Source organism: Melitaea cinxia, chromosome 14 (genome assembly GCF_905220565.1).
Source record: "Melitaea cinxia chromosome 14, ilMelCinx1.1, whole genome shotgun sequence".
NCBI lineage: Eukaryota > Metazoa > Arthropoda > Insecta > Lepidoptera > Nymphalidae > Melitaea > Melitaea cinxia.
The window spans coordinates 6,419,312-6,480,259 of NC_059407.1; the positions used below are offsets into that span (position 1 = coordinate 6,419,312).

The 60,948-nt window shown below is 35.2% G+C and overlaps 3 protein-coding genes and 1 long non-coding RNA gene across 4 annotated transcripts; 1 reads left to right on the forward strand and 3 right to left on the reverse strand.

The window, feature by feature from the left end:
* Positions 1-16,807: 16,807 nt before the first annotated feature.
* Positions 16,808-23,525, reverse strand: LOC123659600 (p21-activated protein kinase-interacting protein 1-like). The gene is made up of 3 exons (XM_045594806.1): positions 23,351-23,525; positions 22,982-23,273; positions 16,808-17,612 (listed from the first exon to the last, which is right to left on the reverse strand). Exons 1-3 carry the CDS (start codon positions 23,417-23,419, stop codon positions 16,828-16,830), a joined length of 1,146 nt encoding a protein of 381 aa, XP_045450762.1. The 5' UTR covers positions 23,420-23,525; the 3' UTR covers positions 16,808-16,827.
* A 7,593-nt stretch (positions 23,526-31,118) lies between these two features.
* LOC123659780 lies at positions 31,119-50,840 on the forward strand. The gene is made up of 8 exons (XM_045594955.1): positions 31,119-31,413; positions 31,591-31,753; positions 32,290-32,461; positions 33,531-33,641; positions 35,544-35,739; positions 36,995-37,218; positions 45,335-45,431; positions 50,331-50,840. Exons 1-8 carry the CDS (start codon positions 31,175-31,177, stop codon positions 50,380-50,382), a joined length of 1,254 nt encoding a protein of 417 aa, XP_045450911.1. The 5' UTR covers positions 31,119-31,174; the 3' UTR covers positions 50,383-50,840.
* LOC123659782 lies at positions 46,829-50,088 on the reverse strand. The gene is made up of 2 exons (XR_006744086.1): positions 49,956-50,088; positions 46,829-47,096 (listed from the first exon to the last, which is right to left on the reverse strand). It is a non-coding gene; the product is annotated as an uncharacterized LOC123659782 (long non-coding RNA).
* A 6,057-nt stretch (positions 50,841-56,897) lies between the features above and the next one.
* Positions 56,898-58,987, reverse strand: LOC123659716 (protein-L-histidine N-pros-methyltransferase-like). The gene is made up of 3 exons (XM_045594900.1): positions 58,891-58,987; positions 58,157-58,332; positions 56,898-57,396 (listed from the first exon to the last, which is right to left on the reverse strand). Exons 1-3 carry the CDS (start codon positions 58,920-58,922, stop codon positions 57,185-57,187), a joined length of 420 nt encoding a protein of 139 aa, XP_045450856.1. The 5' UTR covers positions 58,923-58,987; the 3' UTR covers positions 56,898-57,184.
* Between the last annotated feature and the right edge of the window lie 1,961 nt (positions 58,988-60,948).

The window sequence follows — 60,948 nt, forward strand, 5'->3', positions numbered from 1 at the left end:
TCGGAGCTCGACCGCTCGTATAGCAAAGCTTGGCTGAGCGCGGACCGTTGGCACGTGGTGGCAGGTCCGCCCGCGTCGCTGGCGGAGCAGCTGAAGCAGGTGCTGGCGGAGCGCGAGCGGCGCCTGGCGGCCGGCAGCTCGCCGCAGCCGGACGCCGTGCAGCTCACCAACGAGCTGGTGGACGAGATCCGCCAGGCCGTCAGCGAGGCCAACGCGCGAGGTGAGCCCAGCGGACGGCCAGCCGGGGTAGGGCTGCGAACACGTCCGGGATCTTTATATGATCTATAACGACACAGTTATCGTGTGTGTTTAATTCGACTTGAACAATTTAGATAATGGCAGATAGGGTTAAGTCTACAAGTTTCCGCACAGGTGCCGATAACAACTAGTCGTAGGATTGCCATCCGTGTAGGTTTTGAAGTGCATCGGAATTTTTCATATAAACTTGATAACGATACAATAATATTCCATGTCAGATGCTTCGAAAATTTTAATTCGACTTGAATAGTTTAGATGATTGTAGATAGGGATACAGTGCCTAGAATTGCATGAGGTATACTTTGTACATTCTTATGGTATCAAAAAAGGCTAGTTATGTAGTTTTGCCTCGTCTCATGTGACGAAATAAGTACTTTATATATAAAATACATAAATGGGACTTTGCTTCTAACCTCTTTCCTGCAAACCGTTACTTTGTTTCTAGAGTAGTCGGATAAGACACGAAAACCAAAAACCATTCAACCGGCACCCATGTTTAAAAGTTCAAACGAATGAAAATATCAGAACAGCAAAAATTAATTGTTATCGTTTGTAAGTATAGGATTTTGATCCACATTTAATTTGATAAACTACATTCGGGCTTAGTATAATATTAGAAGATTAGTGAAATTGTGTTTTCTCGGTATAGATAGTATGATGGTTAAAACAAACGCTTTTTGTGTAAGGTGGTGGTATGTAATATCCATTATGCTTACTTCTAACATTATTATACACCAATTTTTGTGCTTCTATTATTTAATTGTTTGCTTTTAAGATGTAATTAAAATAAAAACTTTGTAATGAGTACTGTTGCAGATTGGATGGGTCTAATTTTGATTAATATAATCCAAAGGGTAACATGGTGGACGTAGCCGTCCATTATATATAGTTTTATTATATTATATACTTTATTGCACTTAAGAATAGAATATACAGAAAATTACATATATAGTTGATGGCAAAGGTGGACTTATCCCTAGAAGAGATCTCTTCCAGTCAACCAATGGTCATGAGAGAGAGTGTCATATAGCGGGGGACACAGTGCAAGAAATAACAATATTGAGAAAATAGTTGAATAACTGTAATGTATTACAAACTTATAAGTATAAATACATACACACGGACATATCATACATATATATACATACCTTACATTTATACATACATACATATACATATATATATACATACACACATAAATACATACAAATACATAACATAATAGAAAGGTAATTATATACTTATGATTGTAAATTGACTTGAGAAATAAAGTGCTCCTTTAATTTTCGTTTGAAGGAGACAAGGGAAGGACTTTTTTGGATACTTTCTGGGAGTTTGTTCCACAGTATAGAGGCGCGTACCGTAAATGAATTAAGTTTGAATTTTGTATTGCACTTTGGTACATCCAGCTTTGTTGTAATGCCAGGGCGCCTGGAACGATTAGGAGAGGGTAGGAAGTGAAAACGGGATCGAAGATAAGAAGGAGAGTTTGGATCACGTAGGATATTAAAGAGAGTAGATAGGATATGCATATCACGGCGAAGGCGAATAGGGAGCCATTTGATCTGAGCACGGAAGTGAGAAATACGATCAAACTTTCGCAAGCCAAAAATGAAGCGTACTGCGAGATTCTGAAGTCGCTCCAACTTTCTAAGCAGCTCCTCTGTCACATCCAGATAGCATACATCGGCATAGTCAAGGATAGGTAGTAGAAGGGATTGCGCGAGCATATATTTGGTTTTGAAGGGAAGAAAATACTGGAGACGCTTGAGAGAGTGAATCGAGTAATGTATTCTCTTGCTGATTTCGTTAATGTGAGCTTTCCAAGACAGGTTGCAGTCCATAATAAGGCCCAAATTTCTAACCTTATCAGAGTAAGGGATTGGGACCCCAGAGTAACAGATTTTAGGTACCAACTCCCAGTCAAGTCTGCCTCTTAACCGACTGCTACCAATAATGATGGCTTGTGATTTTGCAGGATTTACTAGCAGACCAAAAGACTCAGCCCAGACCTGAACAGCAGCAAGATCATTATTTAAAATTCCAACAGCCTCATCCAACTCCGTCAAGCTGAAGTGTCGGTATATTTGTAGATCATCTGCATACAGATGGAAGGGAGAAGTGATAACACGGGAAACATTATTAATAAAGACAGAAAACAGTAAAGGAGATAATACGCCACCTTGTGGAACGCCAGCAGTGAGGTCCATCCAATACGACGAGCTATCATCGAGAGTCACACACTGCTGGCGTCCAGAAAGATAAGAGTGAAACCAATCAATAGCTGTGGGTGAAATATTAACAGCTCGCAAGGTACCAAGAAGAATGTCGTAGTCAACAGAGTTAAAGGCACTGCTGAAGTCCAGCAGAATCATGGCAGTGAGCTTGGTTTGATCCATCGCACACCGCACATCCTCCGAAACATTCAGCAGCGCTCCCACAGTGCTGTGGGATGGACGGAAACCGGATTGAAAAGGACATATGAGGTTGTGAGAGGAAAGATGGCTGTAAATTTGACTATGCACGACGGATTCTAGGACTTTGGAGAGTAGAGGAAGAATAGAAATAGGACGAAATTGAGAAGGATTAGTAGGATTGGCGGTTTTAGGAAGGGGTATGACTAGGGCTTTCTTCCATAGTGATGGAAAGACATTGCATGTAAGTGAAAAGTTAATAATGTGTGTTATTACAGGTGCAATGTCCTCCAACACAGGAAGAATCATGTCGAGGCTGAGGCTATCGCTACCAATAGCCTTTGTTGATATGGAACGGACATGCTTCTTGATAGTTTCTTGTGAGACTGTTTCGAAAGAAAAGAGAGGTAGGTCTGGTGGAACAAGAGTAGATAAAAATGAAAGAGTAGAAAATTTTGTATTAGAATCCACAATTATAGGAGGGGTAGTAAAGTAAGTATTTAAAGAGTTGAGATCAACGGAACTTTTGCAAGTTACCGTGGATTTGCCCACACCTAATGACCTTAAGAATCTCCAAGCTTGCGCTTGGCAGAGATTCTGAATTGAAGAGTGGATGTAACGGCGTTTAGCATCCCTGCACAATCTGTTGCAGATGTTACGAAGCTTTTTGTACACATTCAAGTTTTCCTCCGTTGGATTTTTTTTGTTTTTCGTTTTCGCTCTATCGCGTTTGGCCATTGTCCTTTTGATAACAGGTGTTAACCAGGGAGCAGGTAGATGTTTAATACGTACAGGTTTTACAGGTGCATGTGTGTCGTAAATTCTAATTAGTTCAGCAGTAAATGAGGTGACCATATCATTGATATTGCTTGCCGCGAGTGTAGTGGACCAATCAGTGTTTTTAATGTCCTCTCTCAAGCGTTCTAAATCCATATGCTTAAAATTTCGCTGAAAAAGAACTTTACCTCTAACCTTGGGTGGGCGTACTTTATATGCAAGAAAAATAAGGTCGTGGTGAGAAAAGGGGGCTGTCATTTGCCCATGAGAGATAGCAAGGTTAGGGTTAGAGATAAAGATGAGGTCGATGAGTGAAGGTCTACAGTTGGGAAAGTAATGTGTAGGTGCGGTAAAATTAAGAGTCTGCAGGTTCAATGATGATAAGATGGAATTCAAGGTGTTAGTTCTCATATCATTTTTTAGTAGGCATGTATTGAGATCACCCATGCAAATCACATGATCGTATATGGGTACTAGTCTCTCTAGAATATCTTCGAGTGTGTCAAAATAATTAATTTTGTCACTAGGACAGTACAGAACGCCAAGCAGTATTTTTTTGTGACGGGTAATCAATTCTAGGAACAGATATTCCAGAGAGCCAGCAGCCTGAGGGCTAGATGCGCAAACAACAGTAGCGCGAATATGGCTGCGCAGGTAAATGCCCACACCACCACCACCCCGATCAGCACGGTCATTTCGGTATAGTTGGTAACCCGGAAGAGAACAGTATGTGGATGGGATTGAGGGTTTGAGCCAAGTTTCAGAAACGAGGACACCGTCGACTATGCCGGTGCTAAATGATGTGAGAAGATCCGAGTAATGAGCTAAAATGCTCTGCGCATTGATATGCACAAAAGAGAGGGAGTTAAGGTCATTAAGAAAAACTTTAGATAGCTTCTCTTCGAGTAGATCCGAATCAGATAGCGAAGAGCTAATACTACTTTCAGCACTTGCATATTCATCTGAGGAGCAAGTTATATAATCATCGTCAAACATAATAAATACTAAAAATATTAATTGTAAAGTAATAAAATGTATCTATAAATATATAAATAAATAACTTAAAATAAGGTTATATTAATAATATCAATAAATAAATAATATATATGTATCTTATTTTTATATATTATATAAATAAAAAATTAATAATAATACAGATGAAAAAAAAAAAAATTTAAAAAAAAATCAAAACTACAAATAGCACTATTTCTCATGTATAAGTTGACTAGACGATTAAATATTAACTATAAGATTAATAAAAACACTCATTAAAAAAAAAAGTTATACAAACAAAAAAAAAATTTAAATGTACAGAAGCAACAAAAGATTTACAGTGGAACGAAACGTAATTTGCATGACGTTACCTTAGACTATTTTGGCAAATGACAGATGACAGTTTACAATTTTGTGTTTGTTTTTATTTATAATTTCGTGCGGTGAATTTAAATTAAAATAAGAAATAGCAAGGTAACAAAGAACAAAGACAAGAAAAAATGTTACGATTACCCAATACTTAAATTTACAAAAGTGATATCGATATTAGACTGTATGAACTATGCATAATATACAAGATAATCATTTAATATTATTGCAAGACTGCTCACTGTTTGGATGCTGCGAAATGATTTGTTTCAACTCCGATAAACTGGTTATTTTCTTTCGGGACTTATCTGGTAGCAAAATAACAATAACACCATCAGCTGTCCAGCATTTCTTCATACCGAAATGACTGCGTGCCTCCACAAAGATCTCCTGTCGGGGTTTTGTTAAAAATTCTGATATTGTGATTTTAGTCCCCCTCAAGCTAGTTTTGGCTTTCCATGCTCTAGAGCGAAGTTCCAAATCAGAAAAACGAACAAGTATGGGGCGAGCAGAATCTCTTTTTGCACCCAGTCTGTGGCAAGAACTAAGATGTTCTGATCTTATATCAGGTATCTTCATCTGGTTGGATAACAATGCAATGACACTCTTCCGCACATCCTCATCCTTATCCTCCTTGATCCCATGGACAAGAAGAAGCTTTCTACGGGCCCGTGTCTCCAGTTGATCCATGCCTAGAACCACCAGTTCAATTTGGGACTTAAGCAAGCCAAGAGTCTTCCATACTAAGGATTTAAACGTAGAGAAGTCCGCTGCCAGGGATTTAACAGTGGAAGTTGCAGTACTCGGTAAATTAAGGTTCTTCTCAAATTCGTCCATCCTGTTATTAATACTTGCAGAGAGTTCTTCCATAGTTTTCTGAAGATGCTCTACTGAACTGTTCATCTTGAAGGTTTAAGTTTAATATTTTGTGGGAAAGTGTGTGGAGATAGTCAACTTACACTATGTTAACTTAAATTTTGTACATATATATTTAAAACAGTTTTAAAACGAAAATAACTAAGAGCACATAAAAATACGTCTATTCACTTTCGTGTCTACCCGCCGAAACAACTAGTCGTAGGACTGATAGGTATTGTATTACTGATCTTGTGAGGACATTCGAATTAATTTCCAGTCGGTATATTTCATAACGAATCGAATGTAAGCTATATGTATTGACGTCAATAGCACTCACTATTAAGCTAAGTCAAGACCATTGGCGTAGCGTAAACGGGTGGACGGGTGGAACTTAAAACTAAATAACAGTCGTTCTCTTGAAACTTGGGTGATGATTTTATTTCATCAACACGAATGCAACGATATTTGTACACACGTAGTGTATTATACAAAACACATAAGACTAACAAATGTTAGTATAAGTTTGATACGGCGCCAATTAACAAAACGCTACGCCAATGGTCTCGAGCGAAGCGGTTGTTGCAGAAGCAAGTGATACGACATCACTTCCTGCTAATTTCAGTATTCCTTCTGAGTTTTTAAGATTACAAGAATTATATAATAGAATTATTTTATTTATAAATTCTTGTGTATAATATATGTATACTGTCTGTTATAGTTTTTTTTGTTATTTATTTATGAAATTATTAATATATAAAAAAGTTAAATTTCCCTACAGTAAATTTTAGAAGTATTTAATGTGAACGATTATTTACAATTTCAAAATAAAAACATAGGCGTTGGCCTCATCCCTAGCAATGACACATCTTACTCTGTCAATATCGGAAATGTGCGAGAGAGATAGTATTCGTTTGTTAAGAAAAACAGACTATAGTACGAGATCCGGCTTAAGAAATATATATCCTCGTGTGTTTAATGACAATGATCCAGTACGATAGCCAAACTTTTTTTCAAAAAATATACATAAAAATAATAGATATATAAAAAATATGAATAATATACAGACTCCGGCGGAAATCGTACCCCACAACCATCGGAGCGGATAACAGGGTTACTACAAACTGCGCCAACGAGCTAGTCAAAGTCAAATTGACAAAATAAATATTTAGTTAGTTCTGTATAAACCGTCCTTTCATTGTAAATTATAACCGTGCTTACTCGCTCATTGGAGGCATTATTGTCATGAAACACACGAGGATGTATATTTCTTAAGCCGGATCTCAGAGTATTCGTCACTCGTCGCGGGTGCTCGGGGTGACGCGGGGTGACGCGCGTGTGTGGTTGTAGTGAAGAAAGCTCCGGCTTGTGTAGTCGGCGGCGAGGTGCCGTGGCAGCCGCTGTCGGCGGCCGCGTCCGAGGCCAGCCTGTCGCCCGCGCACGCGCCGCCCGCCGCCGCGCCCGCGCCGCAGCCCGTGCACCTGTGGACCAAGCAGCAGGTGAGTAGTGTGTGCGACTGTACACGAGCGTCGGCGCTTGCAACGTCAGAAGCACCGCAGGCGCCTTGCCGACCCTACTACGATCTTTCCAGGAGATGGTTCCCTTACTACAGGAACACAACACTGAAATTGAACGCTTTAAAGCAGCAGTATTTGTAGTTCACTAGGTGACTACTCTTTACAGTGCTTTGTGAACTACTACTTTATTCAAAAATTAAAAATTATATATATATATATATATATATATATATATATATATATATATATATATATATATTATATATAATAACCTTAGTTGCCTTTAAAAAGTAAAATATAATTAAAGAAATTCAATCTTAAAGTACCTAAGTATGTACGAGTATTAATAATTCTAAAAAAAAAATACATCGCGTTGGGGGACCGATCCAAACCTAACAATTCAATGGCATATAGTCTAAACTAACCTAGGCTATTTTTAAGTATAAACGAGTACATACCACGACCTAGTTTTTTGACGATTTTTGTCGATATTTCGGACCTGGAGACATGGCCCGTGGTCACGACGAGACTAACCTAACTATTTAACTAAGCAACATTGTAACATATATTTTTTTTAAAAAATTATTTTCGTTTCGTCGGATTGCTTTTCTTATTTGCTAGGCGAGCGCTGTTAGTTGTTCTTGTGACGTAGGGCTGCGTAAGCAACCTTTGGTGGGGACTCCGCGGTGTGGGCTAGGCTCGCTCTATTTAAGCACTGTTGCTCTTCGGCTCCTACTTTATTCACATATATTTGCAGATATTAGGTATTTTCCCCACTTTTACCCCCAGAGTTTTTCAGGGCTCAACCGATTTTCATTGAACACATTATTTTGTAATGTGCACATGATGCGCTTTCATTTGAGACTCCACTAGATTATATTTGCAGACATTCGGTTATTCTTCCCCACTTATACCCCCCCCCCCCCCACAACTTTTTCATCAAACATTTAAAAACAATCGCCCGTAACTCACCTTTCATACAAAAAAAAAACTAAATTGAAATCGCTTCATCCGTTCGCAAGCTACGGAGCTACAGACAGACAGCCAGACACGTCAAACTTATAACACCCCTCTTTTTGCGTCGGGGGCTTAAAAAACCAAATCAAACGCTGAAGTTTTTGTATAAATATTAAGGCATTTTTAATATTTTTTGATAAAAACTGATTTTAACGTCAATCGATTATTGACTATTTATTCACTTATCACTACACTATAAGTGGAAAAAATCGGTAAATCAAAAGTTGGTAATGTTTTATATAAAATAATAAATTTGAATCGGTAGGCTTCATCTTGAGGTAGACCATTACACATAATAATCTAGTATTGTTTTCACAGTTGTACATGTGACTTAGCTGCAAACGAGTCTATAAATATGAAGAAAAGTAGCTTAAATTTTAATCCTAATTCAGTGCCTTTTAATGAATATAGAAGCCCGTTAGCGCAGTTTGCATTGACCGTGCTTTCTGCTTTATGGGTTGTGGATTCGATTCCCGCCTCGAGTCTAGGTGTGATACATATATGTATTGATTTATATATGAGTATTGTTTATATGTATTTATTGCGAAAAAAAATTAGCTACATCACCCGTCTTTTACCTAACACAAGCATTTTGCTTACCGTTTGAACAGTCGACTGTGTATTATAAATAAAAAAGTTTCAAAATTTTTCTTAAAACTTAGTTTTTCTGACGATGTTTTCTTGGGAAAATAACATTTGACAATTAAGTAAAGATTAAGGTTAAACCATTGCAGATAATGTACATGATTTGTCTAATCCGCTGCGTGGTGCTGCAGGTGTGGCAGTGGGTGTCGGCGCTGGGCGAGGGCCTGGAGCGCTACGCGGGCGCGTTCGCGGCGCGCGGCGTGGACGGCGCGCTGCTGCTGTCGCTGAGCTCCGCCGACCTCAAGCTGCTGGGGCTGCCGGGCGACGAGCGGCGCCGCATGAAGCGCCGCCTCAAGGACCTGCGCGCCAAGCACGAGAAGCACCTCAAGGCGCTCAAGAAGGCCGAGAAGAAGGCGCGCAAGAAGTAGACACCCCTCCCCCCTCTCCCTACTAAGTCCCCGTATATTAAGATTCCGCGCCCCAGGCCATTTTAATTTGCCGCCCCGAAAATGAAGTGAAAAAGGCAAAAGCAGCGTATTAAGGATTTGACATTTTGGAAAATAATCGATTTATTTTGAAAATTTTCAGCTGATCTTTTTTTTAGGCCACCCATTCCCATATATATCGCTTATCCGATTTAGACGCGGTTTTCACTAATGTTTTGTTGTAAGCTTCAGTTAACATTTAGTATGTCAAACAGTTCATAAATAAGTTTTAAAGTTTTGCGAATTTAAAGAATTACGTTGAACTTGTAAATATCCAAACGACGCTGTTTATAAACCAAAAGATATAATTATCCAAACAATGCTGTCCAAAGTCACTATTCTACGCGGACGAAGTCGTTGGGCACAGCTAGTCCGATTTATATTTCTGAGCTTCTTTTAGGTAGCTTTGTTTAAAATCGATTATTTTGTCACATCTCTAGTACGTATGCTCCGCTTGCGCCGCCATGGGCTATGGCCCTTTTGGCCCTAGTGTTAATACGCTCTCGCTCCTCCCCCGCCGTGATCGCGAGCGAGCGTGCGCGCCTCCGCCAAAGAGAGCCTCGGTTCACGCGGACGGACGCGACCGTCATCTAGTCCTTAGGTTTTTAAATATTGACTGTCGCTTCTTAGTACTTACGCGTGTCTTGCCTCGTTTATTTATGTAATCGAATCGCTCTCGTGACAGCTATTATCTCTTTCCTTTCGGCCAAATCCGTTTCGCGTGAACCATCTCCCCATCGAATGTATTAATGTTTACTACTGATCGTAAATTAGGTATGTAGCGCCATACTTAAAATATTATGGTATGTGAACTGAAACAAAAAATTGAGTTTATTTTTTGTATTCGAGTTAAACGAAAAATGATTATGCAATACGTCTTTAGATATACGTAGCGTCAACGATATAATTATTATGTTAGTGATCCCATTTTTGGCGACACTAGTAATTCGATCATCGAGTTACCCAGCCGTTGGAGTATGATAATATTTGAATATGATACTGAACTATTTTTGTTCTTTATAAATCATGCGACTGAATTATACTCAGTACGTTTGTGGATAAAGCTGCCTGATAGCATTGAGTGCCATCTGATGTAGCTTCTAGAGAGTAGAGATGATAGTAGGCGATAGCTTCGAACGAAGAATCGAATCGTATAGATCGAAAAGTAGATTAAATATAATAAAAAAACTTATGAAATAGATCGATCCAATTGACGATATAATAAATACTACCAAAGTGAAATAAATACAACTAATATATTTTCAATGCTAAAATTCTTCGTTGTTCCTACATTTTATATTAAATGTCTATAATTCTGAGTTTAATGAGAGTTGATGAATTGTCTGAAAATACTGGCTCAATCTAGTCATAAGATCAATTTGTAAGCTGTTCGGACGTATGAACTACTATTATAAATTTTTTCTCTGGAATTTTTCAACTTTTTAGCATAAATTGTAACTTTCAAGTGTAATAATTTAGGATCTATGTATTAATTAAATGATTACATTGCGATAGTTGTCTTACGTCAATATTCAAAATTTACAAGTTGGTTTTGGTAACAGCATTTATTTATAAATTATACTGCACAAAATGTACTTAGATGAGTAATTATTCATATATATCACCCATGAGTTAGTGTATTAATAGTGTTGATCATTCATCATCGTGTGATCTCATGATGTAAGAGTACATCCGCATCTATTACAACAAGCGTATCTCCAGTATGTATTAGACAAGCTATTACACCCCAGTTCCTGTTGTAACAGACTAAACGACGTATATAACATTCCAATAACTTTTCTCTCAACATAGTTATTTCAGATTGAGTAAAATGATTTAGACGAGCTTTTTAGTTTTTTTAGGCGACATCGCTAGGATTTTATAAGTGTTAATCAGTCTGTGTATCGTTAGGTGTGTTTGTTTCTGTGTAGCTACATTTACCATGTAAATATAGTCTCGAAGTGGGCTGACTGGAGACTAATAGCATGTTTGTTGTGTTCGTATGACTGAATATATATCATACATTTATTTAGATAATTTATTTCGATTAAGATTTAACATTTAATATAAGTAGGACTCCATTAACTATTGCCAAAATTGATGAGTACTTTTTATCTTTGTTGTTTTTTTATTTACTTTCACTTAAATTATTTTTATATTTATTTTGGGACCAAATTAATTTATTACCTTACAATTTGTTTATGTATTTGGGTGTGTTCAGAAGAAAGAATTTTATTTATAAATAAATAAAGAAACCAAAGTCTATATCATAATGTTTTTTATTATTCCTTATTTATTATAATCCCCTATTGAAATAAAAATTTGATTTCATTTAAGAGCCATTTCACAAAAATCGGTAACAATCCGCGAAATTGTAATATTTTGACGTCGTTAATCTCAGTGTTGGATGCAATAATGTAATTTATATTCTTGAAATATAATAGAGCAACCTTTGTTGTAGTCCATAGTCCGATCAGAATTTTGATTTATATTATGTGTGTAAAATTATTAACCTTTTCATCAGCCTCCTCCCTGGGTAAACGGTCGCAATGTATACTTTGAAGTCCTACTTTTCAATAACCTCTACGTTGAAACCATTTTAAAAAAATATCATAATATGTGGAATATAATTTTGTTGTCCACTATCATAGATTTTTATTCCATTTGTATCTCTATTAAACGATAAAAAAAATTTAAAGTTACGAATATTTTCCAAATAAGTACAATTTTAAAAGCGATATTTCTCTTAGAAAACTAAGAAATTTTAACGAACTATCTTCATCAAAGTAAACTTACATCATTAAGGAATACAAAAAAAAAATAATTAAAAGATGTAATTCTTTTTAATACATTTCGCACATTCGCCAAGCGCCTGTTGTTATAGCGGATAAAACGCATTTGATACTTTCATAATAAAATATAAATAAAATAAACATATTACGAAAATGACTGTAAAATAATATAATGATAATTTCTGTAAACAAATGGATAATTTAATTTTCTTTTCTCACACTATCAATACAAATAGGCATTTCAAACTGTTTGTCTTGTTATTTGTTAATTAATATGTTTGTCGGTGTCGATGTCATTAAATGCTTTTTTATTCATATCGTAAATATTAGATTCATTCGTAAACTGAAAAACTGAATCAATTTAAAAAATTGTTTCATAAAATTGATTTTTTTAATTTTATTTTAAATTTATTGACTCTTGTTGTATAACATACTTGAAATTTTTAACAAATTAATTATGTAAAAAACATTTTATACCATAGTTATAATTTTTATTATACATCAGAAAATGATCACGATGGTCTTTTGGTTGTCACACTATACGTACTAGCACAAAGATCGCGCGGCTCGTACGACTCGCGCGATGCGACCAAATTTACCTAAACTTGCAGAGCGTAAAATTGTGAAATGGCTCTTAATGATTTTAATGTAGAGCCAAAGTAAGACGTGCTTAAAGCATTGCAAAAACAATGCCTTTCTTTATTTTTATGTTTAATATTCAGATCAATATAAGATAATGTATATTGGAGCAAATGCACGTGAAACAAAGTATCTGTTCACAAATAATTTACAATCTTTGGAAACAGTTTTAGTGATGATTTTCTAAATATGTGCTATTTATAAAAATATATTATAAACTGTTTCCATGAAAATAAATAAATAAACAATAATCATTTCACACAAGTTATGATATGGCGACCGATGAGTCTTTTTAAAAACAATTTTATTTAAATTCACAATATTTATTTATTAAAAATATAAAATGAATTTACAATTAGATAAAAATAAAATAGTTCTATGAGATGGTTGATACAAGACTGATTTAAAAATATATTTTAATAATTAAATTGTAAAACAATCAAATTGCTGAGTCGCTTATTCTGTTGTTCCCATGTTCCATCAATTCTTCCTTCGTAAACGAGATTCTTGTGTTACGGCATGGTAACTCACAAGGTACATTGTTGTGGAAAGTAAAATGAACTACTTAGTGCAAAATAAAATATTTTTATTTCACTTACATAATATATACATATTTACTAGAAATTTACTTGTAAAAACAATGTCTTTTTGCTAATAATTAATTAATTAATATATTGATAAAATTAAGAAATATTGACTTAAACATTTTATAGCTTTTAAAAGGTTAGTAATGCTGCTTATAAAAATGTTGTTGAAGTGAAATTAATTTAAAACAAATTTTAGATTATTTTCAACAAAAATTTTAACGAATCTAATGCAAATATTTCTTAAAGGATTTTTTATATTTGGTAAACATATTCACACATAAAAATTATTCAGCCGCAAAAACAAAAAAAAAAAAAAATATTGGATTGAATATTATATAGGTATTGGATAGTATATCTTGTTTTTTTGGAAGAGTCCTAATTGGTAAACAAACCGCTGTCAATCGTAATTCACGTTTTTTCCGCATTTATCACTCACTTTCACAACATATTAGCTTACGGACATTTGTAAAACTCCATTTACTATTTATTTCACTAAAAACAAATATCAATTTATCATTTCAAACACATAAAAACTACAAAATACGAATTCCGAGAGTACAGATAACTAATATTTTCGAATATGACATTTCAATATCTTTTTTTATAAGGCAAATAGGAATGTGGTCATAATATTTTTAGAAGTGAATGAGTATAAGTGAATGAACAGCATGAGCGATAAAATAGGCCATGTTCTTTAACTATATTTTAAAATTTCACGAATTATAACTTGTTAAATAATATTACAGTAAAGCGATTTGTTATTTATTTGTATTTTGTTATTAATTGTTTTTTTTTTCTTCTTTTTTTTATGTTGAGCGCACAAAAAAAATGCTTACAAAATATTGCAAATGTCAATCATTTATGGTAAAGTGTTCATTGTAAAGGTTTTATTTTATATTATGAATATTTCTGAATATCAATTTCATCCTGAACATTTTTAATGCTATCCCATATAATATTAAAGTATACCACATAGCAACGGCATAAACGTTTACTGTAGTTCACAGGAAAAAAATTTGAGACTTTACAATGAGACTTATGAGGATTACCCAATGAGAGCTTCGTGGAGTACAATGTTATTAGTCCTTTTTTTAGATGTTAGAGAGAGTGTGCCGCCGGCGCAAGGTTTTTTATTCATAGTAAATACAAATAATGTGACAATAATATTAATAGGGTCGACTTTTTTTAGACACAGGCGGCCTTATTTTGTTGTAAATTTTATTTTTGGCATCTTTTTTACCGACCATATCACATAAACGAAATATATAGGGGACTGTCCACTTTGTATGGGGGTTTCGGCCCCGAGTGGACAGTCACTGAGAATAATAATTATATATTAAGTTAGTAGTACTAACAAGTATGAATTAGAAAAATGATAGTTTTGTATCCAGGTGTTTCATTTTTGTTTTTTTGTGGAGGATAAGAAGGTTTCTGAAATAAAAAATCATTGTTTTGTTATTTTTGTTTTACTAATCGGATTCGTACGTTAACAGAATGTTATCTAAAAACTAGGCAGGTAGATTTATAAAATCTTGAAACCTTTTTCAGCCCAAAAACCAAATAATTTCATGACATGGGCACAACAACCTACTGTCCGTCGACCAACCATGCAGTTGCAATAATATTTTTTTATGGCTTCTCTGCCTGACCTTTATTGTTTACATATAAAATAAATACAAAATATACTTTCCTACTTATGAATATGCCTACTGTGTATTTTACGTCGAAGTAGTGATGAATTCTCGGTTGACGGAAAACCTTACAGTAGGTTGCTATATCACTACAAAGAGTATATAAGTATATCACTATGAAAGCAATATGGAAGTCAAATGAATGTATGAAGCAAAAGTCTGTAGTTTAGGGTTGCCATAATAAATAATATTTTCAATAGACAAATAAATCGATTAAATCGATAATCGAATTTAATATAATTAATTGGTTGCTTTTTATTTAGTCAATAACAATGTTTCTAAAATAGTTTATTTTTCACCAAAGTTAAATGTTTTTTTACTAAATACACTTTTATAGACTTTTTTTAGACTTTTTTCTTATTAATTCGATTTAACAATACTTTTAATCGATTTTAACAAATAATTGATTTAAAAATATTTTAAAATCGATTGTTCGTTAATGATAATTGTTTGTTTAAGACTGGCAACGTGTTGTAATCAAATCACCAACCGAAAATAAACTAGAAGTATATAATTAATGAATTAAAATACTTATTAAATAAACTTTTCATCAGTTTATATTGATAAAACTGCAATTCACGAATAAACATGATTTAATATATGAAAATTTTTGGTATATTTGTTGTTTTGTATGAATTCTGTTCACGCTGGGCCAAAATGGACAGTCCCCTTTGTTGCCTTTTATGCTCGATGCTCGATTAATATTTTTTTTTCGTAATCTGTACCTCTACTAATTCTTAGCAAAAATATTCAATATATTATTAGGTTTTGAAATAATTTTAGCAATATATTAGCGTTAAATATTTGAACATAAAATGAATTTTATATTCGTCTATGTCTTACTAATATTGTTCATTCATTTGCTCTTTGTGTCACTTGACTATATATTCCGTTTTTTTGGAACAGTCCTATTTGGTAAACAAACCCCTGTCATTCGTAATTCATTGATTTTTATGATTAGTTTTGCTGCAACTCGCTCGTAATTTTGTGACCTTACCAAGAGATGGCTCCTTGAGCAGCAAAAGTCAGAATCAAATTGGCAAAAAGTGAAGCTATCAATACTTTGATATAGGCGGCTATAGCATTTTATCAGACAGTTGATACGAAACGCTCACTGAGCTGGATTTGTAGTAACTATGACTTTATTATAAGAAGATAAAATGATGCAGCTTGACGGAATCATGGATGCTGCATCAGAATCCCCAGGTTTCAATATCCACGTCTCTGAAGAATCTTGCGATTCATTAGGAAGTATGGACAGTTATTAGAAAATAAAGTAAATAAATTTCTTATTGCCGTTTTATTTTGTATTTCAATATTTTACTTTACTATTGTAATGAATAAATCAGTACGTATTTTTTTAATTATCTATTCCAGTCAAAGAGCAACTAATTTCTAACAGGTTATTTATATTTAAGAAATATAAATTTGTTTATATAAAGATGTTCGATTTTTTTTTCGTAATTTTATACCTTTACTAATTATTAACAAAATTATTTAATATATTATTAGTTTTTGAAATAATTTCAGCAATATGGTATCATTAAATATTTCGATGTAAAATTAATTTTACTTTGTCTATGGCTTATTGATATTGTTCATTCATTTGCTCTTTGTGTCACTTCACTAAGCCACACTATACTCTAATTGTCTGTGGTCATAAGTACGCCATATTTGTTTACCAATTAGGACACTTCCAAAAAAACAGACCTTAGTCATAGTGACATTCTGTTTTTTGTTTTTCAAAAATTGATAGTGTAACATGGACAATAGTAACAATATCCTTGTTAGTACGACGGCTTTTTTTAATAAATAAAAAAACACCAAATAAAATATTAATATATTTTATTATTCTCCTTTCATATTTTTCTTTTTATTTCTTTTCCTTCGTTTGGTTTTCTTTGCTGGAGGTGCTTCATTATCCTCATTATCTTTATTATCATCATAACTTATTGTTACAAATGCTCCAGGCTTTCTTTTCAATGATGATTTTAGTGCTTTTGTATCAGTATCAGAGACATCACTTTCATTCTTATCGGAACCATTTTGTTTATCATTCTCAACATCAGATTGTTCTTCTTTTTTAATTAAATGGCTTTGTCTATTTAAAGCTATACAAGTGACTCTACAAGAGGCATTTGTAGAACATATTTCTTTTAACATACTATTCTCATCCATTGACCACGCTTTAACCTGTCCCATACTAGATGCTGTGTATAATGTATTATTTTCAAAATGCATGCATTTTACTCTTTGTTTGTGTGCTTGAATTGTTGTTGCCTGTGTTTCAGATACTGTGAATTTTATAATATTACCATTGTCTAGACCAACAAATAACCTGTCATTGTCAGTCCATTGAACTGTACTAGGTTTTGAATTGCATGTTAAGCGTTTTTCTAATCCTGCTTTACTAATTGTCCACACATCTATATTCTGTAAAGATAAAAGTGAGAACCTATCACCACCTGGTGAAAACTTTATTTCTGTGGGCATGGTTACTCCTTTACTTCCTAGATTTATTGTAAATGCTGGACGACCTTTGACAAGATTCCATGTCCGCAGAGTCTTATCGCCTCCAATGCTCAGGGCTAATTTGTCCGATGGATGAACTGAAATTGCAGTAACAGCTTGACCTGAAAATTTAATTTTATACTAAAACTTTATAACTATATTTTTTGACAATTATAATAAAATCTACATTTTAAGAAAAAGACATTAGTTCACTGTTTGGTTGAAATTTAGAATTGTTTGGCACGAATTTAAGGGCGAGAGGTGGTAAAAAGGGTTGGAGGGAGTTCACCATAACCCCCCATTCCACTCGCAATTCAAGGTAATGGCACCATTCTTGAAAAAATAGAAAAAGAAATCTCATAGACCTAACCTCAAAATGTGACAGTTCATCGCCTTCGGCTTTTAAAGAACACTAGGGGGTAAGACAAACAAGACTACGTGGAGTCGGGGTAAGCTGATTCCGTTCTGTGCCTATTTTAATGTCTTCTTCTTCTTCTTTAAAGACTATGGCTCCATCAGCTTTTCGGCGATGATTTTGCCAATGACAAGTGCTGAAAGTGTATTAAAGTCCGGAGGCAAGGTCCGCTTTTGACAGTACAATAGTGGGTTAAGCCACTTATTAAGCTGCGGTTAATTGAAAATATTTGAAATGATTATTTAATTTTATTTAGAGAAATTTAAATTTGGAGGATGATTTTAAATTTAGGGATCCACTAGGCAGCACCAACATCATCAGCACAGTTTTGATGCATCAGTATATATATGATGATGATTAAATCAATTTTGATGAAGAATTTCTTGAAATTTTAACTTTATACCAGGATCTCCTTTCTTCAGACCCAAATCTGTGACGATAGGAACATTGTAGGTAAGGGCTTTGAAGGAAGTAGAGAATAAGGGATTGATACAAAAGGTTGAGAGAGGATTTGGGACGTTTGAAAATTTGGTGTAGCTGATTAAAATGTAGGAACGTGTTTTACACCATTACTGGTTTCGGTTACAGAGTTGGGAGAGCTTGTTGAGTTTAGGCCAAAGAGGATGGGAAGACAGCTGTAATGATTTTATGACAAAACGGTCGCTTAAAAATTGTTTTCTAATTTGCAAAGGAGGGTCAACACACTCAACCTGTAGGGCATTAGTGGGCGACGATTTCATGGCACCTAGAATAATTCGTAGGCTTTTGTATTGGTTTTTGTCTAACTTTTGTGATAGCAACTTACTAATAGGGTCTAAAACAAACAGACAATAATCCATATGGCTACGTACAAAGGCATGATAAATCAATTTTAAGCAGTAGGGATGTGCACCCCACCATACAATTGATACTGCTCTTAATGCATTAAGTGATTTTTCACACTTTTTGGAAATATATTCTATGTGGGAAAATCCGTTCAGTTTGTTGTCGAGTATTATACCAAGAAATTTTGCCTTGTCCACCAGGTTGATACGCTCACCCTCATAAAACAAATCCAAGACAGGGGCTACTCTTTTCCTGGTAAAAGTGACAGCCTGGCATTTGTTTATCGATAATGATAAGCCATTATCACACAGGCAATGACCTAGATAATGTAAAGCAGAGTTGAGCCGAAAAGATAAATTTTCTACTAAATGTGAATTATAATACAAAACTATGTCGTCTGCATACTGCAGAATATTACAAAAGTTATCAACAGACATATCGAGATCATGTGTATAAATACTATAGAGCAAAGGACTGAGGACAGAGCCTTGAGGGAGCCTTGCCTACAAGATATTCTCCCTTAGCACTGGTAGGGCAAAGCAGGAATTCCCTGCTCAAAATATAGAGCAGCCCGACTGGGGAAGTACCTCGACCTTACCTTCTGTAATCACAGCAAAATAATACTGTTTTCAAACAGTATTGTGTTCCTGTTGGTGAGTAAAGGTGACCAGAGCTCCTGGGGGGGATTGGGGATTGGGTCGGCAACGCGCTTGCGATGCTTCTTGTGTTGCAGGCGTCTATAAGCTACGGTAATCGCTTACTATCAGGTGAGCCGTACGCTTGTTTACCGACCTAGTGATATAAAAAAAAATAGCAAAAGCTAATCGAATGTCTGTTGTGAGTAAACTTAAACTGTCAGTTGTGCTGAAACCCTTCCAGAAGCCAAATTGGGAAGGAGACAGAATGTCTCTACTTTCCACTATCCATTCGCGGCGATTTTTCAAAAGGTGCTCAGTAACTTTTGCCAGAGTAGACGATAAGGATTACTGTCTAGGGGATTTTTACCTTGTTTCAATATAGGGATAATAATTTGAAACTTCCATGATTGCGGGACGATTCCTTTCATAAACAAGGTGTTAATTATGTTAAGATAACAATGTTTTGCTTTATCATTTAAATTTTGGATTAAAGAGTATGGAATGCCATCTTCCCCAGGTGTTGAATCTTTCAATCCATTCAGAGCACACTGAAGCTCAGAAAAAGAAAAGGGGGCATCCATGTCATCCGAGATAGATGCTGGCATTGAAGTAAAGATACTGTCCTCACAAGGGAGAAACGGAGGGGCGAGTTTGTCTGCAAAATCATTGAGCCATACAGAAGGGTCATTAGAGGATAGGCTGTCCGAGGCAAGGGAGCGGCGAAATTTTTTAAGTTGGTTCCAAACTAGACGGGGAGGAGAGCGAGGAGTAAGGGATTTACAGAAACGCATCCAACCAAGTTTTTTCTTTTTTGAAATCAAGCTTTTAAAGTTGGCATCCAATTTTTGATACCTGATAAAGTTTTCAGTGCACTTGCTCAGAGAGTATGTCTTTCTGCTTCCGATCTTAGTTCAGCCAAACGCTTGCAATCCTCATCCCACCAGGGGGTGGAAAGCAAACGTGTTTTTGAGAGGTGCTTTTTAGGTAAATGGATATTAGCAGAATTTAAATTAGCTTTAAGAAAATGATCATAATTAATCAAAATATTTCCATTATCTTGAGAATCAGGGAGGATGTCAATCATGCTATCAACAGATTCGGCATAAGGGAAGTCAGCAATATTCAATTTAAATTTAAGAATAGGGATAGGATTAGAAGACAGGGAAGGTCGTAAGTGCATAGCAAGTATAATGGGAAAATGATCACTGCCAAAAGTGGATGTCAGGACTTTCCCGGACAACATAGAAGTTAGGGGAGGGGACGCTAAGGAAAGGTCTACAGCAGATTTGGGGTTCTAATTAGGATAAACTCTCCGAGTTGCTAAACCATCATTGAGAATGCAAAAGTTGAATACATCAAAGATGTTTAACTACAACAGAGCAAAACCATCAGTAAGGTGGGATTCCCACGAAGTGTGATGAGAGTTAAAATCTCCCATAACAAGGATAGGACTAGGAAGAGAAGAAAAGATAGAACGGAGTTCAGGGATAAAGGAAGGACTAGGGTGAGAAATATACAGAGATAAAAAAAAAATGTCACAGGATCTAACAGCAACAGCATTGATGTGCTGGCTGGAAGAGGATATGGGGATTTGGGAAAAGGTGATTTTGTGCCGAATAAGGATGGCACTACTTGCATATCCATCACTTCTGTCATCTCTCAAACAAAAGTAACCCGGAACTCAAAAACGAGAACCTGGAACTAACCATGTTTCAGAGATGGCAATAATGGCAGGATTATGCAGGTTGATTAAAGATAGGTTTTCGTGTTTTTTTGGGCGGATGCTCTTACAGTTCCACTGAAGGAAGCTGAGTGGGGCCATTTTTGAGAATAGAGAAGAGTTGAGAAAGTGATGCGGCAACGTTGGGCGGTAAGGACATATCATTACATGTATTAATAATACTGAGGATCATTTGGACAAGGTTTTCTAATAGGTTGCTACTATAAGGGGTTAAGGTAATATGAGGGTTGTTTAGTGCACAACTATTAGGGAGAGAGGAACGGATGTCACCCACAATGGATTGATGGGCTTGTTTATCGTACCCTTTGCCTAGAGCGGCTACAGGACGAGGATAATGCGTTACCGTTTTACGATAGGACCTATTAGGTGAAGAAGGAGGTTGTGTTGAGGAGGTGGGAGTATATATAGCGGGAGTGAGAATTTCCCTTTCATCTCTGCATATAACCGACGAGCAGGGGGATAGCGAGAAGATGCTTCTATATAGGATATGTTATCTGTGGACATATCAGTTTTAATTTTAATTTGACGGAGGTATTCAGGACAGTCCTTCTCAGTTGTAAAATGCCTACCAAAACAATGTAGGCAGGTCGCTGTGTTTGCGATTGTGAACACTTGTAGCACCTTGGCTTTGACCTGCATTGTGTCTTAATGTAGCCAAAATAGCAACAATTGAGGCACTGTATGTTAGGTAAATTATAGGTCTCAACTGGTAACGAAGTGTGGAAGGAAAAAACTCTATTTGGGAGAATTTGGCCTCTAAAAGTTAGAACCACTGACTGGGTTAGAACCCAAGTAACTAAACCTTCCTGAATGTTTTTGCGATTCAGCCTTTGAGCTTTCATGATTGAACCGCAGCCAGATGGGAGCTCTAATGTCTCCACTAATTCCTCCACTGACCAGTCAACCGGAATACCCTTTACAAGACTCATTCGAGTTATATTGTAAGTCGGTACAGTAGCATTGAACTTACACATTCCTAATATAGGGTTTTTTAAAAAATCATTTGCAGCTTGAGCTGAACTAAACTCTACAGAAATTTTGTTTTTGTCAATTAGTCAATTTTGTGAGTGTGTAAAAATTGGCCAAATTTCAAAGCACGAATAGTAGTTCCTGAGGCTGGGGTTTCATGGGCAACATGGACAATGAAAGGACCTTTGTCGTCATCAGAGTAACTTTTAGGGCCTAAAAGGATGTATGGGTTAGTTTACTTGTGGGCTCGGTTTTTCGCATTTAGATACAAAGGTGGTCCGTTATGCGTGAAAGGATGGATGGGTGTAAAGTGATTGTATAGACTGACTAGCTGTGGATGGACGAACAATAGTTTTTTTGGAAGAGGCATTGCTGGAAGGGTCAATAGCGGGGTGTTTTCTTAAATTTTGCTGAGGGGAAGAGGCTTTGGAAGTATTTTTATTGTCAATAGTACCACCCGTATCTGGCGGGTCAGGAGGACGATCAAGATCCATTTTAAAATTAAAAATATGCTCCTACCTACAGTAAAAATGTTAGTTTAACCACTAATCCCACAATAATCTACTATTTACATTGTAAACAATTAGAAGAAAAAAAAAAACACCAAGATTATTAAAGCACATGTGTTAACCACAGTTAACGCATGCGGAATCACCGGAGATGTCACAGAACGAAATTATGCTGATAAACTGTCAAATTTTGAGGTTAGATATATGGGTTTTTTTTTTCTATTTTTTCAAGAACGGTGCATTACCTTGTATTGCAAGTGGTATTGGGGGTTATGGGGGACTTCCTCAAACCCCTTTCACCACCTCTCACCCTTAAATTTGTGCCAAACAATTCTAAATCCAGCCCCACTGTTTTTTAAATACTGTTTTTCATATATTTTAATAGAAAACTTACCACCATGAGCTTTTTTCCAAATTTTCTCAGTTTGCCAATTGCCTGTTCTTGTAACAATTATAGAGCCATCGTCACTACCAGTAAGTAGATGCGTGCCTCCATGAGTGAAAGCAACCGCATTCACAGTACCGTCATGATTCATTAGAACGGTGTGCTCTTTTCGTGTTTTTAAATCTATTACAACCACTTTATCGTCCGTTCCTCCCGAAGCTAAAAATTTCCCAGCAATTGACACGCATCGCACTGATGCTGTATGTGAATGAGTTGCAAATGTTTGTTTCAGTTTAGAAACCTGAAATTATTTTATTAAACTAAGTGACATGTAAATAAGCATGGTAGCATCCAAGTATGTAAAAAAATTGTTCTTACATTTTCTTCTGTTCGCAGCGAATATCCAAGTAGGAATCCTTCATACGTTCCTACAATTATTTCATCCATTTTGTATACTGAAGTCGAGTTTTTCTTAAGATTTTAAGAACATAGCCAAAACATAACCTCTTAAATGCAACCAATGGTATGGAATTGGTATGGAATTTGGATCAAATCAGTCAGACACTGTCACTTGTCAGACACTGTCAAATGTCAAAAAATAGCCTGTATGATTGTTGTTTTAAAATTTATCCCCAATAGGGAAAGGACTATAATCCATACAGCCTAGTTTGAATTTGTAAGTTTCGTTCTGATATATCATAATAAAAAATAAAACAAACGGGGTGGGCTAAATAAAACCGTTTAAAAAGGCCGGAGCCAAGATGATGATTCGATGACTGGTAAATTAAGGCCGTAGCCAAGTCTGTAATTTCAATAGCCTGTATGAATCTGTCCTCCTGTAGTCTGTTAATGGCATAGATAAAACATGAACTTTTTTTCTTTAATCATTGGTAGATGGTCTGTAGTTTTTAACCGACTTCCAAAAAAGGAGGAGGTTCTCAATTCGATTGTATTTTTTTTTTTTTTTATGTATGTTACATCAGAACTTTTGACCGTGTGGACCGATTTCGACAAATGTTTTTTTAATCGAAAGGTGGTGTGTGCCAATTGGTCCCATTTAAATTTATTTGAGATCTAACAACTACTTTCGAGTTATATCTAATAATGCGTTTTTACTTGACGCTTTTTTCGTCGACCTACGTTGTATTATACCGCATAACTTTCTACAGGATGTACCGATTTCGATAATTCTTTTTTTGTTGGAAAGGAGATATCCCTAGTTTGGTACCATGATAAGGAAACCAGGATCTGATGATAAGTTCCCAGAGAAATCGAGGGAAACTCTTGAAAATCCGCAATAACTTTTTACTGGGTGTACCGATTTTGATAATTTTTAATTTAATCGAAAGCTGATGTTTGTCATGTGGTCACATATAAATTTCATTGCGATCTGATAACTACTTTTTGAGTAATCTTTGATAACGCGTAGTTACTTGACTATTTTTTCGTCGATCTACGTTGTATTACTCGTCGATGTAATTGAAGTCGGTTTTTTTTTCGTTTGCGAGCAAACACAATTATGGCACAACTGATAGCCATTAAGCCCAAGAATAATATCTGTGTAGTCTTATAAAGTGCAATAAAAGAATAGCTATTTCAAAATATTTGCTTTACATAAATAAATAATATTAAGCAGCTATTACAATTATTTTAATATTAAGCTTTTTTGTATGTTCAACTATGTTCGCTACTGTATTTGAAAGTTGTTATGAATATCACCTCCTAGGTTCCTACCCATGGGGGCTACAATTTTCTTTGCAAAAAATAATTTCTATGATTTATGGAATAAATTCCTGTACAAAATTTACTTGCATAGAACAAAATACATTGCATTAAGAATAATTTCACCTACCTCCTTTTATATTAGGTACAGTCTAATTTATAACTTTTAATAGTAATTAAATTATGAAAATCTTCAATTATTTATTTTTTTAATTACACTTTTAAAAATCACGATTAAGGTTCAGAATAATAATTTGATGAAACGCTAATTTCATTCATTATAATTTGATGAAATTTGAGATTTAAGTTTAATTAGCGAGTAATTATGATTAATATAAAAAATTGAACAAAAAAGCCACGTATACTTAACAATATAATAATACATTGAGGCACAATATTTAATTTTTAATAAATTATTAAGCCTAAATGTCGAAATAATTCTTTCATACTGGCTATGAGTTTTTTTGATTGATTGATTGGTTTAATGGCTTTCAGTTGTGCCAGAGAAGCACGGTTGATTCCGCCAATGTCACGTAGAGTGGAGAACACACGTAGGAGATTGATTGATCGGTGCAGTTGAGATAACAGTCTCAATTTAATTTTGAAAACAGGCAAAATAGTAAGACTTTCATTGTTACACCTTAACCTAAAACAACACAAACATTTAATGTTAGACTAAGACAACCACTGTTAGTAACTAAACTATTACAAACTAATTACACTAGGACAGACACATGGTTTATTTACAACTTAATTTTATTTATTTCAAAATATTTACACAAATGTACAGTAGGGACTAAACACTAACATCAACAAACATTGAACATTTATAGGGCGGGGAATATCATAGGGAAGGATGTCATATATAGGACGGAGGAGTTTGGGACAGGAAAAAAGGATGTGGGAAACCGTGCCTTCGTCAAGGCCACATTCACACAATGAGTGGTCACGAACTCTGATTTTGGCAAGATGAACAGGTGTACACGCATGACCAAGACGCAAGCGACATATGCTGGATGTGACCCAGCGACTAGCATGTCTATGAAGAAAAAACCAAGGGCGTCTTGGGATGTCTGGTTGTATGTTTGAGTAAAATTTACCCATTACCAATTTTGGTAAACTCCAAGATAAATTCCAGGACTTGTCCATATGGATATTGGCTAGGGAACGGAGGTCTTGGCAGGAGTTTTTGTAATGGTCAAGGATACCAGTTTGGATTGCAGCTTTAGCACATGAATCCTCTGTCTCGTTGCCTGCAATGCCAGAATGGCCTGGAATCCAGACAAGTAGAATATGCAGACCCTTTTGACTGCAAGAGAGCAAAGCCTCTCTAATCTTAAAAACAATAGAAACTTTTAATTTGCTACGAAAGGGATTTTCCTTAATGGCTAAGAGACAACTTAGTGAGTCAGTAAAGATTATGGTCGGTCCTAAGTCATGGGAGAGGGCAAAGAGGATGGCTTCCAGTATAGCAACAGCTTCACCGGTAAACACAGATGTTTCAGGGGGACATTTAAATTGGAGGATGATTTTAAATTTAGGGATCCAGCAGGCAGCACCAACACAGCTGGACGGGGAAAGTTTTGATGCATCGGTATATATATGATGATGATTTAACCAATTTTGATGAAGAATTTCTTGAAATTTAAACTTTATATCAGGATCTCCTTTCTTTAGACCCAAATCTGTGACGATAGGAACATTGTAGGTAAGGGCTTTGAAGGAAGTAGAAAATATGGGATTGATACAAGAGGTTGAGAGAGGATTTGGGAGGTTTGAAAATTTGGTGTAGCTGATTAAAATGTAGGAACGTGTTTTACACCGTTACCAGTTTAGGTTACAGAGTTGGGAGAGCTTGATTTGCAAAGGAGGGTCAACACACTCAACCTGTAGGGCATTAGTGGGCGACGATTTCATGGCACCTAGAATAATCCGTAGGCTTTTGTATTGGATTTTATCTAACTTTTGTGATAGCAACTTACTAATAGGGTCTAAAACAAACAGACAATAATCCATATGGCTACGTACAAGGGCATGATAAATTAATTTTAAGCAGTAGGGATGTGCACCCCACCATACACCTGATACTGCTCTTAATACATTAAGTGATTTTTCACACTTTTTGGAAATATATTCTATGTGGGAAAATCCGTTCAATTTGTTGTCGAGTATTATACCAAGAAATTTTGCCTTGTCCACCAGGTTGATGCGCTCACCCTCATAAAACAAATCAAAGACAGGGGCTACTCTTTTTCTGGTAAAGGTGACAGCTTGGCATTTGTTTATTGATAGTGATAAACCGTTATCACACAGCCACTGACCTAGATAATGTAAAGCAGAGTTGAGGCGGAAAGAGAAATTTTCTACTGAATCTGAACTATAATACAAAACTATGTCGTCTGCATACTGCAGAATGTTACAAAAGCTATCAACAGACATATCGAGATCATGTGTATAAATACTATAGAGCAAGGGACTGAGGACAGAGCCTTGAGGGAGACCCTTCCAGATAAATCTGGGAGGAAGCACGAATAGTGGATGTCTCACAGATATTGTTCTGCAAGATAGCATACTACATATAAAATGAACCATTCTTGGCGGAATACTCAGCTGGTGCATTTTCTGCCTGAGTATCGGAAGAAGGACACTATCGTTTGCAGACGCTATGTCCAGAAAAATGCCTACAAGATATTCTCCCTTAGCAAAAGCTAATCGAATGTCTGTTGTGAGTAAGCTTAAACTGTCAGTTGTGCTGAAACCCTTCCGGAAGCCAAATTGGGAGGGAGACAGAATGTTTCTACTTTCCACTATCCATTCCAGGCGATTTTTCAAAAGGTGCTCAGTAACTTTTGCCAGCGTAGACGATAAAGCAATAGGACGATAAGAATTAGTGTCTAGGGGATTTTTACCTTGTTTCAATATAGGGATAATAATTTGAAACTTCCATGATTGCGGGACGATTCCTGTCATAAACAAGGTGTTAATTATGTTAAGATAACAATGTTTTGCTTTATCATTTAATTTTGGATAAAAGAGTATGGAATGCCATCTTCCCCAGGTGTTGAATCTTTCAATCCATTCAGAGCACACTGAAGCTCAGAAAAAGAAAAGGGGGCATCCATTTCATCCGAGATAGATGCTGGCATTGAAGTAAAGATGCTGTCCTCACAAGGGACAAACGGAGGGGCGAGTTTGTCTGCAAAATCATTAAGCCATACAGAAGGGTCATTAGAGGATAGGGTGTCCGAGGCAAGGGATCGGCGAAATTTTTTAATTTGGTTCCAACTAGACGGGGAGGAGAGCGAGGAGTAAGGGATTCACAGAAACGTATCCAACCAAATTTTTTCTTTTTGGAAACCAAGCGTTTAAACTTGGCATCCAATTTTTGATACCTGATAAAGTTTTCAGGGCACATGCTCTGAGAGTATGCCTTTTCTGCTTCCAATCTTAGTTCAGCCAAACGCTTGCAATCCTCATCCCACCAGGGGGTGGAAAGCAAACGTGTTTTTGAGAGGTGCTTTTTAGGTAAGTGGATATTAGCGGAATTTAAAATAGCTTTAAGAAAAAGATCATAACAAATCAAAATATTTCCATAATCTTGAGAATCAGGGAGGATGTCAATCATGCTATCAACAGATTCAGCATAACGGGAGAAATCAGCAATATTCAATTTAAATTTAAGAATGGGCATAGGATTAGGAGGCAGGGAAGGTCGTAAGTGCATTGCAAGGATAATGGGAAAGTGATCACTGCCAAAAGTGGATGGGAGGACTTTCCAGGACAACATAGAAGCTAGGGGAGGGGAGGCTAAGGAAAGGTCTACAGCAGATTTGGGGTTCTGATTAGGATAAACTCTTCGAGTTGGTGAACCATCATTGAGAATGCAAAAGTTGAATTCGTCAAAGATGTCCAACAACAAGAGAGCAAAACCATCAGTAAGGTGGGATCCCCAGGAGGTGTGATGGGAGTTGAAATCTCCCATGACAAGAACGGGGCTAGGAAGAGAGGAAAAGATAGAACGGAGTTCAGGGATAAGGGAAGGACTAGGATGAGGAATATACAGAGATAAAAAGGAAATGTCACAGGATCTAACAGCAACAGCATTGATATGCTGGCTGGAAGAGGATATGGAGATTTGGGAAAAGGGGATTTTGTGCCGAATAAGGATGGCACTACCTGCATACCCATCACTTCTGTCATCTCTCAAACAAAAGTACCCCGGAACTCGAAAATGAGAACCTGGGACCAACCATGTTTCAGAGATGGCAATAATGGCAGGATTATGCAGGTTGATTAAAGATAGGATTTCGTGTTTTTTTGGGCGGATGCTCTTACAGTTCCACTGAAGGAAGCTGAGTGGGGTCATTTTTGAGAATAGAGAAGAGTTGAGAAAGTGATGCGGCAACGTTGGGCGGTAAGGACATATCATTACATGTATTAATAATACTGAGGATCATTTAGACAAGGTTTTCTAATAGGTTGCTACTATAAGGGGTTAAGGGTCTATGAGGGTTGTTTACTGCACAACCATTAGGGAGAGAGGAAGGGATGTCACCCACAATAGATTGGTGGGCTTGTTTATCATATCCTTTGCCTAGGGCGGGTACAGGACGAGGATAATGCGTTACCGTTTAACGATAGGACTTATTAAGTGAAGAGGGAGGTTGTGTTGAGGAGGTGGGAGTATATACGGGGGGAGTGAACATTTCCTTTGTCATCTCTGCATATGATCGACGAACGGGGGGATAGCGAGAGGATGCTTCTATATAGGATATGTTATCCGTGGACATATCAGTTTTAATTTTAATTTGACGGAGGTATTCAGGACAGTCCTTCTCGGTTGTAAAATGCCTACCAGAACAATGTAGGCAGGTTGCATGTTCTGTAGAAACGTCGCATGACTCACCTGTGTGCGATTGTGAACACTTGTAGCACCTTGGCTTTGACCTGCATTGTGTCTTAATGTGGCCAAAACGGCAGCAATTGAGGCACTGAATGGTAGGTAAATTATACGTTTCTACTGGTAAGGATGTGTGAAACGAAAAAACTCTACTTGGGAGGATTTGACCTCTAAAAGTTAAAACCACTGACTGGGTTGGAACCCAAGTGACTGAGCCTTCCTGAATATTTTTGCGATTCAGCCTTCGAGCTTTCATGATTGAACCGCAGCCAGATGGGAGCTCTAATGACTCCACTAATTCCTCCATTGACCAGTCAACCGGAATACCCTTTACAAGACCCATTCGAGTTATATTGTAAGTCGGTACAGTAGCATTGAACTTACACATTGCTAATATAGGGTTTTTTAAAAAATCATTTGCAGCTTGAGCTGAAACAAACTCAACAGAAATTTTGTTTCTGCCTACATTTTTTACGCCGTCTTTTGCAACTGAGCCAATTTTATGAGTGTGTAAAAATTGGCCGAATTTCAAAGCGCGAACAGTAGTTCCTGAGGCTGGGTCTGTGGTTTCACGGGCAACATGGACAATGAAAGGACCTTTGTCGTCATCAGAGTAACTTTTAGGGCCTTCGGAAAAGGATGGATGGGTGTAAAGTGATTGTATTGACGGACTAGCTGTGGATGGATGAACAATAGTTTTTTTGTAAGAGGCATTGCTGGAAGGTTCAATAGCGGGGCGTTTTCTTAAATTTTGCTGAGAGGAAGAGGATTCAGAAGTATTTTCAGAGTCAGTAGTACCACCCGTATCTGGCGGGTCAGGAGGACGATCGAGGTCCATTTTAAAATTTAAAATATGCTCTAAAGAACGATACAATTACAACTAAACACTTACCTACAGTAAAAATGTTAGTTTAACCACTATTCCCACAATAATCTACTATTTACACTGTAAACAATTAGAAAAAAACACCAAGATGACTAAAGCACATGTGTTAACCACAGCTAACGCAAGCAGAATCCCATGAGTTTTTTTATGCTATATGCTCAAATATGTTGACATGATTGTGTCGTTATCTCATTACGCCTGTCTTTGGCTTTTACTATTTTAGTTACATCATAAAATAATAACAATACTTTAGATCTTATTATTGATCTTTTAAACAGGTTTTAGAGTTCATATAAGAATAAAATACTTGTTCTTGCCTATTTTTGAGAGTACATTAACTCTTCTCTTTTTAATTTTTTTATATGAATTTCATTGTCAAAAACACAGATAATCTATAAATACAACGATGTTGACACTGTCAAAAAGAAAGAAGCTTCCATTAATCCAATAATTTTTTCATATTTTAAACATAAAATTTCGTATGAATGTAGTTTTTTTGTACTTTTTGTATAAATCGTGTTTCGAAGTTATAGATAAAGTCATACTTTCATTCTGGTGAGTGTAAGTTTACTTTTCCAATTGTCTGCCTGGAGTAGTACAAATGTCTGCTGCTATCGATTATTAACATGCTATTTCGTTTACTTTCTTATCGGAACAGGATTCCCAAAAGAGGACTTATTTAGACATCTACAAGATGGATTTGGCGGAGACAATGAAAAGTGTTCTAGCTAAAAGCACGGGAAATGCTAGTGGTGCATCAAGCAGCTCCAGTGCGGCTGCACCGCACAGCGCCGAGGGATATGTTACAGAAAAACTGTACATGCTGTTGCAATTATATTTGCAAAATAAGGGATGGAGCCCTAGCATTGAACTCTTGCAGTGTTTTAGTGATTTAAAAGAATCATCAATGCTTCCTAGTGCCGCATACTTACAGTAAGTCTACAATTTTTTTTGTTTACCACAAAAAAGTTTTTTTTGTTAGTAAATATTATTAGAATAACCCTATACGCATTCTTGTGATAAACAGCCATTGTGAAAAATGTAATAAGAAATACAAAATTTTATAATGTGGTGAAATAATATTTGTTTCTGTAATTGTAACATTGTCAGAATGATGGCTTCAAGGGTGGGTTTAGATGCTCAAGGTAGACTGATATACCGTGAAAATGGGAAAATAATTCTTCCATATGAACATTTTGCAAATGCTGTTATGTTGAAACATATGAATGGTCCACACGGACTGCATTTGGGGTTGGAAGCTACTGTCAGGGCGGTGAGTATGAAAAACTTGTTTTTAACCATTATTGAGTATATTTGATACTTTAAATTTATCTGTTTTCATTCAAAAATTACACATAAAAATATTCATTTTAAATAAAATTAGACTAAGAGGTAGTACAAGGCACTAGATACATTTGAAAAAAAAAAAAAATTTGAGTGTTTGCATAGTAGAAATGTAACTTACAGTATAGAGCACATTTGACAAGACCCTCGAAACAGAATTTGGCAATTTCAATTGGGAATACTGATTGTGTTCTCAAGTGAAAATCTGATTGTTACTATAGACTCAAAAGATATGTTCAATCAAGTTGTGTTACTACAGATATCTAAATAGAGTATGTAAGTTGAAATATTTTACTTTTTAGTGCCTTTGCTATAAGACAACCTGTTTGTCGTTTTTGTTTTACTTAAGCCTAATATTATAAAGTTTAAATAATAAAGTTTTATTTTGTAAAGACAACAGGCGAATATATTAATTACTACCATATTTTTAGAGTAATTAATATATTATTGTAATTAATATTTCAGGTTGTGGAGTCCTATACTATTGGACGGGATCAATTCGGAATGGAAAAGGAATTCATTGTGGAAGTGGTACAAAATTGTCCTAACCCAGCATGTCGTTATTACAAAAATCAGTTGGAGATGACACAAAAGTCCATTCAGCAACATTTGTCACAGCAGCCCACTTATATACCAGGTAAAGGAGTCATATTTTATAGCTATATAATTAGTATAGTTTTATAGCTGGTTGAACTTATTTGTTTTTATTAACCTAATGCAAAAAAGTTATATGTATGACGTCAATGTCTGTCTGTTGTATTGTAGCTTTTACACGTCTTTTTGATGTGAAATCAAGTTTCCTTTCTATAGTTCTTATGTTTAGGAAAAATTAATACAGCAATTTGAAGAATATCGGCTCTTTTCCAAAACAACATTTTGGCTATATTAGTGTGTAGGGTTTTCTTTCTTAATTTTTAATTGAATAGTTACAGTTTTATTCATTCACAAACTCCAAATTTGCTTACTAAATTAACTTTTTATTAATAATTATATTTTTGAATGACATAAGTAATACTTATCTGTATTAATACTAACGACCCGCCCCGGCTTCGCACGGTTGTAAAACTATTTATTTATTTATAAATACCTCTACTATATTATGCATGTGTTAAACATATAAACCGTTATCTGTAATCACTCTATTTACTAAAGAAAACCGCATTAAAATCCGTTGCATAGTTTTAAATCGTAGTATGCGTATTACGTTGTTTTTAATCTAAGCATACAGACAGCCAGAAGTGACTTTCTTTTATACTGTTTAATGATTATAAAGCTAAAGATTTGTTTGTTTGTTTAAATGTAATAATTTCAGGAACAATTATTACAAATTGAAAAAATCGTTTGTGTTTGGATAGTCCATTTATCGGCGAAGGTTAAAGCTATATGGTGTTTAATTTTTTAGTTTGTTTTTCCTCAAATAACGTGAGGGGAACTGCACGGCACAATAATAAGCTGTTATAAAAATGTTACAAATAGACACTTCAATTCCACTGTGCCTCGGAAAGCACGTTAAACTGTCGATCCCCGCTGTTGTCATATACACCAGATAGCATCCGTTACTCATAGTAGGGAATATATCCTCGAAACCGTAGTGGAGCAGAATGGCGAATTAAGCTCCACCTATTCATTATAGATTCTCCTACGTGAAGACAGAGCCGTATGCCATGTTACGATATAAGCTCAATCAAGAGTTTTAATTTCCTCAGAGGCAGGCAGCACAGCTCTGCCCGATAGCGCCGCAGTGGAGCGACTGCTGCGCGGTGCGGCGCTGCCCCAGGACTACCAGCTCCCTATCGCCCCACACATTGCCGCCCTCTGTGAGTTACTGTGTAAAAATCTAACCATATATCTTAATGTTTACAATTCTTCTGTAGTGTGTTCGGGGCGATTACGTGAGGTAAAGACTGTTGCGAAAATTGCGTAATCCACCCCCGAAAACCTATAAGAGGTATTACGAAATTTAGCAATCGCAAACTGCTTTTGCTCTGATAACTGTCAAATACGCGAGAAAAATATTAGTGATATTAGGACGATGGAAACTAACGTCATCTTTTTATAATTTTGTAGTTTTTATGATTTAAAAGACATTTTAATTTATATCGTTAATTGTAACAAATATCGGTACAATGTTTTATTCAATACAAATATATGGAATAGCGTGAATTTCAGTAAAATGTAAATTAAAATTGATTAACATAAATTAAAATAATTTTCACTCAATGTAATAATTAGTGCACAATAAGTTAAATTAATTTATTTGTTAAATACTGCATACAAAAAAATTACTATTAATAATTAACTACTTAAACATTTTTAGTGATAACTTTTTCAATAAAAAAAAAGTATATGTGTACTTACGTACGCACGTAAGAAGTTATACTTCATTGGCTAGCTAACTTCACGTTGCTAACTTCGTTGACTAGCTAACTTCAGGGTGTCTGTTTTTTGTGACGGTATGCGAGCGCATCGTAAAAATTTACTCCCATCATTTTTTTCCCTAATGCGCCAAAAGAAGTACAACTTAAAAAATGACTTCTCATGTGCTTAATTGGAGCTACATGGGTACAATCCTACAAAATTACAGTAATTAAATTTATCTGAAGATCTAAATAAAAATAAGTGTGTGTCTCAGCTCCGATGCACGACTGGAATTTACTCCTTCTTACTCATTAATTCACTAGATTTTACTCCTCATATTGTTTTCGTACCGGGGGCTTTGTATGAAAATCGATTTTTAAGGAGTCAACTCCAATAAAATACTAACAATCTAAGTACTGTAACATCGAATATATTTTTAATTAAATTGGCACCTACTACAATCGAGCCTTTTTCTTGCCGAATCTCTCGAAACAATATACATTTTTCAATATTGGTATGGTGATTATTTAGTGTGCATTCCTTCACAGTGCTTCACACTAGCTTGACTAAGTCCGTACAGAAAACATTCGAAAATTATTCTGTGACATAGAATGCTGCTGTAAGTTTCTGTAAAGTAAAAATAATCGCAACTTAAAGATTTTTTTATATGTATATTTAATGCTGCAAATTTCTTTTATGTGCAAAATTTTAATTATCTTATATTGAATTCTTTATTGTATTTAGAATTTTTTCATAATGAAGCAAGGGCTAAAGTTCACAGCACAAACTTAGAAGCAAATCTATCGAGTCTATAGTTTGCTTTGAATCCCGCTTCAATAGTTTCCATAGGTGTGAATTGAATTTGAAACTAACGTTTAAGACGTGTTCTACTTCAAGTTTAATTCTTTTTTAACTTTTAAATGTTCCAAGAAGAAAAGCACGAGTCATGTTTAAATATTTAGTATGACCATTTCCAAATTGTATATTTTTAAATTTACTTTTTTTTTTCATAAAGCGTCGGTACCCTTATTGATTTAATTACTAATAGAAATCAAATGTCATAAACTGGCAAATCACAAATTGCTTATAAAAATCTTACATAATCGTAATTTTTTTAATCCGTCAAAAAATAATAAGCATATTATATTGTTTTTAAATTGTCCGCTAGAGGCAGCACTGTCGCGCACTTGGTTTTCAATATAGAAATTTGACAGTCCCCGTATTTTTCGCGATCGTTCGCTGATTGCAAGTTACTAAGTAGACTCTTAGAATCTTACTTTCATTTTATTGTTTGACAAATGTACCCTAAACTCTTCTTATTTGTGTACACTGCAATATATAGCCTTATGTAAATATTTTAGCAAATTTAGCCGGTGAAAAGTCAGAGCGTCGCGCAGACAAATTGTCTCAACAGATGTTACTACAGCAGAACAGGTCTATGGGTCACCAGTCGTCAATGGATAAATACTCACATCAAAGGTCGAGTTCACACTCCAGCCTTGAGACCAAATCAAAGCACCACTATTCTGATGAACACAAGCTTACTGATTTCTTGAGGTATGTTGAGTGCATGTATTCTTATAAATTATTATATTGTTTTCTAATAAAGAATAATAAGTAATAAAGAAAATTTTAAAATAGAATAATATATAGATGAATTAAAATGTATTGATGTATTGTTTAAGTAAAAATATATAAAAAAAAATTAAGTATTTATTGAAGTGAAAAATGTTACAGTATTTCTTAATACTTGGTGGCCCCATACTAGGCGAACCTGTCCAGTGGTGTGTAAGCTTGGATGACATCAATAAATTAGACTTAAACCATTCGTATATATATTACAGTAAATAATAATATCCTCTTTATATTGTCAAAGTTGAAATAAAGAAAAAAAAAACTTTATTCAAATAGATATTTTTATATTCATTTTACAATTTAAAATTTTAATTATCATCAAAAATTAAGCTATGGCATAAAAGTCATATAAATACCACAATGATTAATTTGATTTTTAAATGCCTTTATTCATTTATGTAAGTTAACAATTTGTTTAACAGTAGCTAACTTATAACACCATATTTTAAATACATTACTAAGTAATTTACGTTTTCAAACATATACATTCAAGCACAAAAAGTAATTATAACATCTTTTTTTATAAAACAATTCACAGCATCAGTAAGTATACTGATAAGGCGTTTGTAAAACGTTACGTATTTTTAAAATTAAGACAAAAAACCCCATTATTATTTTATGTGGTATCTTTTTAACATAAATATACATAATACGACACCAACAATTTATACTAAGCCAACTCGAATTTTCGATAAGTTAGTTTTCTTAATGCAACTTGAAATTGCAATGAATAAATTAACTATTAAAGATACCAAATTTCAAATAAGCTACTTAATTAATATAAAAGGTATCACGTTCTTCCCTTTTATAAGCCTCTATTGTAAAGTTCACTTTTATAAGTTAGCTTAGTTTAAATTGCTGGTGTCGAATCTTAATATATATAAATCTCGTGTCACAATGTTTGTCCTCAATGGACTTCTAAACTACTTAACCGATTTTAGTCAAATTTGCACATCGTGTGCAATTTGATCCAACTTAAAAGATAGGTTATATTTTATTTTGATATATTATGTTATTATTATATTTCAGAAAAAAATAAGGTGATACGAAGTTCGCCAGGTCAGCTAGTATATTATATAATGTAACTATTATTTGTTGATTACATAAAACGTAGTCAATAGTCGAGCGGCGTGTTGGAATTAAGTACAGTAAGTACGATCGAGGTCAATGTTTCCAGGGCCAATCTGGAGAGTCTGGAGTCGCTGTCGAGCGGGGGCGGGGGCGAAAGGGGCGAGCGGGGCGAAAGGGGCGAGAGGGGCGCGGGCGCGGGCGCGGCGGGCGGCCAGGAGCGCGTCGTGCGCGCCTTCGCCGAGCTGGCGCGCAACCTGCAGCGCATGCGGCCCTGCGTGCGCCCCGCCATGTGCAAGCCGTACGGCAAGCAGAGCGAGCAGCTGCAGAAGAGTGAGTACTCAGTACCCCGCGATACGAGCCACTGTTTTATGTCTCTAAAGCGCCAAGTCTTCCGCGGTTGACTATAAAATATGTTCGCAAATAATTTAGGGATTTTGACAGACAGACAAAAATTATAAAAAAGCAGAAGAGTGAGTACCCCTCGATACGAGCTGCCGACTATTTTATGTCTCTAAAGCGCCAAGTCTTCAGCGGTCGACCATAAAATATGTTCGCAAATAATTTAGGGATTTTGACAGACAGTCAAAGATTTTAATTGTAATATGAAACTTTGAATAGTTACGGGTCTCTGTAAAGAACTCACTATAGACGGCGCCACGGTTTGTTCAAACCGAAAATAAAAATCATCATATCAAAAATTTCGCTCTAGCGGGTACATCGTTCCATAGCTTAATTGGCTAGAGCGCCGACACGGTCAGTCGGAGACGCGGGTTCGAACCCCGCTGGAGCGGTCAATTTTTGATATGATATTCAAAAATGTTTAGAATTCCTAATGTGTGGGTAACACAAAAATAAAATCGTACAGACAGACAAAAATTATAAAAAATGATATTTTGGTATATGTACCGTGTATACATACATATGAATTTAGTAAAAACCGGTTATTTTAATATAAAAAACAGAGAGATGGCGTTATTTTCGGTTCGCACTATCATATAACGTTATGAGCTACCTGCATTATTCACTAGAGGGCAGTGGCAATTTATTGCTTATAAATAATTTTGATGATTTTTGTTTTAATCGAAACTTATTTGCGTCAAATCTCATCTAATCTTACGTTGGAGAGAGGGGGGCCTCGGCAAATATCACGCAATTTTTTTTCTGATTGAAACAAAAAAAAAATTATACTATTTTGGTCCATTTAATCCAGATTGTACATGCTTAAGATTTAATCTCAAGCGTAATCGTAATACGATTAAGATCATTCACTAATTCGTCCGAAAGAAAATAATTTCATTCATACTTCGACGTTATACATCTACTGACTGTGTGATTTGTTGATTGTGTCTGATTACTAGTCTTAACTAGTCGTAAATAAGCACGAAGCAATAATTTTTTCTTTTTACAATAACAATACAACGCGTTTACGTAATAAACCCACATTTTGAAAAATCTCAAGTGAGATTGGGGGATGGGGGAGGGGGTGGGAATAAAATCTCACGACATCTCACCAGGGAGGAAGGGAGGGACAGAAAATTTAAAAAAAATACCTAACGTAATTTATGGACGCCCCCTTAGCATTAACAAATTTATACATAAATAATGTTCATTATTATCAGTGTGTCGACCCGGGTAGCATACCTTGTACTTAAACTCACTGACAGGTACTCCCTGAAAGTGATACAGGTATATGCGCCGACCTCGGCACACTCTGACGATGATGTCGAAGCCTTGTATGAAGACATTGCAAAGGCCATACATGGCACTACTTCGACCTTCTACAGCGTTGTTATGGGAGACTTCAACGCTAAAGTGGGAGTACAAGACCGCGACGGATCGAGCATCGGACCACACGGATTGGGGCACAGGAATCGCAGGGGGCAGATGCTTGTCAACTTTCTCGAATCGGAGGGGCTCTTCTTAATGAACTCATTTTTTGAGAAGAAGCCCCAAAGGAGGTGGACATGGCAAAGCCCCGATACTGTGACGAGGAACGAGATAGATTTCATCATAGCGGATAAAAGGCATATATTCAGAGATGTCTCAGTGGTTAACAGGTTTAACACCGGCAGCGACCACCGGCTAGTACGGGGCACTCTGAATATATGTCTCCGAAAGGAGCGGACCCGCTTGATGAAATCTACTCTCCGACCTACGCTGCCCCAAATACTATGTGGCTCCGAGCAGTTCCAATTGGAACTCCAAAACCGATTCGATTCGCTGGAAACTACTAGCGACGTGGACGAGATAACCGACAACGTGGTGAAGACGGTGTGTACACTGGGTCGCAGGCACTTTCCACCAACAAAGCCAACGAAGCAGTCCAAACTTTCTCCCGAAGCCTTGGATCTGATGCGGCAGAGGCGCGAGTTGCCGGCTGCTTCGCCAGAACAGAGGGCTCTTTCTAAGAGGGTACGGAAAATTATTCGCCGAGACCTCCGCTGCTCAAATACGAGAGAGGTTGCTACTCTGATTGAGCAGAATAGGGGGTCCAAAGTTTCCCAAAGACCATTGGAGAGAAACCTTCTTGCGAAGCTTAAAACAGCAGATGGCAGAACCGTCTGCTCTCGCCCTCAGGTCCGAGAAGAGGTTGAGAATTTTTATGGACAGCTGTACTCGTCGAGCGCACGCAAGCCTGCGACTTGGGACACCGAAGATCCACGGGCACCATTGTCGCGCCATTATTCGGAATGTATCCCGGACTTCGAAGAGGATGAGATTGGCGCAGCGCTCGGGCAGCTTAAAAACGGGAGGGCCCCGGGGGATGACGGAGTTACCACTGAACTCCTTAAAGCCGCAGAGCGACCTGTCCTGAAAGCCTTGGCAAGACTATTTAACGCCGTCATCCACCGAGGTACCACGCCGGAGGCGTGGTCCAGGAGTGTGGTGGTGCTGTTCTTTAAGAGAGGCGATAAGTCTCTGTTAAAGAATTACAGACCGATCTCACTTCTGAGCCACGTCTATAAGCTGTTTTCGAGGGTTGTTACGAATCGTCTCGCCAGAAGACTCGACGAATTCCAACCACCAGAGCAGGCTGGGTTTCGAAATGGCTACAGCACCGTGGACCACATCCATACTGTTCGGCAGATTATCCAAAAGACGGAAGAATATAATCAACCGCTGTGTATGGCATTTGTGGACTACGAGAAAGCCTTCGACTCTGTCGAGACCTGGGCTGTCCTGGACTCTCTGCAGAGATGTCATATCGACTGGCGATATATCGAGGTACTAAAATCTATGTACGACGCGGCGACGATGACCGTTCATGTCAATGACCAAAGAACAAGACCTATTTCCCTCCGGCGCGGGGTAAGACAGGGGGATGTAATATCACCGAAACTGTTTACCACTGCGCTAGAGGATGTTTTTAAGACCTTGGATTGGGGGGAACGGGGCATCAACGTCAACGGTGAATTCATCTCTCACCTTCGTTTCGCCGACGATATTGTCATCTTTGCGGAGACGCTGGATGAGTTAGGCCAAATGCTGGCCGGCCTAAACGAGTCCTCCCGACGTGTCGGTCTCTGTATGAACTTGGATAAGACGAAAGTTATGTTTAACAACCAAGTCATACCGATACCGGTATCGGTCGATGGTACCCTTCTCGAAGTTGTTCAGGATTATATTTACCTAGGCCATACTATCCAACTAGGCCGCAACAACTTCGAGAAGGAGGCCGATAGGAGGATTCGGTTGGGCTGGGCGGCGTTTGGCAGACTCCGTCGAGTCTTCACTTCGAAGATTCCGCAATGCTTGAAGACAAAAGTTTTCGAGCAATGCGTCCTGCCTGTGTTAACATACGGAGCCGAGACGTGGACACTGACCAAGGGACTGGTCCACAAGTTTAAAGTCGCTCAACGTGCAATGGAACGGGCTATGCTTGGGGTCTCTCTCAAAGACAGGATTAGAAATGAGACTATCCGCGAGAGAACGAAAGTAACCGACATAGCCCACAGAATTAGCAAGTTGAAGTGGCTGTGGGCTGGTCATCTGTGTCGCAGGATCGATGGCCGTTGGAGTAGACGGGTCCTAGAGTGGAGACCGCGTCTTGGCAAACGCAGTGTGGGACGTCCTCCGGCCCGTTGGACCGACGATCTACGTAAGATTGCCGGTGTAGGCTGGATGAGGATTGCGGAAGACCGGGATGTGTGGCGCGAACTTGGGGAGGCCTATGTCCAGCAGTGGACTGCGATAGGCTGAAGTGAAATGTTCATTATAAATGTTGTATGGTATAAGTGAGTTTTGAAATACAAGAATGATTTTTTAATTTCCAATTTATATTTTTATTATAATTTCAAATATATAATAATTGTGTTTGCTCGCAAACGAAAAAAGACCGACTTCAATTATATCGACAAGTAATACAACGTAGGTAGACGAAAAAATAGTCAAGTAACTACGCGTTATCAAAGATTACTCAAAAAGTAGTTATTAGATCTCAATAAAATTTATATGTGACCACATGACAAACATTAGCTTTCGATTAAATTAAAAATTATTAAAATCGGTATACCCAGTGAAAAGTTATTGCGGATTTTCAAGAGTTTTCCTCGATTTCTCTGGGATCCCATCATCAGATCCTGGTTTCCTTATCATGATACTAAATAGGGATATCTCCTTTCCAACAAAAAAAGAATTATCAAAATCGGTACATCCAGTAGAAAGTTATGCGGTATAATACAACGTAGGTCGACGAAAAAAACGTCAAGTAAAAACGCATTATTAGATATAACTCGAAAAGTAGTTGTTAGATCTTAAATAAATTTAAATGGGACCAATTGACACACACCACCTTTCGATTAAAAAAAATTGTCGAAATCGGTCCACACGGTCAAAAGTTTGATGTAACATACATAAAAAAAAAAAAAAAATACAGTCGAATTGAGAACCTCCTCCTATTTTGGAAGTCGGTTCAAAAGGAATGAATCCCTGTGTATGTGCGCAAAACTCGAAAAAGACTAGATCAAATTCTACCCAAATTTTTATAAAGTTTTCTAATACTTTGTATAAGGTTTTTATGCAATGGAAAAAAATTACGTAGGTAACTAAATATTTTAGAATACATAACGAGTATTTAAAATTCAAGTGTTTAACGGTTCGCAAGATAAGTCAACGTGTGTGGTCAGCTAGTCTACTTCTGTACTAATAAATGGAGAGTCGCTTTTTTTTGTTCGGTTATACTGCGAAATAAGATGCAGTGTGTTTCGGAAGAAGTTTTAGTGTGAAAAAATATGAACGGACAAAGGTCGGACAACGGGCAAAATTGATAGTAAATTCAAAAGAAGTCGAATGTAGATCAACTAGACAAAAGAATTTTAGAAGAAAAAATATAACAGAGATGTTGAACTATACCAAGAGGCTTACAGACTTGCAAGATGGATGATATTGTATTAAGATTTATTTAGGCGAAAGTTAACAATGAAACATTTGACGGAAATATAAAAAGAGATCATTATTATTATTTGTCTTGGCGCCAAATTACTCCGCCTTTTTAACCGACTTCCAAAAAAGGAGGAGGTTCTCAATTCGACTGTATTTTTTTAATTTTTTTATTTTATGTTTGTTACATCAGAACTTTTGACCGGGTAGACCGATTTCGACAAATTTATTTGAGATCTCACAACTACTTTTTGAGTTATATCTAATAATGCGTTTTTATTTGACGCTTTTTTCGTCGACCTACGTTGTATAACCACATAACTTTTTACTGGATGTACTGATTTTGATAATACTTTTTTTGTTAGAAAGGAGATATCCCTAGTTTGGTACCATGATATGATAGGAAACATGATAGGAAACCAGGATTTGATGATGGGATCCCAGAGAAATCGAGGGAAACTCTCGAAAAACCGCATAACTTTTTACTGTGTGTACCGATTTTGATAATTTTTAATTTAATCGAAAGCTGATGTTTATCATGTGGTCAAATTTAAATTTTATCGAGATCTGATAAATACTTTTTGAGTAATTTTTGATAACGCGTAGTTACTTGACTATTTTTTTGTCTATCTACGTTGTTATTACATGTCGATGTAATTAAAGTCTGTTTTTTTTCGTTTGCGAGAAAATACAATTATTTACATAATCTTTGGGATGCGCGTAGAGTTTATAACATTCAAACGGAAAATTAAGTTAATATTTTTTTTTGTATAAAAGTAAAATCTAACAAATTGTCAAAAGTTGTAGTACAAATGTTGTTACTTATGATAGTAACTATCTTGTCCTGCGAGGATGCTGGTGTTTTACAAGTAACCCTATATATCTATATGTGTATTATTTACCGTGTACTAATATTATTGTTAAGTATATTTATACCTATAGGAATATTTAATAGTTTATTGAATATAATTGATTTGTATTATTTTGTTTGATGTACGTTTATTAAACACCACCTACTTATTTCTATTCTTTCTCTTAATTCTAACCCTAAGGTTGTCTGGAAGAGATCTATTAGGTACTAAACATAGTTGTATGAATTACATGCTTTTATATTACGTAAATTATGTTACATCTGAATATATATATATATATATATATATATATATATATATATATATATATATATATATATATATATTTGAGAGAGTGTAATGTATATTTGCAATTTATTCTTACTGCGACTCATGCATTACACCTGAATCCATTTGATTAGTTCGTCATACCTAATTATTCCCATTTATTTTACTTGTATTGTGTATTACTAACGTACAATAGTAAATTTATTTGAATATAGCTGTAACGAAAATATTTCAAATGGTCCCTTTTAAGTTTATTTAGGATTTTGTACCTTTCTACTTAATTATAAAAACGGCAGTAATATCTATGTAGAAAGTCAATAAATAATAATACGTACACTACCGTCCAAAAGTTTGGAAGCAACAAGATAAAATCAAATAAAATAAAAGTAAGCCATCTTAAATTTTTTTTATTGATACAGAATTAAAAAAATAGACAAAACACACTTCTACAACAATGAAATTAAATAAGTAATATAAAAATTAAATTAAATTTTAGCTTCATCGAAGTGTCCACCCCTCTCTTTAATTACCTTCTCGCATATTCTAGGCATCCTACTAATTAATTTCATAAAATACTGTTCATCTAACTTCTTCCATTCGCTCTGTAATAGTTGCCACAAATGTTCTGAGCTCGTAGGAGATTGATTTTTCACCCTTCTATCTAGTTCATCCCAAACAAGTTCAATGGGAGAAAGGTCAGGTGATTGAGACGGCCACTGCATGATTTTCACATCTTTTTTCTTCCTTAAAAAGTTCTGGCACAGTTTGGACGAATGTTTCGGGTCGTTATCTTGCTGAAAAACGAACCCAGGACCAATAAGATTCAGTCCACCGGGTATGGCGAAATCCTTAAGAATTTTCAAATAGCGTTCCTTGTTTAGTTTTTCGGTTATCCTCACAAGACTTCCGGGTTTATTGTTGCCGAAACACCCCCAAACCATGACATTACCACCACCATGTTTGATAGTAGGCACTGTACAAGCTTCTGAAGCTCTCTCTCCTTTAGATCGGCGCACAAAAACACGTCTATTGGACCCGAAAATCTGAAACTTCGATTCGTCACTCCAAAGAACTTTTTTCCATTGGTTTATTGTCCAGTTTTTATGTTCCTTTGCCCATTCTAGTCTGTTTTTCTTATGCCGAATTGTTAGTTTTGGTTTTTTAACTGCAACACAACCTCTTAGCCCCGCAGACAGTAGTCGTCTTTTAACTGTTGTTATTGACACGGGTGTTCCTCGCGTTTCATTCAGAGATGCGGTAATTTGTGGTGCAGTTAAGCGACGATTCCGTTTAGAAAGAACTCTGATGAAGTTATCCTCTTGACTTGTAGTGGATTTGGGCCTACCAGACCTTTTTCTATCTTCATTTTTGCCAGTTTCTTTTTTTCTAGCGAGGGTGTAGTGGACACCTTTACAAGAAATTCCGAGTTTTTTTGCGATTTGGCGTTCACTGTAGCCTTCCTCACGCAGAGTACAAATAGCGCTTCGCTGTTCAAGTGTGATTTGCTTGCGTTTTGCCATTTTCAATAAAAAAAAAAGACGGTCAAGGAAGTAGTCGAAATCTTTTGAATACAGACGATGTTAATATCACAACCTTCGCGTTCTAATGCTCAAGTGTGACTAAATAAGGTCCAAAAAAGATATAAACTACAAAATATTTTCAATAAAACCGCATCAATGCATGAAAGAAAGTCCCCGGCGGATGAAGTAATAAAACACGTGTTTCGTCAAAATCCAGGAATTTGTTAAAACTCAAGGAATATGCACTAGTAGTCCTTTTGTTTTGTGTTAAAAAATCACAAAAGGTCATAAAACTTTATTTTATTGCTATTATTTACCGCAGGGAGTCGGCAATCTTTTGTTTTGTTTGAAATCAGGTGTGCTTCCAAACTTTTGGACGGTAGTGTATGTTTTGATTCTTATTTTCAGTTCTGCTAGACACAATTCAGTTGGTACAGTCGTTACGAAGCTACCTGCCTCCTCCGCACATTCAAGTAACATCGTGGAAGAATGATGATAAGCTACGGTAAGACATTTATAAAATCTAGTTTTTTTTTTAAATTGTTTTATTACAAACGGTGTGTTTAAATAATAAATTAATCTGGCACTGCTAAAATAATAATTAATTGGCAAAATTTGGGTCGCTAGAAGAAATGGTATTTTTTTTTTTTAGTTTTTAATGAAAACTATCTGTATACGTAAATTACTAACAAAAAGATAATAAAAGACCAGAAATATCTTTTTAAAATAATGATCAATTAAGTAAGTGTAAATATATAACGGAATTTTTTTTTTAATATTTATTATTTTGGGTCATTCCGTGCTTTTTAGTTAACTATTTTGAACGATTTTGTATTGAAAGTATTATTTACGTAAAACAAAAAAGTAATATATATATATGTATATATATATATATATATATATATATATATATATATATATATATATATATATATATATATATATATATATATATATATATATATATATTATCTTTAATTGGGTAACATGAAAACTAAAATAACATTTCTGGCTCCGAGCAATTCAAATTTTAGAAAATTTACTCTTGCATAATTATTATCTAATTTGGTACATTTTTCATTTTTTAATTTTAATTCTCTCTAATTCTACAACTATAAAATAGCAGACCTCTGATATAAATTATTTCTCAATCAATAATTGAACTATAACATAATAACCTAAAACACAAAACACAGGCTAAAAGAGACATAATAACCTAAAACACAAAACAGCCTAAAACACAGCCAACTAATGACAAATATTTTAACTGTAGCCATTTAAATTACACAACAGTTACATTTAATTAGTCTTAGTTTGTGCTATCCGTCTTCAAACTATACATAAGAGAAAAAGATAATAAATAAATATTTGATTTATATAGTAATATTATAGAATATTGCACAGATTAATAAACAAAAGGCAGATGGAGCGTGTGCAACAAAAAGTATGAAGCCACTTTTTATTCATGTGTGCGTGGCGATTAGAAATGGCAGTGTAGGAACACGTGCATCTATGTGTGTATAATGATACCATAAAAAGAAAAAAACTCCCTGTATTTTTAAAATGTCCTTTTACGACAATAGGTTCTAAAGTTTTATTTGGATACATGAATTTATAACTAAATAAATACTTTAATAATAATAATAATATTAATAAAGGTTTCGTTAAAAATAACGAAAGAAATAGGTAATATGTCAAGATTTTTATAACTAGCGGTCCGTCCACACTTTGCTTCGGGTATTAATTTTGTTTTTGTTTAATAAGATTTAAATGGACTTTACAATGTTTACAACTCTAGATAATAAAACTTTAGTGTTTTTCAGTAGAATCATATTTATTTCATTAGACAAATTAAAAAAAACATACATAATTTAAAATATTTATTAATAATAATAATAATAATAATAATCATCATCATCATTTATTCACACACCCACATACATCGATATACAGACAATTTAAAGACTAGACCAAAAGATTAGATAGTATTACAAATAATTACATTGGAATTTTTTTTTATCAACCTACGACATTTTTCGGTAAAGCATAAGCCATCTTCTTTAAAATGTAATGAACACACAACGCAAAATTTTGATGCCTGCCAATTATTGTCTTGCCTGCTTTGGCGAATAATAGAAACCCATTCCGTAGCACAACATCTGTCGGCAATCTGCAAAAATCATTAAATAATAAAACTTGACACTGATTACAATATGTATTCTTTAATTAAATCTAGCATCTTCCGTTAATTCCACTAATATTATATAATCTAGCTATTGCCCACAACTTAACAAAATATACCATATATGTGAATTACTTCATCATTATCATATACAGGGTGGGGATGACAATACGACAATAACTTTGACATCGTATATGTAATGATATTCCAAGCCCACATACAAAAAATCAATAAAATACATCCAGTAGTTTAGTCAAAAAATATGATTTTTCATTTTTTAAAATTACTACGTGTTGTATAACATTAATAAACGGTCACCCGCAGGTTAACGACCCTTTGAGCGCGATCGGTACAAACATAATATTACGCGTACGCGTAATTTAAAAACGTGCAAAATTGTTATCTATTTTGGTAGGTCAGTGTTGTGTTAAGACATATTAAAAACATTTGTTAAATAGTTTTAATATTCAGTATGATTCTAATAATTTTCTTTTTATAATTGTTTGTTTTTTAAAAATTTATTGTTTCTTTTAATGCTTAAATTTTAAATTCTGAAAATCTAAATTCTAATCTCTAAATCTGAATCTAACATAGTTTTTGCAAGTAGGTAATATCACGGGGAGCACACATGGCATATCAACAATATTTAATAAATTTAAGTATTTCATTGACTATATTTATTTCAAGATCAAAATATTCGCGAAACTTTTGCTCGAGCAGTTCAACAAATGCGATAAAGACAACAAATAACAATAACAACAATTATTAATAATAAAATACCACGTTATTACATTAAAATATTAAATCTTGCAACAGCTGAAAAAAACAATCAACGTGGCACGTGTGTTGCAATGACCCTGAGAACGTCTAACGTTGTAAAGGACAACTGGCTGTGCCAGGGCTGCTAGAAAAATTTGTCACACTCATACAAAATTTTCTGTGGTCATATTTTTTAACAAAAGAATTTATTGGCTTAAAATTCGTATCATTTTCGTTTCTTCTTATTAATTGCTAGGCTAATAATGTGCCCTTAAAGGTATCATTGGATAAACTGTTTCTAAGTTTTGTTCTGATTAAATTAACTTCGCTGAATTCTCGTTCACATTACAGATTGCACTGTAATGGGGAAAACATAACAAATTTAAAGCAAATTGAGCTAGTGTTTTATAATTTTCAAATTGTTTTTTATTTCAAAATGTATTTTTTTTTTTCAAGTCGCAATTATTACCACAAGATAAATTATAAGTTTCATTAGAAAGCAAACAAATACAGCCTTTATATGATTTTTCAAAGAGTCCTCATTCATATAAAAGTGGTAGGTTCATTCAAGTAAGGGAAATTAACGAAATTCAAGCTTGCCGGTGAATGATGTTTCTTTAATTATGAAATGCTTCCAGGTAATAGGAATATAAAAATCGTACATTTTGCGTATGATTTTAGTCTAGCGATCGTACATGAGTAAAAATTAAAAAAAAAAAATCGTATCGATTAAAATCGTACATCTGTCAGCCCTGGTGCGTAGGCTAGCGTAAACAAAACATGTTATAACCTGTTTTTGGTTTTTTCCTGAGTTGCCGCGTACGCGACAAGCGGCCAGTGGTCTCTGTGTCGTTTATTTAGGTACTCATGTTTCTTGATGTCATACGCGTTGATTTGTCAATTTTCTACATATGCGCACGAGTTTTGTTCGTTTTAATTAATTATTGGATTATCTCGAAAGACTTGGAGTGATTGTGCGATATTTTAACGCTTTATTTTTATAGTGACAAGAACATTAACGTAGAATAAATGCCTAGTTTAATAGTTATTAGGTGAATTGTGCGAAATTAGGCGTTAGTGTTAATAGTAAGAATAGTTTTTATTTTATTTACAATGCCACGTTATAATTACACAGCTTCGGAGTACATGATTTTTGTTTACGGAGAATGCCACGGCAAGGCTAATTTAGCAATACAGAAGTACCGGGAGAGATATGGGAACACCCGTATTTGTCCAACCGATGGCCGCACTATTTCAAATGCTTTTCAGAGGATACGGAAGATCAATGCTTAATCCCGCATTTTCTGTGAAGTTTTGTAACAAACGACTTGTACTCAACAGACGCAAATACAGTTGATGAGTTAAAAAATAGAATTATTAGACCTTTTAATAAATTAAAAAATATGGCCACTAATGGCGACATCATGTCAAAATTAATGAATTAAATTATAAGAAGATAATTATTTAGATAGAATTTAAAAATTTACAATGACCGACCAAACAAACCAACGTACCTAGTTCGTAGTAGTTCGTTGTGTCACCGCGCGTCATAACAGGTCAGTGAACCTATAGTCACACATGTTGTAGTATAATTTTATTATATTTTTCTTATTTAGTTTGTTTGAAAAAGTCATTTTTTTGATTTTAACGTTAGAACTTTTTTGATGGTTTTGAAATACTCCTATAAACTAGTATTACCTGTGTTATCAATTTTTGTCGTATTGTCATCCCCACTCTGTATATATATAAGGAACTAAATTGATAACCATATACATTTTTATTTAAGCTCTGCATTAGATATTAATGACCGAATCACAGTTAATGGTAATAACAGATAAAAATACATCTAAATTCGGAATAACTATTTAGGCGTGATATTACGTGTGGGAATCGAATACACGTCCGTACATTTAAAAGTCAGTCTCACTAACGCCTAGACCATCAGGTAGTTTCCCCAATTGAAGGGAAAAACATTTCGCCGAAAACTGGCAACACAGTTAAATTAATGTCGAGGTTTTGTGTTCCGAGATAACCATATAATTTATTGAGTGAATAAATAATAAAATCAATTAAGCAATTTATAATTACCTGTGAAATAAAATTCCATCCTCTTTTTTTGTTTTTGGGAACAACTTTTACAATGTTTAATAACACAAGACGGCATTTTTTGACAAAAAATAATGAATCACTCGAGACGCTTAAACAATACAACGCTATCTTTAACACTGCTGCGACTTTGTATTCGCTTTTGATTTTGTATTCGCTTTGGTGGCTTCACTCGCATGTTCGGCACGCTCCATCTGCCTTTTGTTTAATCTGAGGAATATTGGTACTTCACATAAACATGATACACACACAGACTATAAAACATGACGATAAAATAATTTTTTATTAAGTTTAGTTAATTTTTAAAAAATAATGAATTTTAATAGTTATCTATAAGTTATAAATTTTTTTTTTCAGTTCGAGCAACATGGAGGAACTTGAAAGTCGTAAAATCGTCAGTGGCAACTAGCCTTTAAACGTATATTATTCTTAACATCTTTAATAATTATAATTATATTGGACAAAAATGTCTGAAAATGGAACAAGTTCTGAAAATTATCATTTTATTGATTATATGTAATACAAAGTACTTTTGCGTCTTTAAAAATGATTTAGGGTAGGGTTGCTCATACAGCGGTTAAGGTTTTAACCGAAACTAATTTAACCTTTTTTTGGCGCTGGGAATTGCTTTTACGCACAAATTCCGCCCCAAACGGCCACGGGGGTGTGGGGCTCCCAATACGACAGAACGTGCAGACTTCTACTAAATCCCAGCGATGATCTCGTCATCATAGTGGACGCCACGGGATCGCTAACGCATGCAACCGTGACACCCTGACGTTTGGCCCGCCTGTTTGGGCTATTTATTCCCTTTTCGCGCCTCTACATAATTTCACTGTGCAATAAACCAAGTGACATTTATATAAATTATTTCGTTTTAAAATATCTAATTCTTATCATTTTTATGTATGTTACAAACAATGAAAGTATTTATAAATCAAAAGTTTGCTTTTTTCAATATCTTTTTTGTTTATTTTTACGATGTTTTGGTTGATGTAAAATCAATGTTGTATCTACACGCAGACAGTGTTGCTGTGGTCAAATTTTATTTTATAGTTTAACGCATTTTGAAGCACAAAATCATATTTTTTTATTAAGAAAATATTTGTTAGAATCGAGTACTATTATTAATTACTTATAAAAGTTGCTTTATTCTTGTTGATGTTTCTATATGAAACTTTTTATTTTATGTTATATACATCTTCTATGCTACTTTTTCGCTTTTGATGTTATGAAAGTTAATGTAGTTCTTTTTTATTGTCTAAAATAATTTCGTGATTCTTAGAAATCGCTGTCTGTAGTCTCGGTTTACTGTTGTAAGTGCATTATTTACACTGTGATAGAGGTGTAATAGGTTGTAGGTCGAAAGGGATCTTGACATGAATGTAAAGAAAGTATTATCTAAATTTAGGAATTAAGTAACGGGCTTTAAGTCACAAACCTACGGGAATCCAAGATATAAGTGTACACACGCTATTTACTTATCGAATTCAATGTATTAATTGTACAGATTTGTTTATTTTTCTTTATTTTTTCTTGTATTAAATATAATGTTTACATATTTTGCAATTAATTAGACCGTACTTTGTCAAAGCGATTTAATTAATAGCTAAAAATGTATGTATGTAGCTCTTCCGCGTACTTGGGCTTTACGGCTGTAATCTAAATTGAAAAGAACAAATTATGTCTTTTATATATTTCGTGTAAGATATAAAACGCCCAGTGTTTTACTAAAATAGACTTTAACTATTCGATTTTAGGTAAATGTGAATAGAATGAAACGTTTCGAAGTGCAAGTGATTGGCCATGTCTTGTCTTGTAAAGTGATAGTGAGGATAGTGTCGTTTCGAAGACTGCAAGTTTTTCACATTAAGCTATAGATAGCTATTGAGTGTAAGTCGAGTCGATGTAAGAAGTGAGGTTGTATCGAGGGTCTCGTACAGAACCGGTACGTGTCCACAGTTGAATTTTTTTTCAGTTTATAAAATTAGAGCGTATTTTTCACATACTTTTATTCAAACTCCTTTTCTGTTGAAGCTGTACAACTTTGGAACTCTCTTCCTCTCTCTGTAAGAAAAGCTCAATCTCTTGGATGTTTTAAAAAATATCTAAAGGCGCATTCTTTGTCACCAAATACCTCATAAATATCATTATCAGCTCCATAAATATATATATTATGTAGTATTTGATTATGTAGTATATATGTATATATTTATTTGTGTATATGTATATTTACTTCTGTTAATATCATACTGCTTGTTAACTATATGCCAATTCTTTATCAACTGTTTGTACACTTCCCTACCGCTTCTCTTTTTCTTGCTATGTCCTATGCCCAAAGGTTGTCTGGAAGAAATCGCTCTTAGCGATAAGACCGCCTTTGTACATCTTTCTTTTCATGTATCACTTTTGTTGTAATGTTTCTTTGTGGTGTACAATAAAGAGTATTTATTATTATTTATTTGTAATGGATTTATTTTTCAACTAGGTAGTCTTTGTATATATTTATACACATTTTTGAATATCATATCAAAAATTGACCGCTCCAGCGGGGATTCGAACCCGCGTCTCCGACACGGTCAGTCGGAGACGCGGGTTCGAATCCCGCTGGATATTCAAAAATGTTTAGAATTCCTAAAAATAAAAATCGAGCATTATTTATTTTCTATATAAGCATTACATTATATTTATCGAAACAAAAATCAAAATTTACTGTATGGATGTGTAACGGACTATGTTTATTGTGAAGCTTTAAATTTATAATATCTCTTTTTTATTTTTTATTTCGTATATTTAGAAAAATCGTTTTATTCTTTTTTTTACATAGACATCACTTAAAGTTCGTAAGTGCAATAATAAGGCAAAGCCTACATTAAATTTTATATAGTAGTACTTTAATTCTAAATTATAAAGTATAACATGCAAACTGGCAGCGTTCGTAGGTTCTTATCTTAATTTCGGAGATAAACTTCATTGTTACATTTGGTCTCATGTTACAAATACCTTGACCATTGAAAGTTTAAACAACACCAAAATGTTACTGAGATAAGTATATTTTATGTATAAATTTCAATTTTAATATTTTGACATTTTAGAGCAATATGATTAAAAATCGAGATAAGAACCTTTGGACTACCGTAAATATATAGATGTATAAGGTTGTATTTGTATAGAAGCTACCAGTTAATATGAACTATTACTGTACTCTCGAATGCATCACATTAAACCTACTTATTGTAAGGAAACTGCTTTTTATAAATGTTAAGATTGTATGTATATGAATAATTAAACTTTAAGGCAGTTGTAGGGACGCGTAAGTATCGAGTCGTGGCTCCTCATCCAAATATTGAACGAGGCTATTACATTTCCGGTACTTGTACGGTACGCCTAGTATTATGTTCGTATCAGCATCGTGTCCACGAAGTATTATGACGACCGGATGAATCTCTCTGTATTAGAATATTAAGCTTTCTAGTCAAAAATTTATATCATATTCTTAAATTAAATTTGGTCCTATTGGCAAAGTGTACCTATCGGAATTAGTGATTTATTGTAAACAATATAGACAGTGAACATATCATGCGCAAAATGCGGAATTACTGTTTGAAAAATTTAAACGTTTTGATCTCAATTCAGCATCACTTCGATTTTTTTTTTGTAATTTCGATTGTGTCTTTAAATTGTTAAAAACGATACTTCATAATAATGGTTAGTGTAAAATAATTTTCATTTGAAGAAAATTACTAGAGAGTAGCTAAATTCAGTTTGATCTTATATTTTTTCGTTTTATGTATACAACACAACATCTATACATCCATAACGTAATAATCTCAACTAAGTAATAGTGTATTAATGTCTTCTAATTAATAAAATATGTAGATTAAGCGTGCGACTGAGCCGTGTACCTCCTAGAAAAGGATGTATTGTTTTAGTTTTGAGCACATCTATAACTCATCCATTTCAATAGAAATCACATCAAGTAATAAACTTTATTTGCAAGTGTATATCAAACATAAGTGTTCTTATGTCTCGATAAGTTTAACTATAAGAATGGATTCAATGACGTAACAGTTCAGATTATAGCTATAGTGTACATGTTTTTAGTCTTTACATGTTCTATTAAAATGGATTATTAGTTATTTTGTTATTATTATTTTTCACGGTTATTGTAATAACACAATTTATTGTATATCTAGGTAAAAGGGATTTTGCATTTTCTAATCTGGCAACTGGACCCTGTGATAATAAAAAATCGTCGTGGCTTCGTAGATTACTTCGTAATTAAAATGTATATTTTTCTCGGTATTTAAACATTCGTGTTTGTATTGTATCCGTAAAATTATAAGAGGTGTAAGATTGGCCTTGCCATGTAATTTACTATTTGCCGATATTGTTTATCTGTAAAAATGTAATGATAAATGAATCGATAAAAAGAACTAGACTAAATAAACTAATGCAAAAATTGTGATTTTTTATTTTACCTTCCTCTACGAAATATGTGATCAGATGTAAAATATAATTTGAAAGTCACTCGCTTCTTCTAGGACTAGATATTTTTTTTAAATTAATATTTTTTTTCTGTTTTCTTAATATCTGTAATATTAAGTAAGCAAGCATATCCTTTTTAACCGACTTTAAAAAAAGGACGAGGGAAACTCGAAAATCCGCATAACTTTTTACTGGGTGCACCGATTTTGATGATTTTTAATTTAATCGAAAGCCGATGTTTATCATGTGGTCATATTTAAATTTCATCGAGATCTGATTACAACTTTTGGAGTAATCTATGATAATGCGTATTTACTTGACATTTTTTTTGTCTACATAAGTTGTATTACTTGTCGATATAAGTAATTGAAGTCGGTTTTTCTTCGTTTGCCTGCAAACATAATTATTTCATACGAAAGTGTTCCGATGTCTCTTGTCCGTGTGTCTCTTGTCATGTTTGCACAATCAGGTATTTTGTTGTGTACTTTTTTTTGTTGTGAAAAATTTCATTTGTGTAGTAAGTTTAGATTGACAAGTAACACTAGAATAATATATACAAGAATGCTAAGAATAATTAAAAAAAAAAAACAAGAATATTTTTGTAATTTTAATACAAATACACGTAAATTTATAATCGAAATAACGTAGATAAAATGACAAATCGACAACCATTTTAAATACATTACGAATAATGATGAAATTATTTGTCTTAAGTAAGTTAATTGACTAAAATTAAAAACAGTATTAAAAACTAAAGCGAAAGACAGTTGCAATTGAAAAGTTATACAATTGTTAAAACTTAGTTTAAGAGATCTCTACACTACATACCTAATTACAATGATTTCAATTTAAGTTCTTAAAGGAAAAGTTAAATTCTAAAAAATATTGTTTATAGTATAAGCTCAACATCAAGAAAATTAGGAATTATCACAATAATAACAGAAGTCGCTGCTTAGAGAAAAATTAAGTAGAAATATTCGATTAATTGGCGACATCCGAATATATAAAATAAAAAAATATACTGCTTTCAAAATCGATGCTTCCATACTTCCATTAATCTATATATTTGACACATGTGTTATACACACAATATTGTTAATCTAAAAAAGCTACTTCATGTAAATTTGAAAAAGGTACATCTTCACGGACTCGATTTATTCGATGTTTTGGCGAACATGTGGCATTATCGTTGGAAAATTCGTTTATTATCACCAAAAATTATCTTTTCTATATCTATATATATAAAAACTAGCTGACCCCGCAAACGTTGTTTTGCCATATAAGTATGTTATTAACCCCCTTAATCCCCCTTATTACTTAGGGGTTTGAAAAATAGATGTTGGCCGATTCTCAGACCTACATTTTGTGAGCATCTATAACTTGGTCCAACTTGGGAGATAGGGTAGTTTTTATCTCTATTATTGATCGCAATATTTGTTATTGCAAATTAAATGTTCATTATACGACTTTATTGTGTATTTATTGGTTCGTTCTATAAAATCCTAATAGATGGCGGTTTGGCAACAAGTTGCACAGATATCCGGTAGATGGCGCCGTATTTCTATTTCTAAATTATAGATGGCGCGTTTGAGTATAGAATATACATATATTTTAATAAATCATAATTAGTGAGCCTCAGCAATGCGTGGCTGGGTCAGCTAGTAAATTATAAAATTGCACTTTTGTCGCTAGCTATCATTATATCGATAATTCTCTCACATCAATGGTCTTATTATTGAGGTAGAAAAAATCTTGCGCTTAGTATAACAGTTAGAAATTAAATTACTACAGACAATGCGACGTCTTGGCGTGCGGCATCTTACTATGTGTGGGTGTTTTTGTAAGTATACAACTTTGATTTGTGTGACAGATGTTTCATATGTTTTATTGTTTTATTGAGTCAGTGCATGCAATAAAAATAATATTTTCAATTAGAAGCCGACATTATCCCTGATGAACATAGGCTACCTTTTATCACGTTATTTATTAACCACATTATTTAAGCAACATATTTTAATTTTTCTATCTTTGTAATTCAGTAACTAGCAACTGTCCGTCGTCGTCGCGTCTCGCTTGTATAGTAATATTTTCACACAAGTATATTTCTTACATCACCGCGCGACAATTTGGTCTTAACTTTGATACCACAATATGTATTTTAGAAAGATTACTTTAGAAAAATTACTATAATAAGTTTTTTTTTACAATTGGAATGTATTTGTTATTCAAAAGTAAATTTACAATAATTTTTTTCGAGCGCGAAATGCTTAGTTATGAAAAAAAAATTATTCTTTTCTCAATATTTTTTATAGGTTATAAATTTTTACATTACATTGAAGAACATCATTTTGTAATTTTGAATAAATGTTCCTATTTATATGTTCATCCGAACAATTGTTGGTATATTTCTTATAATATAATCAAACAAAGAGATGAAGCGTTATCAATTTTCTCTATTTAATAACTTACGTATTTCATTTTGATCGAATATACTGTAAAATTTGAATAATCTGAGATATACTGGTATCTCACTTCACACTAGCCTATTGCAGTCCACTGGTGTACATAGGACTCCACAAGGTCAAAAATGGCGTGAACTCATGTATCATGTTGATATAAGTACTGGTATACCGAGATTATATTTTCTGAAGGATTATACAAAAATTAATACCAAAAATAACAAAACTAAACTTCGTCTTAACTAAAATTGGGATTGAAATTGCTCATTCCCTAATGGGTGTGAATACGTAAATGGAGTCGTCGAGCCAGTAATAAGCTTGGGCAAAATCTCCTTCACAAAGGTAGGGTGCACGGGACCACACCACTGCTTCGAATCCTATCTCATCCTTCATAAACTGTATGAAGGAAGCTGCTTGCTCCTCGAAGTTGACACCCTGTATGGGTAAACGTTCCTCGGGCTTGTGGTCGCTGGTTCCTGGAAATTATTAAAAAGAAATCGCATTTTAATTTATTTGCTCGTATTAATATTAAATACGAAATAAGAGCTGTTTGTCAGTACGTGTTAATAATGTTCAGTTTCAATTACAACAATTTTTTCCATTAATTTGTATTTGAGAAAGATAACAAAACTTTCACGATACGAATTATGGTACCCGCACTGAGTATTAACAGTAAGGCCCATCAATCTGGAATATACTTGTAACTTAGTAATTCATATTTTTAATAAACTGAAAGGTTCTATGGACTTCACTTCAGATGTTATTCTTCACGTCACATGGCTGAACAAAATTTTGATAGTTTAATAGAACAAAAATATAGAGAAAAATCATAGGTTATCACTATTGATATTCTGACACATTCATGCATTAATCAATACATACACTAATCTATACATGCACCCACATAAGTGTGAGTATATTTGTAATAATTTTACGGATCAAATTGATGTATTTGAATTTCATTCGGTCCGGATGTGGAGGGACTGGCAATCTGTAATACAGGTCTCTTAGTCAGTCGCCAGTCTTTCACACATATTTTGCTTTGTTATTGTTGAAATTTGTATTTCGTGTCTATTTTGTGTGAGAGTAAGCAAATAAATATTTTTATTATTTTATTATTATTTATTATTGCTTTTTAATATCAACCGACTTGATCAATTGACTTGTATCCAAAGGATTGTTAGAGGAGAAATTCATGCAATGACACGAAGTTGAATAACGTTATCTTCTGGTTACCTTCAACATAGGGCTTGTAGGGCAGTACTAGAGCTAATAATAGAACCCCATCGGGAGCGATGGCGGTCTTGGCCTGACGCAGCATGCTCCACGGCTTGCTGCAGCGGTCCAGCAAGTTCAACATGCACACGCAGTCGAAACGTTGTTCGCGCCACCACTCCTCTGTATCTAGTAGCCTTGATAAAATATCGATTGTATTGTTAGGAAATTACGATTTATTTAAAGAAAGAAAGAAAAAAAAAGTTTATTTCGTTATAAGTATTACACAGAAAGTAACAACAATTATTGGTTTAAATCCAATATACTAGTCCCCGAAGAGGCCTTTTACATGGCTTGTGCTGTATATATTAAAATACGATTCTTGATTATATAACAATGCTTTGTTTTTTTTTGTGTGAGAACCAAAAGGCGAATATAGTTATTTTAGTAAAGATATAACTTTAACAAATGCACACATAATTTCGTCTTTTCCCAAGGTAAGTTCGTTACTGATATAGTTACAAATATATAATAAATATACTTATAAATAGAACATATATACAAATAGGTACCATACATATACAATAAATAGGTACAATATTACACCCAGACTTGCGACGAGAATGGTATCCTCAACCCCTGGAGCAGAAAGCCCGGTCACTCACTGTCAAGTGTGACACGGGCTAGTCACATTGCAAACATTGACGCTGAGTGGTGAAAAGTAATTTGCAAAATGGACATTACACATTACTCACGTGTATCCCTTGCCGCTGAGCGCCTTGCGCATGCTGGCCGATATCTCGGTGGCGTACTTGTGGGTGTAGAGGTGCGCGAACCGGCGGCTCACCTCGCCGTCCCCCGCGCCCACGTCCACGAGCGCGCCCGTGCTGTTCAGACCGCGTCTCGCTGCCTTTAGCAACGCCTGCGCTTGCGCAGCGGACAGCACGAACATTGACCCGCGACCAAGCCATCTTGACGAAACAAAAATACACGATACTGCGATTTTTACGTTTAAAGTTGAGGTCAGCTTTTACTTGAGAATAATACTTGTGTTCAAACGTGAAATGTAAGTTTATTAAATATATCATCACAGCTACAACCATAAATTTATCGTCATGTTATGTTTCTGGTTTCGCCATTTCATTTCAGTAATAAAGTGAGTAGTATACTTACTGCCCACGAAAAGGAAAGGATTAGGAAAGCTTATAATCTGTATGGAAAGAATGTTAGACAATAGGGTGCTGCGGATGTGTAGTCCAACAGCGCAATCACCCTTACCGTCAGTTGTGTGGCGGTCGTTAGAAGGCAATTCGCGTTGGGTTTGCAATTACTGAAGATAAAACACAGCATGCTACGGGCAACGGTGTTCGTCAAGCGATCGAGCGCGCCAAATTGTTCGCCCGCGGCTTGGCCCCGCGCCGCGACGTCTTCATCGCGCCGCGGGCCAGCGGCGAAAGTGGATAATGACTAGTAAATCCTGCACTCATTAGCTGAGCGAGCGTCGCAGCGATCGATACCAATCGTCTTTGTCGAGAAAAGGGATAATCGGCACGAGGGCCGAGCTCTGTTATTAGACGCTGTACCATATATCACGCGCGGCATTACCGCGGCCCCTGGCGTCCGCGCCGCAATTACTCGGCGCGAACGCTGCCCGCCACACGGCCCGCTCCGGCTGACTATTAGTTTGACTTCGTTGTGACTTTGAAGTATATTTTTTAAAGTCTCCTGTTATTTATGTTTTATTTCATAATCTAAAGACGCAATAGTTAGTTTTCTACGTGTATAATAATTTTACTCAAATCTATTCTTCAGAACAGGCATCTATTTATAGGAAGATATAATTACAAATTATTATTCTAGGTACATTGTTTTTGTATTGATTGCTGAAGAGATGCAGGCAACAATGACCGTACCGCACGACTTCGCTGGTGATGTGCGGCACATGATACGGGAACAGGAAATGTCTATTACTATTGAGGCGTCTGTCACGTATAAATTCACGCTTGATTAACTTGTAGACCATTTAATTTCTAAGTTACAAACTTGATCTGAAACTGGTAAAAGTTACTTTATGATATTTAAGTTTTAAAGGTAGGTTGATTAGCTATGTTCTAACAATTAATTTTCGATTCCTTTACGACTAAACAGACTTTTGGAAAAGAATTAAAAAGTTAAAGTTGACAACTCAAATGAAAAGTATAAACAGTGGTAGTGTAATGCAAGTGGAAAAGATGATCTTAAGGGTAAAGTCAAAAATTGTGAGAAAGGGTGACGTGTAGGTAAAGCGAGTAGAGCAGTAGGTGGCTAGGCGGTATCGAGTATCTATTTCAATAGAATGCGGTGGCTTGCAACAAGGAATCCGATGCGGTTATCGAAGACGGAGGTGAGAGATGTGTGTGGGGGGCTCTCGTATCGCGATTGCATCGGAGAGCAAACAAGCGGGCGGGGTGTCGCGCCCGGGGCCGTTCAAATCATATTACCCCCGGCCTCACACCCACGCCGCGCCACACACGTCATTTGAGCGTGCGTCGCTATGGCGACGGCCCGGGCCGTGCATGATATTAGTACGTGCGCGACTCATCTCCGGGTGTTTAAACTTAACGCGCCGCCCGCCTTCGCCCCGCGCGGGAAATTAAAACGGCCCCGGATCCGGAAGGCGTTCGGCCGTCGCCCGGTGCAAGGCCGCCGCCCGCACCCCCGCCCGCCGCGCTACAGCGTAGTGCATCGCAACCGTTATCTAATTCCTACCGCAGACATTATCTACGCTTTCGCCATTAATAATGACATTCTAAAAATCGATACGCATAACTCGA

Bases quoted from the DNA above. Each gene is read 5' to 3' on its own strand.
- LOC123659600 (XM_045594806.1), bottom strand. From the start codon at position 23,419: ATGGATGAAATAATTGTAGGAACGTATGAAGGATTCCTACTTGGATAT. The intron at 23,274-23,350 runs GTAAGAACAATT...AAATAATTTCAG, and splicing joins CGCTGCGAACAGAAGAAAAT to GTTTCTAAACTGAAACAAAC. The intron at 17,613-22,981 runs GTAAGTTTTCTA...TTAAATTTTCAG, and splicing joins TTGGAAAAAAGCTCATGGTG to GTCAAGCTGTTACTGCAATT.
- LOC123659780 (XM_045594955.1), top strand. From the start codon at position 31,175: ATGGATTTGGCGGAGACAATGAAAAGTGTTCTAGCTAAAAGCACGGGA. The intron at 35,740-36,994 runs GTATGTTGAGTG...CAATGTTTCCAG, and splicing joins AAGCTTACTGATTTCTTGAG to GGCCAATCTGGAGAGTCTGG. The intron at 45,432-50,330 runs GTAAGACATTTA...TTTTTTTTTCAG, and splicing joins AAGAATGATGATAAGCTACG to TTCGAGCAACATGGAGGAAC.
- LOC123659716 (XM_045594900.1), bottom strand. From the start codon at position 58,922: ATGCGCAAGGCGCTCAGCGGCAAGGGATACAC. The intron at 58,333-58,890 runs GTGAGTAATGTG...TATTTTATCAAG, and splicing joins CTCAGCGGCAAGGGATACAC to GCTACTAGATACAGAGGAGT. The intron at 57,397-58,156 runs GTAACCAGAAGA...AATAATTTCCAG, and splicing joins CTACAAGCCCTATGTTGAAG to GAACCAGCGACCACAAGCCC.